The sequence below is a fragment of the Caloenas nicobarica genome, chromosome 34, assembly GCF_036013445.1.
Source record: "Caloenas nicobarica isolate bCalNic1 chromosome 34, bCalNic1.hap1, whole genome shotgun sequence".
Classification (NCBI taxonomy): Eukaryota; Metazoa; Chordata; class Aves; order Columbiformes; family Columbidae; genus Caloenas; species Caloenas nicobarica.
The window spans coordinates 238323-299270 of record NC_088278.1 but is presented as its reverse complement, the minus strand read 5'-3'; the positions used below and the strand labels follow the sequence as shown (position 1 = coordinate 299270).

Here is a 60948-nt window from a genome sequence, read left to right as displayed (position 1 = left end):
AATTCACTTGATCCCCAAATTAACCTGAACCCCAAAATTCACATGAACCCCCAAATTCACCTGAACCCCCAAAATTGACCCTGAACCCCAAAATTGACCCTGAACCCCAAATTCACCTGAACCCCCCAAACTGATCCTAAATCCCCAAATTCACCCGAACCCCAAAATTCACCTGAACCCCCAAAATTGACCCTGAACCCCCAAAACTGATCCCAACCCCCATTACCATCATTCCGCTCCAGAGTGAACAGCCCCACCGAACCCCCAAAATCCCCCTTTGCACCCCAAAAATCCCCCCGGGACCCCCCCAAAATTCCCCTGGACACCCCCAAAAATCCCCTTTTGTGCCCCAAAACCCCCCCCCCGGGACCCCCCGATTCTGGGGGGTCCCCCCTAATTTTGGGGTCCCCCCCATAGGTAAGAAGTTCAAGTGCAAAAAGGCCGAACCCAGGTAAGGTCCCTCCCCCAAATTTGGGGTCCCCCCATATTTTGGGGTCCCCCCCATAATTTGGGGACCCCCAAGACCCCCCCATATTATTGGGGACCCCCCCTGTTATTGGGACCCCCCCCAATTATTGGGGGTCCCCCCCTTATTTTGGGGACCCCCCCCATATTATTGGGACCCCCCCAAGATTTTGGGGTCCCCCCCCATATTTTGGGGACCCCCCTTTGACCCGCCCCTCCCCCCCCAGCCCCCCGGACCAACCGAAGACCCGTGAGTGGGGGAGGGGTGGGAAGGGGGGGGGGGGGGGGGAGGGGGGTGATGCTCGGGGTTGCCATGGCAACAGGTGACGTCATCGCGGAGGGGGCGAGGGGTTCCCCTGCAGGGTTGGGGGAGAGGCTGGGGGGGGGGGTGGTCCTCCGAACTCCTGGGTCCCCTCCCGAACTCCTGGGTCCCCTCCCGAACGCCTGGGTCCCTGGGGCACTCCTGGGTCCCCTCCCGAACTCCTGGGTCCCTCCCGCACTCCTGGGTCCCTCCCGCACTCCTGGGTCCCTCCCGAACTCCTGGGTTCCTCCCGAACTCCTGGGTCCCCTCCCGGACTCCTGGGTCCCCTCCCGAACTCCTGGGTCCCTCCCGAACTCCTGGGTCCCTCCCGAACTCCTGGGTCCCCTCCCGCACTCCTGGGTCCCTCCCGAACTCCTGGGTCCCCTCCCGCACTCCTGGGTCCCTCCCGAACGCCTGGGTCCCCTCCCGAACTCCTGGGTCCCTGGGGCACTCCTGGGTCCCCTCCCGAACTCCTGGGTCCTCTCTCGAACTCCTGGGTCCCCTCCCGCACTCCTGGGTCCCCTCCCGAACGCCTGGGTCCCTCCCAAACTCCTGGGTCCCTCCCGGACTCCTGGGTCCCTCCCGAACTCCTGGGTCCCTCAGAACTCCTGGGTCCCCTCCCGAACTCCTGGGTCCCTCAGAACTCCTGGGTCCTCTCTCGAACTCCTGGGTCCCGTCCCGAACTCCTGGGTCCCCTCCCGAACTCCTGGGTCCCTCCCGAACGCCTGGGTCCCCTCCCGAACTCCTGGGTCCCTCAGAACTCCTGGGTCCCCTCTAATTCTGTCTCTCTCTTTCCCAGCAGCCCCCCCGGCCACCGCGTAGCTCCGCCCCCTTCGCCGAGAGCCACGCCCCCTCCCGGACGCCTGGGTCCCTCCCGGACGCCTGGGTCCCTCCCGGACGCCTGGGTCCCTCCGGTGCATGCGCGCCCCTCCCCCCACCACCAGCCGAAGACAACGCGGGGTGGGGGGGGGGGGGGGAGGGGATGAAATTCGGGGTCCCCCCCCCCACCCCCCCACGGAGCCAAGGACCCCCCGGAACGGGGGGACCCCCCAGAATAGGGGACACCCCCCCTTTCAAATGCACTTTGCAACCTTGGGGACCCCACCCCCCCCAAAAGCTGCTGCTCCCCCCGCGCACGGAAATAAAGGAGATGTTTGGTAACCACCGCTGGGGGGCGCTGTTGGGGGGACCCAGGAGTTCGGGGGGGGACCCAGGAGTTCGGGGGGGGGACCCAGGAGTTCGGGAAAGAACGAAAGTTCCGCGCGGAACCAAAGTTCGGGGTCGCGGGGGCAGTGGGGGAGAGGTTTAGAGGTGGCACCGAGGCGCCTGTGGGGACCGGAAGTGATGTTACACCGAGGCAAATGGGGCCGGAAACGGGCGGTTCGGGATTCCCGGGGGGATTTTGAGCCTCCCAGGTGGGTCTTGCTCATCCTGTTCATTTATTTAAGAGGGGACCCAGGCGTTCCGGAGGGACCCAGGAGTTCGGGAGGGACCCAGGAGTCCGGGAGGGACCCAGGCGTTCGGGAGGGACCCAGGCGTTCGGGAGGGACCCAGGCGTTCGGGAGGGGACCCAGGCGTTCGGGAGGGACCCAGGCGTTCGGGAGGGACCCAGGCGTTCGGGAGGGGACCCAGGAGTTCGAGAGGGACCCAGGAGTTCGGGGAGGGGACCCAGGAGTTCGGGAGGGGACCCAGGCGTTCGGGAGGGGACCCAGGCGTCCGGGAGGGACCCAGGCGTTCGGGAGGGACCCAGGCGTTCGGGAGGGACCCAGGAGTTCGGGGAGGGGACCCAGGAGTCCGGGAGGGACCCAGGCGTTCGGGAGGGACCCAGGCGTTCGGGAGGGACCCAGGAGTTCGGGGGGACCCAGGCGTTCGGGAGGGACCCAGGAGTTCGGGAGGGACCCAGGCGTTCGGGAGGGACCCAGGAGTGCGGGGGGGACCCAGGAGTTCACGGGGGGACCCAGGCGTCCGGGAGGGACCCAGGAGTTCGGGGCAGGACCCAGGAGTTCGGGAGGGACCCAGGCGTTCGGGAGGGGACCCAGGAGTTCTGGGGGGACCCAGGCGTTCGGGAGGGGACCCAGGAGTTCGGGAGGGACCCAGGAGTTCACGGGGGGACCCAGGCGTCCGGGAGGGACCCAGGAGTTCGGGGAGGGGACCCAGGCGTTCGGGGAGGGGACCCAGGAGTTCGGGGGGGGGACCCAGGCGTCCGGCGCCCCGCCCCTCCCCGCGCTGGCCCCGCCCCCTGGTCTCCCATTGGCGGAGCCGCCGCTCCCAGGGCTCCGCGCGGCAGGGGCGGGGCCGGGAGGCGCCGGGCTGGGCCGAGGTGCGGCCGCGGGGCGGCTGCGGGGCCGGGGCGGCGCTTGGGGGGCCCGGGGGGGGCGGGGGGGGCCGGGGGGAACCCCGGGGGGGGCGGGCGGGGGGGGCGGGGCCTCCAGGGGACGGGGCGGAGCCGGAAGTAGCGGCGCTGCCCGCCCCCCCCTCCCCCCCCCGCAGATGAACCTGGGCCGCGTGTCCAATGAGGAGAAGCTGGAGCTGTGCCGGAAGTACTACCGCGGTGAGCCACGCCCACTTCCGCCCCTTCTCGCCCGCCCCCCTCCCCCCTTTTTCCCGCCCACTTCCGCCCTTTCCCGCCCCCTTTCCGCCCATCGCTCCGCCCACTTCCGCCTTTCCCCGGCCCCCTTTTCCGCCCATCGCCCCGCCCACTGCCGCCCTTTCCCGCCCATGGCCCCGCCCCACTTCCGCTTTCCCCCCGCCCACTTCCGTCCCTTTTCCGCCCATGTTTCCGCCCACTTCCGCCCTTTCCCGCCCATCGCCCCGCCCACTTCCGCCCTTTCCCACCCCCTTTTCCGCCCATCGCCCCGCCCACTTCCGCCGGCCCCGCCTACTTCCGCCCCCCCTCCCTTGACCCTTAATAATTAGTCCCTGGGGGTTAATTAATGATTCGAGAGGGGAGTAACTAATCCCAGGGGGGTCCTAATTAGTGCCGGGGGGGATTAATTAGGCCCTGTCTGGGTTAATTAATGACTCTGGGGGGTGTTAGTTAGTCCCTGGGGGGGGTTAATTAGTCCTTAGGGTGGTTAATTAGTCACTTGGCGGCCTAATTAGTGACTCTGGGGGCTTTAATTAGTCCCTGGGGGGTTAATTAATGAGTCTGGGGGCGTTAATTAGTCCCTTGGGGGGTTAATTAATGGCTGGGGGGGTTAATTAACTAGAGTGTTAATTAGTTAGGTTGTTAATTAATTAGGGTGTTAGTTAGGGTGTTAGTTACAGTGTTAATTAGCTAGACTGTTAATTAGGGTCTTAATCAGGGTGTTAACTAATTAGGGTGTTAATTAGTTAGAGTGTTAACTAATTAGGGTGTTAACTAATTAAGGTGTTAGAGTGTTAACTAATTAGGGTGTTAATTAGAGTGTTAACTAATTAGGGTGTTAATTGGCTAGAGTGTTAACTAATTAGGGTGTTAACTAATTACGGTGTTAATTAGTTAGAGTGTTAATTAATTAGGGTGTTAATTAGAGTGTTAATTGTGGTGTTAATTAATTAGTGTGTTAATTGGTTAGGGTGTTAATTAATTAGGGTGATAATTACTCAGGATGTTAGTTAAGGTGATAATTAGGGTGATAATTAGTCAGGGTGTTAATTAGTTAGGGTGATAATTAATTGGGGTGTTAATTAGAATGTTAGTTATTTAGGGTGATAATTAATCAGGGTGTTAATTAGTTAGGGTGTTAATTGGGGTGTTAATTGGGGTGTTAATTAGGGTGTTAATTAGGGTGTTAATTAGTTAGGGTGTTAATTGGGGTGTTAATTAGGGTGTTAATTAGTTAGGGTGTTAATTGGGGTGTTAATTAGGGTGTTAATTAGGGTGTTAATTAGGGTGTTAATTAGGGTGTTAATTGGGGTGTTAATTACTTGCGGTGTTAATTACTTGGGGTGTTAATTAACTGGGGTGTTAATTACTTGGGGTGTTAATTAACTGGGGTGTTAATTAACTGGGGTGTTAATTACTTGGGGTGTTAATTACTTGGGGTGTTAATTACTTGGGGTGTTAACTGGGGTGTTAATTATTTGGGGTGTTAATTACTTGGGGTGTTAATTACTTGGGGTGTTAATTACTTGGGGTGTTAATTACTTGGGGTGTTAATTAACTGGGGTGTTAATTACTTGGGGTGTTAATTACGTGGGGTGTTAATTACGTGGGGTGTTAATTACGTGGGGTGTTAATTACTTGGGGTGTTAATTACGTGGGGTGTTAGCTGGGGTGTTAATTACGTGGGGTGTTAATTACGTGGGGTGTTAATTACGTGGGGTGTTAACTGGGATGTTAATTAACTGGGGTGTTAATTACTTGGGGTGTTAATTACGTGGGGTGTTAATTGGGGTGTTAATTAGGGTGTTAATTAGTTAGGGTGTTAATTGGGGTGTTAATTACTTGGGGTGTTAATTACTTGGGGTGTTAATTACGTGGGGTGTTAATTACTTGGGGTGTTAATTACTTGGGGTGTTAATTACTTGGGGTGTTAATTAACTGGGGTGTTAATTAGAATGTTAGTTATTTAGGGCGATAATTAGTCAGGGTGTTATTTAGTTAGGGTGTTAATTGGGGTGTTAATTGGGGTGTTAATTGGGGTGTTAATTAGGGTGATAATTGGGGTGTTAATTAGGGTGTTAATTAGTTAGGGTGTTAATTGGGGTGTTAATTAGGGTGTTAATTAGGGTGTTAATTAGTTAGGGTGATAATTGGGGTGTTAATTAGGGTGTTAATTAGGGTGTTAATTAGTTAGGGTGTTAATTGGGGTGTTAATCGGGGTGTTAATTAGGGTGTTAATTAGTTAGGGTGTTAATTGGGGTGTTAGTTACTTGGGGTGTTAATTACGTGGGGTGTTAATTAACTGGGGTGTTAATTACGTGGGGTGTTAATTACGTGGAGTGTTAATTAACTGGGGTGTTAATTACGTGGGGTGTTAATTACGTGGGGTGTTAATTAACTGGGGTGTTAATTACGTGGGGTGTTAATTACGTGGGGTGTTAATTACGTGGAGTGTTAATTAACTGGGGTGTTAATTACTTGGGGTGTTAATTAACTGGGGTGTTAATTACTTGGGGTGTTAATTACTTGGGGTGTTAATTAACTGGGGTGTTAACTGGGGTGTTAATTATGTGGGGTGTTAATTACTTGGGGTGTTAACTGGGGTGTTAATTAACTGGGGTGTTAATTATTTGGGGTGTTAATTACTTGGGGTGTTAATTACTTGGGGTGTTAATTAACTGGGGTGTTAATTACTTGGGGTGTTAATTACTTGGGGTGTTAATTACGTGGGGTGTTAATTACTTGGGGTGTTAATTACGTGGGGTGTTAATTACGTGGGGTGTTAACTGGGGTGTTAATTAACTGGGGTGTTAATTAACTGGGGTGTTAATTACTTGGGGTGTTAATTATGTGGGGTGTTAATTATGTGGGGTGTTAATTACGTGGGGTGTCCGCTGGGGGCTGCAGCTGCTCCTCCCCCGTGGGCTCGTCCCCGCCACGACCGCACCGTTAATTGACCGCACCGTTAATTGACCGCACCGTTAATTAACCGGGGCGGCGTAACGAGCTCGGGGGGCCGCTCGCAGGGGGCTTCGCGCTGCTGCCGTTCCTGTGGCTGGTCAACGTGCTCTGGTTCTTCCGCGAGGCGTTCGTGGCGCAGCCCTATGGGGAGCAGCCGCAGATCCGCGCCTGTGAGACATATGGGATCCATAGGGGCTGGGGGGGGCTATAGGGGGCTATGGGGGGCTATGGGGGATCTATAGGGGGCTGTGGGGGGCTATGGTGGTCTATGGGGGTCTATAGGGGACTATAAGGGGCTATGGGGGGCTATGGGGGATCTATAGGGGGCTATGGGGGGCTATGGTGGTCTATGGGGGTCTATAGGGGACTATAAGGGGCTATGGGGAGCCATGGGGGGCTATAGAATCTATAGGAGCTCCGGGGTGTTTGTGGTTCAGCCCTATGGGGAGCAGCAGCAGATCCGGACCTGTGAGACATATGGGATCCATAGGGGCTGGGGGGGGCTATGGGGGATCTATAGGGGGCTATGGGGGCTATGGGGGGATATAGGGGGCTATGGGAGGCTATAAGGGGCTATGGGGGGCTATGGGGGCTATGGGGGCTATAGGAGCTCCGGGGTGTTTGTGGTTCAGCCCTATGGGGAGCAGCCGCAGATCCGCGCCTGTGAGACATATGGGATCCATAGGGGCTATGAGGGGCTATGGGGATCTACAGGGGGCTATAGAGTCTATAGGGGTCTATGGGGGGCTCTAGGGGCTCTGGGGCTCTATAGGGGTCTATAGGGGTCTATGGGGGGCTATAAGGGGCTATGGGGCTCTATAGGGGTCTATAGGGGTCTATGGGGGGCTCTAGGGGCTATGGGGCTCTATAGGGGTCTATAGGAGCTATGGGGGGCTATGGGGCTCTATAGGGCTCTATAGGGGTCTATGGGGGGCTCTAGGGGCTATGGGGCTCTATAGGGGTCTATAGGGGTCTATAGGAGCTATGCGGGGCTATAGGGCTCTATAGGGGTCTATGGGGGGCTCTAGGGGCTCTGGGTCTCTATAGGGCTCTATAGGGCTCTATAGGGGTCTATAGGGGTCTATGGGGGGCTATAAGGGGCTATAGGGCTCTATAGGGGTCTATAGGGCTCTATAGGGCTCTATAGGGGCTCTGGGGCTCTATAGGGGCTGTGGGGGTCTCTGGGGGTCTCTAAGGCTCTATAGAGAACCGATAAGGTCTATTTTCGGGTGGTTTATGGTATATTTTTCTCTCTATTTTCGCCATGTTTTTTATATTTCCGCACACCCAGCGCTGGGCCTGTGGGAGCTGGGGGGGGGGACCCCCCATACTGGGAGCTACTGGGAGCAACTGGGAGGGATTTTAGACCCGGGATTGGGTTTATGGGTCCGGGGGGGTTCCCCCAAACCCCCATTTTGTGCCTTTTTCATCTATTTTTAATATTTTTTATTATATTTTAATGTGCAATTAAGGTGGCGCTGGGCCTGGGCCTGTGGGAGCTGAGGGGGGGACCCCCCATACTGGGAGCTACTGGGAGCAACTGGGAGGGATTTTAGACCCGGGATTGGGTTTATGGGTCCGGGGAGTTCCCCCCAAACCCCCATTTTGTGTCATTTTAATCCATTTTCAATATTTTTTATTTTATTTCAAGATGAGATTAGGTCAGCGCTGGGCCTGGGCCTGTGGGAGTTGGGGGGTCACCCCTTACTGGGAGCTACTGGGAGCAACTGGGAGGGATTTTAGACCTGGGATTTGGTTTACGGGTCCGGGGGGGTTCCCCCAAACCCCCATTTTGTGCCTTTTTCATTTATTTTCAATATTTTTTATTATATTTTAATGTGCGATTAAGGTGGTGCTGGGCCTGGGCCTGTGGGAGTTGGGGGGACCCCCCATACTGGGAGGTACTGGGAGCAACTGGGAGGGATTTTAGACCCGGGATTTGGTTTATGGGTCCGGGGAGTTCCCCCCAAACTCCCATTTTGTGTCGTTTTCATTTATTTTCAATATTTTTTATTTTATTTCAAGATGAGATTAGGTCGGCGCTGGGCCTGGGCCTGTGGGAGTTGGGGGGTCACCTCTTACTGGGAGCTACTGGGAGCAACTGGGAGGGATTTTAGACCCGGGATTGGGTTTATGGGTCGGGGGGGTTCCCCCCAAACCCCCATTTTGTGCCTTTTTCATTTATTTTCAATATTTTTTATTATATTTTAATGTGCGATTAAGGTGGCGCTGGGCCTGGGCCTGTGGGAGCTGAGGGGGGGTCACCCCTTACTGGGAGCTACTGGGAGCAACTGGGAGGGATTTTAGACCCGGGATTGGGTTTATGGGTCCGGGGGGGTTCCCCCAAACCCCCATTTTGTGCTTTTTTCATTTATTTTCAATATTTTTTATTATATTTTAATGTGCGATTAAGGTGGCACTGGGCCTGGGCCTGTGGGAGTTGGGGGGTCACCTCTTACTGGGAGCTACTGGGAGCAACTGGGAGGGATTTTAGACCCGGGATTGGGTTTACGGGTCTGGGGGGGTTCCCCCAAACCCCCATTTTGTGCCTTTTTCATTTATTTTCAATATTTTTTATTTTATTTCAAGATGAGATTAGGTCAGCGCTGGGCCTGGGCCTGTGGGAGTTGGGGGGACCCCTCATACTGGGAGCTACTGGGAGCAACTGGGAGGGATTTTAGACCCGGGATTTGGTTTACGGGTCCGGGGGGGTCCCCCCCATATCCCCAACCCTTCGAATTCTCTGCGATTCGCCCCAATTTTGGCGTTTCTCGGTGTTTTTCCAGACGTGCGCCGCTCGGCGCTGGGCCTGGGCCTGTGGGGGGCGGCCCTGGGCCTGTGGGTCGGGCTGTTCCAGAGCCGCCGGCAGAGCTGGGGGGCCCTGGGCGACTATTTGGCCTTTACCCTCCCCCTGGGCACCCCCTGAACCCCCAAACCCAGCGGAAAAGTGGGGGGGACCCCCCCCCAGCCCCCCGGGGAAGTTTTGGGGCGGCCCGAAAATTCCCAGGGGGGCAAAAAGGGGGTGAAGATGGAGCCGGTGGGAGGTGAGAATGGGGGGGGGGGGGGCACGTAAAAAGTGGGGGGAATGGGATGAAAAAATGGGGGGGACGGCGCGAAATTTGAGGAGAGGACAAGGGGGGGGTCCCCAAAATGGGGGGGGGTCCCCAAAATGAGGTGGGGGGGTCCCCAAAATTAATGGGGGGGAGAAAAAGGGGGTGAAGATGGAGCTGGTTGGAGGTGGGAATGGGGGGGGACACACGTAGAAATGGGGGGAATGGGACCAAAAAATGGGGGGGACGGCGCGAAATTTGAGGAGAGGACAAGGGGGGGGGTCCCCAAAATGGGGGGGGTCCCCAAAATGAGGGGGGTCGTGGAATTGGGGGGGGTCCCCGAAATGAATGGGAGAAAAAGGGGGTGAAGATGGAGCTGGTTGGAGGTGAGAATGGGGGGGGGGGGGGCACGTAAAAAGTGGGGGGAATGGGATGAAAAAATGGGGGGGACGGCCTGAAATTTGAGGAGAGGACAAGGGGGGGGTCCCCAAAATGGGGGGGGGTCCCCAAAATGAGGGGGGTTGTGGAATTGGGGGGGGTCCCCAAAATTAATGGGAGAAAAAGGGGGTGAAGATGGAGCTGGTTGGAGGTGAGAATAATGGGGGGGGGACATATAGAAATTGGGGGGAATGGGATGAAAAAATGGGGGGGACACCCTGAAATTTGAGGAGAGGACAAGGGGGGGTCCCCAAAATGGGGGGGGGTCCCCAAAATGAGGTGGGGGGGTCCCCAAAATTAATGGGGGGGAGAAAAAGGGGGTGAAGATGGAGCCGGTGGGAGGTGAGAATGGGGGGGGGGGCACGTAAAAAGTGGGGGGAATGGGATGAAAAATGGGGGGGACGGCGCGAAATTTGAGGAGAGGACAAGGGGGGGGGGTCCCCAAAATGGGGGGGGGTCCCCAAAATGAGGGGGGTTGTGGAATTGGGGGGGGTCCCCGAAATTAATGGGGGGGACAAAAAGGGGGTGAAGATGGAGCCGGTTGGAGGTGGGAATGTGGGGGGGGGGCACGTAAAAAGTGGGGGGAATGGGATGAAAAAATGGGGGGGACGGCGTGAAATTTGAGGAGAGGACAAGGGGGGGGGTCCCCAAAATGGGGGGGGGGGTGTGGAATTGGGGGGGGTCCCCGAAATTAATGGGGGGGACAAAAAGGGGGTGAAGATGGAGCCGGTTGGAGGTGGGAATGGGGGGGGACACACGTAGAAATGGGGGGAATGGGACCAAAAAATGGGGGGGACGGCGCAAAATTTGAGGAGAGGACAAGGGGGGGGGTCCCCAAAATGGGGGGGGGGGTGTGGAATTGGGGGGGGTCCCCGAAATTAATGGGGGGGAGAAAAAGGGGGTGAAGATGGAGCTGGTTGGAGGTGGGAATGGGGGGGGGGTACATAAAAAGTGGGGGGAATGGGACCAAAAAATGGGGGGGACGGCGTGAAATTTGAGGAGAGGACAAGGGGGGGGTCCCCAAAATGGGGGGGGTCCCCAAAATGAGGGGGGTTGTGGAATTGGGGGGGTCCCCAAAATTAATGGGAGAAAAAGGGGGTGAAGATGGAGCTGGTTGGAGGTGAGAATGGGGGAGGGGGCACGTAAAAAGTGGGGGGAATGGGATGAAAAAATGGGGGGGACGGCGTGAAATTTGAGGAGAGGACAAGGGGGGGTCCCCAAAATGGGGGGGGTCCCCAAAATGAGGGGGGGGGGTCCCCGAAATTAATGGGGGGGAGAAAAAGGGGGTGAAGATGGAGCTGGTTGGAGGTGGGAATAATGGGGGGGACACGTAGAAATTGGGGGGAATGGGATGAAAAAATGGGGGGGACGGTGCGAAATTTGAGGAGAGGACAAGGGGGGGGGGTCCCCAAAATGGGGGGGGGGACCCAAATTTTGGGGGTTGTCCCTTAAAGTGGTTGGGGGGGGTTAAAATGAGGGGGGGACGGCCCAATATTAGGGGAGATGGGGAGGGGTGATTTGGGGGAGGGGGGGGGGTTGGAATTTGGGGACCCCCCCCAAGGGGTTTTGGGGTGTTGACCACGTGACTCCCCCCCCCCAGGTGACGTCATGTGACAACGTGTGACATCATCCCCCCCCCCCCCCCATTTTGAGGCTGTTTCTGGGGGTTTTGGGGCTCCCCAATCCCCGCCCCCCCCCCCCCCATTAAAGCTGTTTTGGCCCCGCCCACTTGTGGCACGTGGTTGGCCCCGCCCCCGGGTGGGCGTGTCCCGCCCAAGCCCCGCCCACCCCCCATAGAACACGATGGGGGAGGGAAGACCCTTTATTGAGGGGGTGGGGCTTGTGGAGGGGGCGTGGCCAAGGGGGCGGAGTTAACGAGTGGGTGGGGCTTGCTGTCTATGGGCGGGGTGGGGGCGTGGCCTCCCGGGGTGGGCGGGGCCCGTTGGTTCCCACAGCTGGTCATGTAGGGGGTGGGGCTTTTATGGGGGCGTGGCTAATGAGGGGGCGTGGCTGCGCCGAGGGGCGGGGCTTGTTTGCGATAGGGGTTGGGGGCGTGGCCAGGCAGAGGGGGCGGAGCTTGTTGCTGCCTAAAGGTGGTTATGGAAGGGATGGGGAGGTTGGGGGGGTGTGGCCAAGTGGAGGGGCGTGGTTAATGGGGTGTGGCCATGGGGAGGGGCTTGCTGCTCCCTATAGGCGGCTATAGGAGAGGGGGGGGGCGTGGCGGGGGGGCGTGGCCAGGCAGAGGGGGTGGGGCTTGCAGCTCCCTATAGGCAGCTATGGGGGGGGGGAGTTTTGGGGTGTGGCCTCGGGGGTGGGCGTGGCCAGGCAGAGGGGGCGGAGCTTGCTGCTCCCTATAGGTGGCTATGGGGGGGCGTGGTTAGGGGGCGTGGCCACGCTGAGGGGCGTGGCCAGGCAGGGGGGCGGGGGCTTGCTGGTGCCTATGGGGGTGGGGGCGTGGCTAGGCACAGGGGCGTGGCCAGGCAGAGGGGGCGGAGCTTGCTGCTCCCTATAGGCGGCTATAGGAGGGGTGGGGGGTGTGGCCGGGGGGAGGGGCGTGGTTAGGGGGCGTGGCCACGCTGAGGGGCGTGGCCAGGCAGGGGGGCGGGGCTTGGTGCTGCCTGTGGGGGGGTGGGGGCGTGGCTAAGGGGGGGCGTGGCCAGGCAGAGGGGGCGGAGCTTGCTGCTCCCTATAGGCAGCTATAGGAGGGGTGGGGGCGTGGCGGGGGGGGGGCGTGGTTAGGGGGTGTGGCCACGCTGAGGGGCGTGGCCAGGCGGGGGCGGGGCTTGCTGCTGCCTATGGGGGCGTGGCCAAGGGGGCGTGGCTAGGCACAGGGGCGTGGCCAGGCAGAGGGGGCGGAGCTTGCTGCTCCCTATAGGCGGCTATGGGAGGGATGGGGGGGGGGGGGGAAGTTTTGGGGTGTGGCCTGGGGGGGTGGGCGTGGCCTGGGGGGTGGGCGTGGCCTGGGGGGGTGGGCGTGGCCCGCGGGGGGGGTGGGCGTGGCTACTGGCGCTCGTAGATGAGGCGCAGGAGCCGCAGGCTGCTCCCGTAGCGCTGCTGCTGCCGCTGCCCGGCCTCCCGCCACCTGCCGCCGTGCCGTGACGTCACCACGCCAGCGCCGTGACGTCACCGCGCCAGCGCCGTGACGTCATCGCCCCGCCCCCTCACCCCCCCCCCCCAGCCCCAGTATCCCCCCACCAATAACTGACCCCATATCCCCACCCGGTCCCCCCAGTTACCGCCAATAACCCCTCCCAGTATCCCCAGTTCCCTCCCAGTCCCCCCAGGTCCCGTCTCCCAGTACACCCAGTAACCCCCCAGTTACCCCCCAATAACCCCTCCCAGTATCCCCAGTCCCCCCCATTTCCCCCACTCCCCTGTCCCAGTATCCCCATCCCGGTCCCCCCCAGTCCCCCCCAGTCCCATCCCAGTCTATCTCAGTCCATCCCAGTCCATCCCACTATATCCCAGTATATACCAGTCCCTCCCTGTTCCATCCCAGTCCCTTCCAGTATAACCCAGCCTATCCCAGTTCCCTCCCAGTCCCTCCCAGTCCCCCCCAGTCCCTCCCAATCCCATCCCAGTCTATCCCAGTTTCCTCCTATTTCTCCCCCAGTCCCTCCCAGTCTATCCCAGTCCATCCCAGTCTATCCCAGTCCCCTCCCAGTCCACCCCAGTCCCTCCCAATCCCATCCCAGTCCGTCCCAGTTCCCTCCTATTTCTCTCCCAGTCCCTCCCAGTCCCTTCCCAGTCTATCCCAGTCTCTCCCAGTCCCTCCCAGTATCTCCCAGTCCATCCCAGTCCCCCCAGTTTCCCTCCCAGTCCCCCCCAGTCTCTCCCAATCCCATCCCAGTCTATCCCAATTCCCTCCTATTTCTCTCCCAGTCCCTCCCAGTCTATCCCAGTCCATCCCAGTTTCCCCCAGTTCCTCCCAGTGCCCCTCAGTTTCCCCCAGTCCATCCCAGTCCCTCCCAGTTCCCTCCCAGTCCCTCCCAGTCTATCCCAGTCCATCCCAGTCCCTCCCAGTTCCCTCCCAGTCCCTCCCAGTCTATCCCAGTCCATCCCAGTCCCTCCCAGTTCCCTCCCTGTTCCATCCCAGTCCCTCCCAGTATATCCCAGTCCATGCCAGTCTATCTCAGTGCCCTCCCAGTCCCTCCCAATCCCATCCCAGTGCATCCCAGTTCCCTCCTATTTCTCTCCCAGTCCCTCCCAGTCCCTCCCAGTATCTCCCAGTCCCTCCCAGTATCTCCCAGTCCCTCCCAGTCCCCCCCAGTTCCCACCTCTGCCTGACTCGTTTCCATCGCTCCATGTTCTTGTAAATCAGCGACGACATCGAGGGGGCGGGGTCAGGGGGCTGTGACGTCAGCAGTGACGTCAGCAGTGACGTCACCAGTGACATCACCAGTGACATCACCAGTGACAACATGAGGTTGGGGGTAATGAATGGGCTGGGAGATTGATTAGGGCTCAAGAGTGTAATTAAGGGTCAGGGGAATAATTAGAGATTGGAGGTAATTATGGGGTGGGGGGGCGAATTAAGAGTCAGGGGGTAATTAGGGATCGGGGCTTCGTTAGGGGTCTGGAGGCGTAATTAGGGGCGTGGGGGGTAATTAGAGCGACCGGAGGTAATTAGGGGGGACTGAGGGGTAATTAAGGGAGGTTGGTGGGTAATTAGGGTATCAGGGAGTTAATTAGGGGGGCTCTTGGGGGGTAATTAGGGGTCTCGGGGGTAATTAAGGGTCCGGGGCTAATTTGGGGGTTGGGGTAATTAGGAGGCGGTGGGGTAATTAAGGGTCCTGGGGGGTAATGAGGGGCAGGGCTGGAAATAATTAGGGATCCTGGGGGTTAATTAGGGATCCTGGGGGTTAATTAGGGGTCCTGGGGGTTAATTAGGGGTCCTGGGGGTTAATTAGGGGTCCTGGGGGGGTTATTGGGCGGGCCCGGAGGGTAATTAGGGGTCTGGGGGGTAATTAGAGGGTTCTTGGGTGGTAATTAAGGGTCTGGGGGGTAATTGGGGGGGTTCTTAGGGGCTAATTATGAATCGGGGGGGCTAATTAAGGGTCCCGGGGGGGGTAATTAGAGGGGGCTGGGGGGGTAATTAGGGGCTGTGGGGGGTAATTATGAGTCCTAGGGGATAATTAGAGGGACCCTGGAGGGTAATTAGGGGTCCTAGGAGAGTAATTAGTGGTCGGGGGGATAATTAGGGGGTTCTTGGGGGGTAATTAAGGGTCTGGGGGGGTTAATTAGGAGTCCGGGGGGTAACTAAGGGTCGTGGGGGGTTAATTAGGAGTTAACGAGGGGTTAATTAATGCGATCTCACCTGGTCGGGGGGAGGGGCGTCCTCGTCGGGCCCGAGGGGGGAGGGGACGCGGGGGGGGCCGGGGGGGGCGGGGGGGGGCAGCTCGTACACGTCCCCCCCCTTCCCAGAGTGCACCGGGGCCTGGGGGGCACGCGGGGTCGGGGGCGGGGCCAGGGGGAAGCTCCGCCCCCCCTCCCCCCTTGGCCCCGCCTATTGGAGTCAATGGGGGTCATTTGGGGTCAATGGGGGAGTGGTGGCTCCGCCCCCTGGCCCCGCCCATTGGAGTCAATGGGGGTCGCGTGGGGTCAGGGGGCGGGGTCTGGGGGAAGCTCCGCCCCCCTGGCCCCGCCCATTGGAGTCAATGGGGGTCGCGTGGGGTCAGGGGGCGGGGTCTGGGGGAAGCTCCGCCCCCCCGGCCCTGCCCATTGGAGTCAATGGGGGTCACGTGGGGTCAGGGGGCGGGGTCTGGGGGATGCTCCGCCCCCCCCCCCCCCGGCCCCGCCCATTGGAGTCAATGGGGGTCAATAGGGGTCAATTGGGGTCAGGGGGCGGGGTCTGAGGGAAGCTCCGCCCCCCCCGGCCCTGCCCATTGGAGTCAATGGGGGTCACGTGGGGTCAGGGGGCGGGGTCTGGGGGATGCTCTGCCCCCCCCCCCTCCCGGCCCCGCCCATTGGAGTCAATGGGGGTCAATAGGGGTCAAGGGGCGGGGTCTAAGGGAAGCCCCGCCCCCCCTGGCCCTGCCCATTGGTGTCAATGGGGGTCAATAGGGGTCAACTGGGGTCAGGGGGCGGGGTCTGGGGGAAGCTCCGCCCCCCTGGCCCCGCCCATTGGAGTCAATGGGGGTCAATAGGGGTCAAGGGGCAGGGTCTAAGGGAAGCTCCGCCCCTGCCCCGGCCCCACCCATTGGAGGCAATGGGTGGATGGTGGCTCCGCCCCCCGCCTTGGCCCCGCCCACAGGGGGGCGGGGTTGGGGCGGGCGGGGTCTCACCTCGCTGCGGGGCGGGGTTTCTTGGCCCCGCCTCCCCGGGTTTGGTTGTGGGCGGGGTCAGGGGGTGGGCAGGGTCTCACCTTGCTGGGGGCGGGGTTTGTTGGCCCCGCCTCCCCGGGGTTGGTTGTGGGCGGGGTCTCACCTCGCTGGGGGGCGGGGCCGGCCGTGGCTCCGCCCCCTGGCCCCGCCCCACGGGGCAGTTGCGCATCCAGGCCCGGCACACGGGGTACAGGGGGGTCTCGTCCGGGAACTGCCCCAGCTCCACGCTGCGCTCAAACAGGCGGATCACGTACGTGCCTGGGGGGCAGACCCACAGCGGGACCCATGGAGACCCCCCAGAGCCACAGAGACCCATAGAGACCCATAGAGACCCCCCAAACCCACCCCCGAGCCACAGAGACCCATAGAGACCCATAGAGACCCCCCAGACCCACAGAGACCCATGGAGACCCCCAGACCCACACAGACCCATGGAGACCCCCCAGACCCACACAGACCCATAGAGACCCCCCAGAGCCACAGAGACCCATAGAGACCCCCCAGACCCACCCCTGAGCCACAGAGACCCATAGAGACCCCCCAGACCCACAGAGACCCATAGAGACCCCCCAGACCCACAGAGACCCACAGAGACCCCCCAGACCCACAGAGACCCACAGAGACCCATAGAGACCCCCCAAACCCACAGAGACCCATAGAGACCCCCCAGACCCACCCCAGACCCACAGAGACCCATAGAGACCCCCCAGACCCACAGAGACCCACAGAGACCCATAGAGACCCCCCAGAGCCACAGAGACCCATAGAGACCCCCCAGACCCACCCCAGACCCACAGAGACCCATAGAGACCCCCCAGACCCACAGAGACCCACAGAGACCCATAGAGACCCCCCAGAGCCACAGAGACCCATAGAGACCCCCCAGACCCACAGAGACCCGTAGAGACCCCCCAGACCCACCCCTGGAGCCATAGAGACCCCCCAAACCCACAGAGACCCATAGAGACCCCCAGACCCACAGAGACCCATAGAGACCCCCAGACCCACAGAGACCCATAGAGACCCCCCAAACCCACAGAGACCCATAGAGACCCCCCAGACCCACAGAGACCCCCCCTCAACCACGGAGACCCATAGAGACTCCTCAGACCCATTGACACCCATAGGGACCCCCCCTGAACCATAGAGACCCCCCTGAACCAGAGACCCCCCCAGACCCATAGAGACCCATAGAGATCCCCCAGACCCACAGAGACCCCCCCCCAGACCCATAGACACCCATAGACACTCCCCCAGACCCATAGAGACCTATAGAGACCGCCCCGAACCATAGAGACACCATAGAGACCCCCCAGACCCACAGAGACCCCCCCAAGACCCATAGAGACACCATAGAGACCCCCCAGACCTATAGAAACACCCCCTGAACCATAGAGACCCACAGGGACCCCCCCCAGACCTATAGAGCCCCCCCCGGAACCACAGAGACCAACACACACCCCCCAGCCCCATAGAGACTCCCCCAGCCCCACAGAATCCGTGGGGCAGCCCCATGGCCGGACTCACTGGGGCGCTGCTGGGCAGGATCGGGCCCCTCGTCGGCCTCCCGCCGCTTCTTGCGCCGCTGCTGCGGGAACCGGCCCGAGGGCCTGGGGGGACCCAGGCGTCCGGGAGGGACCCAGGCGTCCGGGGGGACCCAGGCGTCCGGGAGGGACCCAGGAGATCGGGAGGGACCCAGGAATTCGGGGGGGACCCAGGAGTTCGGGAGGGACCCAGGAGTTCGGGGGGGGGACCCAGGAGTTCAGGGCGGGACCCAGGCGTCCGGGGGGACCCAGGTGTCCGGAAGGGACCCAGGAGATCGGGAGGGACCCAGGAGTTCGGGAGGGACCCAGGAGTTCGGGGTGGGACCCAGGCGTCCGGGAGGGACCCAGGAGATCGGGAGGGACCCAGGAGTTCGGCGGGGGGGACCCAGGAGTTCAGGGCGGGACCCAGGCGTCCGGGGGGACCCAGGAGTTCGGCGGGGGGGACCCAGGCATCCGGGAGGGACCCAGGAGTTTGAGAGGGACCCAGGAGTTCGGGAGGGGACCCAGGCGTCCGGGAGGGACCTGGGAGTTCGGGGGGGACCCAGGTGTCCGGGGGGGGACCCAGGAGTTTGGGGGGGGGACCCAGGCGTCCGGGGGGGACCCAGGAGTTCGGGGGGGACCCAGGAGTTCGGGCCCCGCCCCATCCCCTCCCCCACTCACCTCTTTCCCGGGGCCGTGGGCGACGCCTCCCTGGGGTGGGGGGGGGAGATTTGGGGGGCGGGTTCCAATTTGGGGGGGGTCCTCCCACTTGTAACCCCCCCCATCCCCACCCCAAAGTGGGGTGTCCCCCCCCCAACAAATGGGAACCACCCCCAAACGTGGGGTGTCCCTCATTTAATTCCCTCCCCAGGACCCCCCAAAATTGGGGTCCCCCCCTCCAGGGCCCCCCCCCCAAAAAATTGGGGACCCCCCCCCAAAAATCGGGGTCCCCCCCCTCACTTGTTCAGGGTGTCTCCAGGTGCTTTTCCAGCTTCTTCCTCCATCGGTTCCCTGCATTTGGGGGGCCCCAAATGTCCCAAAATCATGGGGGGGGGGTCCCCAAAATCTGGGGGGGCTCATTGAGTGCCCTCAGGGACCCCCAAACCCTCAGGACCCCCCCATCAAATCTTGGGGTCACCCCTAAACCCCCCCACATCTTGGGACGCCTCCATCTCAGGACCCCCCCACCAAATCTTGGGGTCCCCCCCCAATAATTTTGGGTCCCCCCCAATCTCATGACCCTCCCATCAAATCTTGGGGTCCCCCCAGGACCCCCCAATAATTTTGGGTCCCCCCCCATCTCATGACCCTCCCATCAAATCTTGGGGTCCCCCAAGGACCCCCCAATAATTTTGGGTCCCCCCCTATCTCAGGACCCCCCCATCAAATCTTGGGGTCCCCCCAGGACCCCCCAATAATTTTGGGTCCCCCCCCAATCTCAGGACCCCCCCATCAAATCTTGGGGTCCCCCCTCAACCCCCCCATATTTTGGGCCCCCCCCCCAAGCCCCAGGCCCCCCCCCCCAGACTCTTGGGGACCCCCCGAAATGTTGGGGACCCCCCCAAAGGCGCACCGGGGGCCGTGGCTGCGCTCCAGCAGCCCCTGCAGGACGGCGTCCAAACGGCTGCGGGCGGAGGCGGCTTCGAGGTCTGGGGACATTGGGGACAGTGGGGATGTTGGGGACAGCGGGGACATTGGGGACAGTGGGGGCAACGGGGGCCATGGGGGATACGGGGGCAATGGGGACATTGGGGGCAATGGGGACATTGGGGACATTGGGGACATTGGGGACATTGGGGGCAATGGGGGCATTGGGGACATTGGGGGCAATGGGGACATTGGGGGGACAGGGGGACATTGGGGGATGTGGGGACATTGGGGACAGTGGGGACAATGGGGACAATGGGGACAATGGGGCCATTGGGGACAATGGGGATAATGGGGGACAATGGGGGACAATGGGGGCATTGGGGGATATGGGGACATTGGGGACAATGGGGACAATGGGGGCAATTGGGGGATATGGGGACATTGGGGACAGTGGGGGCAATGGGGACAATGGGGCCATTGGGGACAATGGGGACAATGTGGACAATGGGGCCACTGGGGACAATGGGGACAATGGGGGACAATGGGGGCATTGGGGACAGTGGGGGCAACGGGGGCCATGGGGGATACGGGGGCAATGGGGACATTGGGGGATATGGGGACATGGGGGAAAGTGGGGGCAATAGGGGCGTTGGGGACAACGGGGACATTGGGGACATTGGGGACATTGGGGGCAATGGGGACAATGGCGAGATTGGGGACATTGGGGGGACAGGGGGACATTGGGGGATGTGGAGACATTGGGGACAATGGGGGACAATGGGGGCAATTGGGGGATATGGGGACATTGGGGACAGTGGGGGCAACGGGGGCCATGGGGGATACGGGGGCAATGGGGACATTGGGGGATATGGGGACATGGGGGAAAGTGGGGGCAATAGGGGCGTTGGGGACAACGGGGACATTGGGGGCAATGGGGGCAATGGGGACATTGGGGGCAATGGGGGCAATGGCGAGATTGGGGACATTGGGGGGACAGGGGGACATTGGGGGATGTGGGGACATTGGGGACAATGGGGACATTGGGGACAATGGGGGCAATGGGGGCAATTGGGGGATATGGGGACATTGGGGACAGTGGGGGCAATGGGGACAATGGGGACAATGGGGCCATTGGGGACAATGGGGACAATGGGGGACAATGGGGGCATTGGGGGATATGGGGACATTGGGGACAGTGGGGGCAACGGGGACAATGGGGACAATGGGGACAATGGGGCCATTGGGGACAATGGGGACAATGTGGACAATGGGGCCACTGGGGACAATGGGGACAATGGGGGACAATGGGGGACAATGGGGGCATTGGGGACATTGGGGACAGTGGGGGCAACGGGGGCAATGGGGGATACGGGGGCAATGGGGACATTGGGGGATATGGGGACATGGGGGAAAGTGGGGGCAATAGGGGCGTTGGGGACAATGGGGACATTGGGGACATTGGGGACAATGGGGACAATGGGGGCAATTGGGGGATATGGGGACATTGGGGACAGTGGGGGCAATGGGGACAATGGGGACAATGGGGCCATTGGGGACAATGGGGACAATGTGGACAATGGGGCCACTGGGGACAATGGGGACAATGGGGCCATTGGGGACAATGGGGACAATGGGGACAATGAGGACAATGGGGGACAATGGGGGACAATGGGGGCAATGGGGGATACGGGGACATTGGGGACAGTGGGGGCAATGGGGGACAATGGGGCAAGGGGGGCATTGGGGGATATGGGGACACTGGGGACATTGGGGACAGTGGGGACAATGGGACATAATGGGGACAGGGGGACAACGGGGGATGCGGGGACATTGGGGATAATGGGGGACATGGTGGGACAGGGGGGTATTGGGGACAATGGGGGATGCGGGGATAATAGGGACAATGGGGACATTGGGGGATGTGGAGACAGTGGGGACAATGGGGACAGTGGGGACATTGGGGGATGTTGGGGCCAATGGGGGCAATGGGGACATTTGGGACATTGGGGACAGTGGGGACAATGGGGGCATTGGGGGCAATGGGGACATTTGGGACGTTTGGGACAGTGGGGACATTGGGGACATTGGAGGATGTGGGGACATTGGGGACATTGGGGGACAATGGGGGGACATCATGGGGACAATGGGGGCAATGGGAGATGTGGGGACATTGGGGACAATGGGGACAATGGGGATATTGGGGGGACATGGGGACAGGGGGACAATGGGGGACAATGGGACATAATGGGGACAGGGGGACATGAGGACAGGCGGACATGGGGATATGGGGACAGGGGGACAGGGGGACATGGGGACAGGGGGACAGGGGGACAGGGGGACATGGGGACACGGGGACAGGGGGATATGGGGATATGGGGATATGGGGATATGGGGATATGGGGACATGGGGATATGGGGACATGGGGACAGGGGGACATGGGGACATGGGGACAGGGGGACAGGGGGATATGGGGACATGGGGACAGCGGGACAGGGGGACATGGGGACAGGGGGACAGGGGGACAGGGGGATATGGGGATATGGGGACATGGGGATATGGGGACATGGGGACAGGGGGACAGGGGGACATGGGGACAGGGGGACAGGGGGATATGGGGACAGGGGGACAGGGGGACATGGGGACAGGGGTACAGGGGGACAGAGGGATATAGGGACATGGGGACAATGGGGACAGGGGGACAAGGGGACATGGGGACAGGGGGACAGGGGGATATGGGGATATGGGGACATGGGGACATGGGGACATGGGGACAGGGGGACAATGGGGGACAATGGGACATAATGGGGACAGGGGGACATGGGGACAGGGGGACATGGGGCACATTGGGGCCATTGGAGGTTATGGGGGGTCACACGGGGTACTCCTGGGTCCCCCCGCACTCCTGGGTCCCCCCAAACTCGGGGAGGGGGGGGGGGGTGACAAGGGTGGGGGCTGGGGCTCACCCGGCTTCTCCACCTTGACCTTGACCGACAGCATCGCGGGGTCACGGGGTCACCCGGACGCCTGGGTCCCCTATGGCAGAGGTCACGGGGTCACCCGGACGCCTGGGTCCCCCCCGTCTCCTCCCCATCCCGACCCCCCCTGGACGCCCCGAAAACCTCCCGAACCCCCCGGTTTCCCCCAAAAAACCTCCCGGGGACCCCCCAGACCCCCCGGGGACCCTCCTGGCCCCCCGGGGACCCCCCAAAATAACTTAAAACGCCCCAAAACCGGCCGCCCCCCCCCCTCACCGCTCCCCTCAGCCGCCGCCGCTGCCTCAGCGGGCCCGCCGCCCTCCCATTGGCCAATCGCTGCGCCCGCCCCCTCGCGGGAGCCAATCAGCGAGCGACAAGGGGGGCGAGGGGGCGTGGCGCCGTGCAGCGCGCCGCGGGGCACGACGGGAGTTGTAGTCCGTCGCCACGTTGCGCGCCGTTTGGCGGCCGCCCCCCCCACACCCCGCGGGACTACAATTCCCAGCGGGCACCGCGGCGCGCCGCGCGGCACCGCCCCCTCCTTTCCCCGTTCTCGCACGCTGATTGGCTCCCGCGAGGGGGCGGGCGCAGCGATTGGCCAATGGGAGGGCGGCGGGACGCGTCGCCGCGGCCTAGCGGGGGCGGCGGAGCCTCCGGGGCGTCCCACAATTTTGGGGTGAAAACGGAGGGTTTTGGGGGGGGGGTTGACGTCAGCATGACGCCGGCTGACGTCACGCGGGAGCTGGGGCTGGAGGAGCGCGCGGATTGGCTGCTGAGGAGGAGGTAATGGGGGGGGGGCGTGGTCCCCCAAAACCCCCAATTTCCCCCCAAAATGGGCACTGGGACCCACTGGGGAGCCCAAAATCCCTGAAATTCCCCCCAAAAATGGAATTTAGACCCTTTGGGGACCCCAAAACCCCCGATTTTCCCCCAAAATTGGATTTTAGACCCTTTGGGGACCCCAAAAACCCAAATTTTCCCCCAAAATTGGAATTTAGACCCTTTGGGGACCCCAAAACCCCCCGATTTCCCCCCAAAATGGGCTCTGGGCCCCTTTGGGCGTGGGCTCTTTGTTGGGGGCGTGGCCTCTTGGGGGGGCGTGGTCTCTCTGTTTGGGGGCGTGGTGTCTTTGTTGGGGGCGTGGCCTCGGTTGGGGGCGTGGCCTATGGGGCGTGGTCTCTTTGTTGGGGGTGTGGTCTCTGGGGGGCGTGGTCTTTTTCTTTGGGGGTGTGGTCTCTGTTTTGGGGGCGTGGTTTCTGGGGGGCGTAGTCTTTGTTTTGGGGGCGTGGCCTCTCCTTTTTGGGCGTGGTCTCTTCGTTGGGGGCGTGGTCTCTTTGTTGGGGCGTGGACTCTGTTTTGGGGGCGTGGACTCTCTGCTTGGGGGCGTGGCCTGTTTTGGGGGTGTGGTCTCTGTTTGGGGGGCGTGGTCTCTTTGTTGGGGGTGTGGTCTCTTTGTTGGGGGTGTGGTCTCTGTTTTGGGGCGTGGTTTTTGTTTGGGGGTGTGGTCTCTGTTTTGGGGGCGTGGCCTCTGGTTTGGGGGTGTGGCCTCTTGGGGGGTGTGGTCTCTTTGTTGGGGGTGTGGTCTCTGTTTGGGGGGCGTGTACTCTCTGCTTGGGGGCGTGGTCTCTTTGTTGGGGCGTGGTCTCTGTTTTGGGGGCGTGGTCTCTGTTTTGGGGGCGTGGGTTTTGTTTGGGGGTGTGGTCTCTGTTTTGGGGGCGTGGCCTCTTTGTGGGGGGCGTGGTCTCTCTGTTGGGGGCGTGACCTCTTCGTGGGGGGCGTGGTCACCATTTGGCCCCTCCCCCCCCAGCCAGGCCGTCCTGAGCCGCCGGCCCCGCCCCCCCCAGCAGCCCCGCCCCCGGGGGGCGGAGCCCCAGGCCGGCCCCGCCCACCCCGACCCCCTCCTCCAATGGCGGCTCCTGCGGGCGCCGCCTGGGAGGTCACGTGACCCCTCGCGGGAGGCGCCATGTTTGGGGTCACGTGACCCCCGTGACGCCCAGCGGCGGCGGCCATGTCTGGGGTCACGTGACCCCCCCGAGGCCCCTGGGCCGACCAGGAGCCGCTCCCATGATCCTCTGCGGCGGGAGACGCGCCCGGGGTCACGTGACGCTCGCGATGCCCCGCGGCGGGAGCCATCTTGGGGGTCACGTGACTCCCATGATGCTCGGCAGCCCCCGAGGGGCGGCTGCCAGGAGGTGGGCGTGGGGGGCGGGGCCGCGGGGCCGGTCTATGGGGCTGATCTATGGGGCTGGGCTATGGGGCTATGGGGCTGATCTATGGGGCTGGTCCGTGGGGCTGATCTATGGGGCCGGTCTATGGGGCCGGTCTATGGGGCTATGGGGCTGATCTATGGGGCTGGTCTATGGGGCCGGTCTATGGGGCCGGTCTATGGGGCTGATCTATGGGGGTGGTCTATGGGGCTATGGGGCCGGTCTATGGGGCCGGTCTATGGGGCCGGTCTATGGGGCTGATCTATGGGGCTGGTCTATGGGGCCGGTCTATGGGGCTGGTCTATGGGGCTGGTCTATGGGGCCGGTCTATGGGGCCGGTCTATGGGGCTGGTCTATGGGGCCGATCTATGGGGCCGATCTATGGGGCTGGTCTATGGGGCCGGTCTATGGGGCCGGTCTATGGGGCTATGGGGCTGATCTATGGGGCCGGTCTATGGGGCCGGTCTATGGGGCTATGGGGCTGGTCTATGGGGCCGGTCTATGGGGCTGGTCTATGGGGCCGATCTATGGGGCTATGGGGCTGATCTATGGGGCTGGTCCGTGGGGCTGATCTATGGGGCCGGTCTATGGGGCTGATCTATGGGGGTGGTCTATGGGTCTGGTCTATGGGGCTATGGGGCTGATCTATGGGGCCGGTCTATGGGGCTGATCTATGGGGCCGGTCTATGGGGCTGGTCTATGGGGCTATGGGGCTGATCTATGGGGCCGATCTATGGGGCTGGTCTATGGGGCTGATCTATGGGGCTGGTCTATGGGGCTATGGGGCCGGTCTATGGGGCCGATCTATGGGGCTGATCTATGGGGCTGATCTATGGGGCTGGTCTATGGGGCCGGTCTATGGGGCTGATCTATGGGGCTGGTCTATGGGGCTGATCTATGGGGCTGGTCTATGGGGCCGGTCTATGGGGCCGGTCTATGGGGCTGATCTATGGGGCTGGTCTATGGGTCCGGTCTATGGGGCTGATCTATGGGGCCGATCTATGGGGCTGTTCTATGGGGCCAGTCTATGGGGCTGATCTATGGGGCCGGTCTATGGGGCCGATCTATGGGGCCGATCTATGGGGCTGGTCTATGGGGCTGATCTGTGGGGCTGGTCTATGGGGCCGGTCTATGGGGCCGGTCTATGGGGCTGATCTGTAGGGCTGGTCTATGGGGCTGATCTGTGGGTCTGATCTATGGGGCTGGTCTATGGGTCTGGGTGTCTCGCAGGAGCTGTGGGGCTGATCTATGGGGCCGGTCTATGGGGCTGATCTATGGGGCTGGTCTATGGGACTGGTCTATGGGGCCGGTCTATGGGGCTGATCTATGGGGCTGGTCTATGGGGCTGATCCGTGGGTCTGTTTGCCCCGCAGGTTCCGTGGGGCACAGCCGTGGGGCACGATGGGGCCGTGGGGCAGCAGGAGCCGGGTGAGGGGCTGGGGGGTCACTTATGGGTCTGGGGGTCACTTATGGGTCCTGGGGGGGGTCACTTGTGGGGCTGACGGTTTCTCTTGGGGGTCCCAGGGGGGAATTTGGGGGTCACTTATGGGTCCCAGGGGTCACTTATGGGTCCGGGGGGGTCACTTATGGGTCCCAGGGGTCACTTATGGGTCTGGGGGTCACTTATGGGTCCTGGGGGGGGTCACTTGTGGGGCTGACGGTTTCTCTTGGGGGTCCCAGGGGGGAATTTGGGGGTCTGGGGGGGGGTCACTTATGGGTCCCAGGGGTCAGTTATGGGTCTGGGGGGTCACTTATGGGTCCAATGAGATACTTGTGGGTCCATGGGGGTCACTTATAGGTCCTGGGGGGGTCACTTGTGGGGCTGACAGTTTCTCTTGTGGGTCCCAGGGGTCACTTATGGGTCTGGGGGGGCACTTATGGGTCCTGGGGGGGGTCACTTGTGGGGCTGACGGTTTCTCTTGGGGGTCCCGGGGGGAATTTGGGGGTCACTTATGGGTCCCAGGGGTCACTTATGGGTCCGGGGGGGGCACTTATGGGTCTCGGGGGGGTCACTTGTGAGGCTGACCGTTTGTCTTGGGGGTCCCAGGGGGGAATTTGGGGGTCACTTATGGGTCCGGGGAGTCACTTATGGGTCTGGGGGGTCACTTATGGGTCTGGGGGGGGTCACTTATGGGGCTAACGGTTTCTCTTGGGGGTCCCAGGGGGGAATTTGGGGGTCACTTATGGGTCCCAGGGGTCACTTATGGGTCCAGGGGGGGTCACTTGTGGGTCCAATGAGACACTTGTGGGTCCATGGGGGTCACTTATGGGTCTGGGGGGTCACTTATGGGTCTGGGGGGTCACTTGTGGGGCTGACGGTTTGTCTTGGGGGTCCCAGGGGGGAATTTGGGGGTCACTTATGGGTCCCAGGGGTCACCTATGGGTCCCAGGGGTCACTTATGGGTCCAGGGGGTCACTTATGGGGCCGACGGTTTGTCTTGGGGGTCCCAGGGGGGAATTTGGGGGTCTGGGGGTGTCACTTATGGGTCCCGGGGGTCACTTATCGGTCCAATGAGACACTTGTGGGTCCATGGGGGTCACTTATGGGTCTGGGGGGTCACTTATGGGTCTGGGGGGGCACTTATGGGTCCTGGGGGGGTCGCTTGTGGGGCTGACGGTTTCTCTTGGGGGTCCCAGGGGGGAATTTGGGGGTCACTTATGGGTCCCAGGGGTCACTTATGGGTCCGGGGGGGCCACTTATGGGTCTGGGGGGGTCACTTGTGGGGCTGACGGTTTGTCTTGGGGGTCCCAGGGGGGAATTTGGGGGTCTGGGGGTGTCACTTATGGGTCCCGGGGGTCACTTATGGGTCTGGGGGGTCACTTATGGGTCCAATGAGATACTTGTGGGTCCATGGGGGTCACTTATGGGTCTGGGGGGGTCACTTATGGGTCCTGGGGGGGTCACTTATGGGGCTGACGGTTTGTCTTGGGGGTCCCAGGGGGGAATTTGGGGGTCACTTATGGGTCCCAGGGGTCACTTATGGGTCTGGGGGGGTCACTTATGGGTCCAGGGGGTCACTTATGGGGCCGACGGTTTGTCTTGGGGGTCCCAGGGAGGAATTTGGGGGTCACTTATGGGTCCCAGGGGTCACTTATGGGTCTGGGGGGGTCACTTATGGGTCCAGGGGGTCACTTATGGGTCTGGGGGGTCACTTATGGGTCCTGGGGGGGTCACTTGTGGGGCTGACGGTTTCTCTTGGGGGTCCCAGGGGGGAATTTGGGGGTCACTTATGGGTCCGGGGAGTCACCTATGGGTCTGGGGGGGTCACTTATGGGTCCCAGGGGTCACTTATGGGTCCGGGGGGGGTCACTTATGGGTCTGGGGGGGTCACTTATGGGTCCCAGGGGTCACTTATGGGTCTGGGGGGGTCACTTATGGGTCCCCGCCCCCCGTGTCCCCCCAGATTTCGGGGGCGACCCCATCCTGCGGCTGTTGCGGGGGCGGCGCCGGGCGCTGCGGGGGCGGCTCCGGTACGACCCCCCCCCCCCCCCCCCCCAAATTTTGGGGGTGTGTCCCCCCCCCCCCATCCCCCGGACGCCTGGGTCCCCCTCCCGGACGCCTGGGTCCCCGACACCCCCTTTTATCCCCCCCAACCAGGGCCGTGGATTCTTTGCTGGCAGCGCTGGACCCCCCCCAAAATTTGGGGGGGTTGCTAATAAAGTGACGACACCCCCCCCCAAAAAATAAAAGGCCTCGGGTGGAGTTTTTTTTTGGGGGGGGGGCGGGGGGACCCCCGAGCCCCTCCCCCATCCTTGGGGGGGGTCCCCAATTCTCCCCTCCCCCCCAAAACCCCTAAAATTTGGGGGGTTCCCCCCCCCCCAAGCCCATAATGGTTTTGCCCCCAGAGCCCCGTTCTTGGCCTACAACTCCCATGATGCCCCGCGGCTCCCATAGAGCCCCATTATACCCACGTGCCTCTGAAACTACAACTCCCGTCGTGCCCCGCGCCGCCGCAGGCCGCCGTTTAAAGCCGCTTCCGGGACTACAACTCCCATGGTGCCCCGCGGCTCCCATAGAGCTCCATTATACCCACGTGCCTCTGAAACTACAACTCCCGTCGTGCCCCGCGCCGCCGTAGGCCGCCGTTTAAAGCCGCTTCCGGGACTACAACTCCCATGGTGCCCCGCGGCTCCCATAGAGCTCCATTATCCCCGCGCCCCGCCTGGACTACAACTCCCGTGGTGCCCCGCGGTTCCCGCGCTTTCCCACTTCCGGCGCGGCCCGCCATGGAGGCCGCTCTGGGCCGCTGGGCCCGCACCGAGATGGAGCTGCCGCCCCCGCCCGGGCCGGTGCTGCGCAGGTAAAACCCCGAAACCCCCGCAATTCACCCCAAAACCAACGCGGGAACCCCCGGGAATCGCTAATGGGCTGCGCGGCGGCCCCGAAAACCCCGAATTCCCGCTTCAAACGGCCGCTGGGACCCCCTGGGCAGCCCAAAAAACCCCGAAATTCACCCCAAAAATGGCGTTTAGACCCTCTGGGGGCCCCAAAAACCCCCGGTTTCCCCCCAAAATTGGATTTTAGACCCTTTGGGGGCCCCAAAACCCCCCGATTTTCCCCCAAAATTGGATTTTAGACCCTTTGGGGGCCCCAAAACCCCCCGATTTCCCCCCAAAATTGGATTTTAGACCCTTTGGGGACCCCAAAACCCCCGATTTTCCCCCAAAATTGGAATTTAGACCCTTTGGGGACCCCAAAACCGCCAAATTTTCCCCCAAAATTGGATTTTAGACCCTTTGGGGACCCCAAAACCCCCCGATTTTCCCCCAAAATTGGAATTTAGACCCTTTGGGGACCCCAAAATCCCCCGATTTCCCCCCAAAATTGAATTTAGACCCTTTGGGGACCCCAAATCCGCCAAATTTTCCCCCAAAATTGGATTTTAGTCCCTTTGGGGACCCCAAAACCCCCCGATTTCCCCCCAAAATTGGAATTTAGACCCTTTGGGGACCCCAAAACCCCCCGATTTCCCCACAAAATTGGATTTTAGACCCTTTGGGGACACCAAAATCCCCCAATTTTCCCCCAAAATTGGATTTTAGACCCTTTGGGGACCCAAAACCCCCCGATTTCCCCCCAAAATTGGAATTTAGACCCTTTGGGGACCCCAAATCCGCCAAATTTTCCCCCCAAAATTGGATTTTAGTCCCTTTGGGGACCCCAAAACCCCCCGATTTCCCCCCAAAATTGGATTTTAGACCTTTGGGGACCCCAAATCCGCCAAATTTTCCCCCAAAAATGGATTTTAGACCCTTTGGGGACCCCAAAACCGCCAAATTTTCCCCCAAAATTGGATTTTAGTCCCTTTGGGGGCCCCAAAATCCCCCGATTTTCCCCCAAAATTGAATTTAGACCCTTTGGGGACCCCAAAATCCCCCGATTTCCCCCCAAAATTGGATTTTAGACCCTTTGGGGACCCCAAAACCCCCCGATTTTCCCCCAAAATTGGATTTTAGACCCCTTGGGGACCCCAAATCCGCCAAATTTTCCCCCAAAATTGGATTTTAGTCCCTTTGGGGACCCCAAAACCCCCCGATTTCCCCCCAAAATTGGATTTTAGACCCTTTGGGGACCCCAAAAACCCCCGATTTCCCCCCAAAATTGGATTTTAGACCCTTTGGGGACCCCCCCGAACCCCCAAATCTCCCCCCCCCGGACCCCCCTGGGGTTTTGGGGTTCCCCCCATTTTTGGGGTCCCCCCCCACATTTTGGGGTCCCCTTGGTACTGGGGGGGGGGGGGGGGTGTCCCAGAGGATTTTGGGGTCCCCCCCACTTTTGGGGTCCCTTGGGGGGTGTCGCCTCCATTTTTGGGGTCCCCCCCATTTTTGGGGTCCCCCTGACCCCCCATTTTTCTCTCCCCCCCCCCCCAGGTTGTGCTCAGGTTCCTGTGGCCCCATCTGGGAATTCGTCACCCGGCACGTGCGACACCCCCGGTAATTGGGGGGGGGGACCCCCCAAATTTGGGGGGGGGGGGGGGCGGGGGGACCCCCCGACATCTGGAGAGGACCCAGGCGTCCGGAGGGACCCAGGCGTCCGGGGGAGGGGGCGGAGTTTAATTTTGGGGGGGGTGGGGGGGGGTGGTTTGTGTCCCCAGGACCGTGAAGATGATTCGGGGGAACCTGCTGTGGAATCCGCTGCACCCCAAAAATTGGGGGGGGACGCCCCAAAAATGGGGGGGGACCCCAAAATGTGGGAGGGACCCCAAAATGGGGGGGAACCCCAAGAATGGGGAGGACCCCAAAATGTGGGGGGGTCCCCAAAAATGGGGGTCCCCAAAATGTGGGGGGGGGCCCAAAATGTGGGGGGACCCCAAAAATGGGGGGACCCCAAAATGTGGGGGGGGGGGCAAAATGTGGGGGGACCCCAAAATGTGGGGGGACCCCAAAATATGGGGGGACCCCAAAATATGGGGGAGGCCCAAAAATGTGGGGGGGACCCCAAAATATGGGGGGGTCCCCAAAATGTGGGGTGGACCCCAAAACGTGGGGGGGTCCCCAAAAATGGGGGGGGGCCAAAATATGGGGGGACCCCAAAATATGAGGGAGGCCCAAAAATGGGGGGGACCCCAAAAATGGGGGGGTCCCCAAAATGTGGGGGGGACCCCAAGAATGGGGGGGACCCCAAAATGTGGGGGGGGCCCAAAATGGGGGGGCCCAAAATGTGGGGGGGTCCCCAAAATGTGGGGGGACCCCAAAATATGGGGGCACCCCAAAATATGGGGGGGACCCCAAGAATTGGGAGGACCCCAAAAATGGGGGGGACCCCAAAATATGGGGGAGAGGCCCAAAATACAGGGGGGAGTCTGAAATATGGGGGGGACCCTAAAATATTGGGGGGGACCCCAAAATAAGGGGAGGACCCTGAAATATGGGGGGGACCCTCTGAAATATGGGGGGGACCCCAAAATATAGGGGGGACCCCAAAATATGGGGGGACCCCAAAAAATGGGGGGGGACCCCAAAAATCCACAGGAGCCCCCCAAACCCCTTGAAATGCCCTGAAATTGGGGGGGTCCCCCCAAAAGTGCCCCCGGGTTTGGTCCTTAACTCGGGGTTCAGGTACCGGCACCTGGAGACGGAGGTGACGGGATTTTGGGGGTTCGGGGGGAATTTGGGGGGGTTTGGGGGTTCAGGGGTAAATTTGGGGGGTCCTGAGAGTTTAGGGGAATTTGGGGTTTTGGGGGGATTTGGGGGGTCCTGAGGTTTTGGGGGTTCAGGGGATTTTGGGGTTCAGGGGGAATTTGGGGTTCAGGGGGAATTTGGGGGTTAATTTGGGGGTTCAGGGGGTTTGGGGGTTCAGGGGATTTTGGGGGTTCAGGGGTAAATCTGGGGGGATTTGGGGGTTCAGGGGGTTTGGGGGTTCTGGGGATTTTGGGGGTTCAGGGGTAAATTTGGGGGGTCCTGAGAGTTTAGGGGAATTTGGGGTTTTGGGGGGATTTGGGGGTTCAGGGGGAATTTGGGGTTTTGGGGGGATTTGGGGGTTCAGAGGGAATTTGGGAGGTCTTGAGGTTTTGGGGGGTCAGGGGGTTTGGGGGCTCAGGGGTAAATTTGGGGGGTCGTGAGAGTTTAGGGGAATTTGGGGTTTTGGGGGGATTTGGGGGTTCAGAGGGAATTTGGGGGGTCCTGAGGTTTTGGGGTTCAGGGGATTTTGGGGGGTCAGGGGATTTTGGGGGGTTCTGGGGGCTTGGGGGTTCAGGGGATTTTGGGGGTTCAGGGGTAAATTTGGGGGGTCCGGAGAGTTTAGGGGAATTTGGGGTTTTGGGGGGATTTGGGGCTTCAGAGAGAATTTGGGGGGTCCTGAGGTTTTGGGGGGTCAGGGGGTTTGGGGGTTCAGGGGATTTTGGGGTTTTGGGGGGATTTGGGGGTTGGGGGTTAATTTGGGGGGTCCTGAGGGTTTGGGGGTTCTGGGGATTTTGGGGGTTCAGGGGTAAATTTGGGGGGTCCGGAGAGTTTAGGGGAATTTGGGGTTTTGGGGGGATTTGGGGGTTCAGGGGGAATTTGGGGGGTCCTGAGGTTTTGGGGTTCAGGGGATTTTGGGGGTTCAGGGGGTTTGGGGGTTCAGGGGGGATTGGGGGGGTCAGGGGGTTGGGGGGGTCACTGACCTTTGCCCTTTGACCCCGCAGGGGGCGGAGCCGGCGCTGGGCGGGGCCGTTCGGCGGCTGCAGCAGGAAGTGGGGGGGCTGGGGGGGGCCCTGGGGGGGGCCCAGGAGGCGGCGCTGGAGCTGGGTGAGCGGGGGGGCGCCCGGACGCCTGGGTCCTTTGTTTGGGGGTCCCCGGACGCCTGGGTCCCTTGGTGGGGGGGCGCCCGGACGCCTGGGTCCTTTATTTGGGGGTCCCCGGACGCCTGGGTCCCTTGGTGGGGGGGCACCCGGACGCCTGGGTCCTTTATTTGGGGGTCCCCGGACGCCTGGGTCCCTTGGTGGGGGGGCACCCGGATGCCTGGGTCCTTTGTTTGGGGGTGCCCGGACGCCTGGGTCCCTTGGTGGGGGGGCGCCCGGACGCCTGGGTCCTTTGTTTGGGGGTCCCCGGATGCCTGGGTCCCTTGGTGGGGGGGCACCCGGACGCCTGGGTCCTTTGTTTGGGGGTCCCCGGACGCCTGGGTCCCTTGGTAGGGGGGCGCCCGGACGCCTGGGTCCTTTATTTGGGGGTGCCCGGACGCCTGGGTCCCTTGGTGGGGGGGCATCCGGACGCCTGGGTCCCTTGGTGGGGGGGCGCCCGGACGCCTGGGTCCTTTGTTTGGGGGTCCCCGGACGCCTGGGTCCCTTGGTGGGGGGGCACCCGGACGCCTGGGTCCTTTGTTTGGGGGTCCCCGGACGCCTGGGTCCCTTGGTGGGGGGGCACCCGGACGCCTGGGTCCTTTATTTGGGGGTCCCCGGACGCCTGGGTCCCTTATGGGGGGTTTTGGGGGGGCACCCGGATGCCTGGGTCCCTTATTAGGGTGTCCCCGGACGCCTGGGTCCTTTATTTGGGGGTGCCCGGACGCCTGGGTCCTTTATTTGGGGGTCCCCGGACGCCTGGGTCCCTTGGTGGGGGGGCGCCCGGACGCCTGGGTCCTTTGTTTGGGGGTCCCCGGACACCTGGGTCCCTTGGTGGGGGGGCGCCCGGACGCCTGGGTCCCTTGGTGGGGGGGCATCCGGACGCCTGGGTCCCTTGGTGGGGGGGCGCCCGGACGCCTGGGTCCTTTGTTTGGGGGTCCCCGGACGCCTGGGTCCCTTGGTGGGGGGGCACCCGGACACCTGGGTCCTTTATTTGGGGGTCCCCGGACGCCTGGGTCCCTTGGTGGGGGGGCGCCCGGACGCCTGGGTCCTTTATTTGGGGGTCCCCGGATGCCTGGGTCCCTTGGTGGGGGGGCCCCCGGATGCCTGAGTCCCTTTTTAGGGTGTCCCCGGACGCCTGGGTCCCTTATGGGGGGGCGCCCGGACGCCTGGGTCCTTTACTTGGGGGTGCCCGGACGCCTGGGTCCCTTGGTGGGGGGGCGCCCGGACGCCTGGGTCCTTTATTTGGGGGTCCCCGGACGCCTGGGTCCCTTGGTGGGGGGGCATCCGGACGCCTGGGTCCTTTACTTGGGGGTCCCCGGACGCCTGGGTCCCTTATGGGGGGTTTTGGGGGGGCACCCGGACGCCTGGGTCCCTTATTAGGGTGTCCCCGGACGCCTGGGTCCTTTATTTGGGGGGGCTCAGGGGCACCCGGACGCCTGGGTCCCCTGACCCCCCCCCCCCCCTTTTTTTCCCCCCCCCTTCCAGAGGCGGCACTGGGGGCGGGGCTGTCCCGCCGGTGGGCGGAGCTTCGGCGGGGGGCGGAGCTGCGGCTGCTGGGGGCGGAGCTTGAGCGGGCGGGGCGGCGCCTGGGGGCGGGGTCAGAGGCCCTGCGCCCCCCCCAGGGGTGAGTCACATGGGGCGGGGCTTCCGGGGGGCGGGGCTTCGGGGGGGGTGTGGTCTCGGGGGGGCTTGGGGGGCGTGGTCTCCCTCGGGGGCGGGGCTGGGGGCGTGGTCTCGGGGGGGGGCGGGGCTTGGGGGGGGGGTGTCCTTCCCACAGCCCCACAAGTGCCCCTAAAACCGTCATTTTTGGCCCCAAAATGGGGATTTGAGCCCAAAAAAGCGTCACAGGTGGCCCCGAAATTCTCACCGGTGGCCCCAAAAGTGACATTTTTGGCCCTAAAACTGTCGCTTTGGGGCCGAAAATTGCCACTTTGGGACCCAGAAGCGGCACCGGTGGCCCCAAAAGTAACATTTTTGGCCCTAAAACTGTCGCTTTGGGGCTTAAAATTGTCACTTTGTGACCCCAAAGCGTCACTTGTGATCTTGAAAGCGTCGCTTTGGGGCTAAAAATTGTTCGTTTGGACCTAAAACTGTCATTTTGGGGCTTAAAACCGTCGCTTTGGGGCGTGAACTTGTCCCCCGTGGCCCCGGGGGTGTCGCTTGGGCCCTAAATTGTCGCTTTTTGGCCCCAGTTTGAGCTTCTCGTGGCCCCGCAGGCCGGGGGGGGCGGAGCCGGAAGTGCTGGTGAGTGCGGGGGGCGGGGCCTGGGAGGGGGCGGGGCCTGGGAGGGGCGGGGCCTGGGAGGGGCGGGGCCTGGGAGGGGGCGGGGCCGGGGGCTGGGAGTGGGCGGGGTCTGGCGGGGGGGGCGGGGCCGGTGGGGGGGCGGGGCCTGGGAGGGGGCGGGGCCGGGCAGGGGGTTAGGGCGGGGGGGGCGGGGCCTGGGGGGCGTGTCTCTGACCGGCCCCGCCCCCAGGGGGCGGTCCGTGCCGTGTGCAGCGCCCGGGCGGCGGCGCTGGGGGCGGGGCTGGAGACGCGGCCGGCCAGCAGGTCAGACACGCCCACCCGTCAATCATCCCCACCTGTCAGTCATCCCCACCTGTCAATCATCCCCACCCGTCAATTATCCCCCCACTGTCAATCATCCCCTATCAATCATCCCACTCGTCAATTATCTCACCTGTCAATCATCCCCACCCGTCAGTCATCCCCACCCCTCAATCATCCCCACCCGTCAATCATCCTCACCCGTCAGTCATCTCTCTGTCAATCATCCCCACCTGTCAATTATTCCCACCCGTCAGTCGTCCCGCACTGTCAGTCATCCCCACCCGTCAATCATCTGACTACCTGTCAATCATCCCCCTGCTGTCAATCATCCCCCCGCTGTCTATCATCCCCCTACCTGTCCATCATCCCCCCACCCGTCATCCCCCCACCCATCAATCGTCCCCCACCCGTCAATCATCCCCCTGCTGTCAATCATCCCCCAGCTATCAATCATTCTCCGCGTCCTGTCAATTATCCCCTACCGTCAATCATGTTTTCCATGCTGTAAATCGTGCCCACCTGCCAATCATCCCCCACCTGTCAATCGTCCCCACAGGACACGGGAGCTGATGGAGGCGGCGAATCAGCGCTGGCGGCGGGAGGCTGAGGTGGGAGCCCCGGACGCCTGGGTCCCTCCCGAACTCCTGGGTCCCTCCCTGAACTCCTGGGTCCCCTATTTGAGTCCCTCTCAGAACTCCTGGGTCCCTCCCGGACGCCTGGGTCCCTCCCGAACTCCTGGGTCCCTCCCGAACTCCTGGGTCCCCCCTGAACTCCTGGCTCCCCCGAACTCCTGGGTCCCCTCCCGAACTCCTGGGTCCCCCCTGAACTCCTGGGTCCCCTCCCGAACTCCTGGGTCCCTCCCGAACTCCTGGGTCCCCTCCCGAACTCCTGGGTCCCCCCTGAACTCCTGGGTCCCTCCCGAACTCCTGGGTCCCCCCCCGAACTCCTGGGTCCCTCCCGAACTCCTGGGTCCCCCCCCGAACTCCTGGGTCCCTCCCGAACTCCTGGGTCCCCCCCGAACTCCTGGGTCCCCCCCGAACTCCCGGGTCTCTGGGGCACTCCTGGGTCCCCTGACCCCGTGCGCCCCCTGCAGGCCGTGCTGAGCCGCCACCCCCCCGCCTCGGTGCTTTGGGCTCTGCAGCGATTGGCCCGGGAGAGTTCCCACCTGCCCCGCCCCGGGTGGGTGTGGCCTGCGGGAGGGGGCGGGGCTTAGGGAAGGGGGCGGGGCCTGGGGGAGGGGCGGGGCTAATGGGTTTTGGGGTGGCGGGTCTGGCTTAAGGGGGCGGAGCTTAGATCGGTGGGCGGGGCTAAGGGGTCACTTGCGGTGGGGAAGGGGCGGGGCTTAGGGAGGGGGCGGGGTTAGTGTGCACCCTGTGGGCGTGGCTTAGGAAGGGGTGGGGCTTGGAGCGATGGGCGGGGCTTAGGAAAGGGGGTGGGGGCAGCCAATGAGGGCGGGGCTCCTGGGGTGGGCGGGGTTAAGGGGGGGTCACATGGGGGCTGTGGGCGGGGCCAGGACAAAGGGGCGGGGCTTGATCGGGGCTGGTTCCCGCCCCTCCCAGGGAGGCGGAGCCTGAGCCCGACCTTGACCTTGACCCCGAGCTTGACCCCGAGCTTGACCCCGAGGCTCCGCCCACCGTGAGGAGCCTCATCCAGGTGGGGGGGGGTCAAAGGTCATGGGGGGGGTCAGGATTAATTGGGGGGGGTCAGGGGCAGTTTGGGGGGGGCCTGGGGGGGATTTGGGGGTTCGGGGGGTCAAAAGGTTATTGGAGGGGTTGGGGGGGGGTCAGGGTTAATTTGGGGGTTCGGGGGGGTCAGGGGGTGATTTGGGGGGTCAGGGGGGGCCAAAAAATTTTCGGGGGGTTGGGGGGGTCTTAGGATTAATTTGGGGGTTCAGGGGCTGATTTGGGGGGTTCAGGGGGGACCGAAAGTCATTGGGGGGGGTGAGGATGAGTTTGGGGGTTCGGGGGGGGGCGGAGGTGATTGGGGGGGGTGAGGATGAGTTTGGGGGTTCGGGGGGGGCGGAGGTGATTGGGGGGGTCAGGGGGTGATTTGGGGGTTCGGGGGGGTCAGAGGTGATTGGGGGGGTCAGGGGGTGATTTGGGGGTTCGGGGGGGTCAGAGGTGATTGGGGGGGTCAGGGGGTGATTTGGGGGTTCGGGGGGGGGCGGAGGTGATTGGGGGGGTCAGGGGGTGATTTGGGGGTTCGGGGGGGGGTGTGTGGGGCCCCCCCTGATTTGGGGGTGTCCGGGGTGCCCCCCAGGAGTTGTGGGGCGCAGTGGGGGCGCTGTGGGGCCGGCTGCCCCCCCTGGCCGCTCGGCTGCGCCCCCTGCAGGGCCGGCTGCGGCGGCTGCGGCAGCGCCTGGGGGGGGACCCCGAAACCCTGCGGGCCGCCAGGTAACCCCAACACCTGCCCCTGAACCCCCAAACTGCTCCTGAACCCCAAAACAGTCCCTGAACCCCAAAACCAGCCCCTGAACCTCCCAAATATGCCCTGAACCCCCAAAGAGCGCCTGGGACCCCCAAACAGCCCCTGAACCCCAAAACAGCCCCTGGGACCCCAAAACTGCCCCTGAACCCCAAAACAGCCCCTGAACCCCAAAACGGCCCCTGAACCCCAAAACAGCCCCTGGGACCCCAAAACAGCCCCTGAACCCCAAAACAGCCCCTGGGACCCCCAAACGGCCCCTGAACCCCAAAACAGCCCCTGAACCCCAAAACAGCCCCTGAACCCCAAAAACTGCTCCTGAACCCCAAAACAGCCCCTGAACCCCAAAACAGCCCCTGAACCCCAAAACGGCCCCTGAACCCCAAAACAGCCCCTGGGACCCCCAAACGGCCACTGAACCCCAAAACAGCCCCTGAACCCCAAAAACTGCTCCTGAACCCCAAAACAGCCCCTGAACCCCAAAAACTGCTCCTGAACCCCAAAACAGCCCCTGAACCCCAAAACAGCCCCTGAACCCCAAAACGGCCCCTGAACCCCAAAACCAGCCCCTGGGACCCCCAAACGGCCACTGAACCCCAAAACAGCCCCTGGGATCCCAAAGAGCCCCTGAACCCCAAAACGGCCCCTGAACTCCAAAACAGCCGCTGAACCCCCAAAGAGCCCCTGAACCCCAAAACCAGTCCCTGGGACCCCAAAAGGGCCCCTGAACCCCAAAACAGCCCCTGAACCCCAAAACCAGCCCCTGAACCCCCAAACGGCCCCTGAACCCCAAAAGAGCCCCTGGGACCCCAAAACGGCCCCTGAACCCCAAAACCAGCCCCTGGGACCCCAAAACGGCCCCTGAACCCCAAAACAGCCCCTGAACCCCAAAACAGCCCCTGAACCCCAAAACCAGCCCCTGAACCCCCAAACGGCCCCTGAACCCCAAAAGAGCCCCTGGGACCCCAAAACGGCCCCTGAACCCCAAAACCAGCCCCTGGGACCCCAAAACGGCCCCTGAACCCCAAAACAGCCCCTGAACCCCAAAACTAGCCCCTGGGACCCCCAACGGCCACTGAACCCTAAAACGGCCCCTGAACCCCAAAACCAGCCCCTGGGACCCCAAAACGGCCCCTGAACCCCCAAACGGCCCCTGAACCCCAAAACAGCCCCTGGGATCCCAAAGAGCCCCTGAACCCCAAAACCAGCCCCTGAACCCCAAAACCAGCCCCTGGGACCCCCAAACGGCCCCTGAACCCCCAAATGGCCCCTGAACCCCAAAACAGCCCCTGGGACCCCAAAACGTTCCCTGAACCCCAAAAACTGCTCCTGAACCCCAAAACAGCCCCTGAACCCCAAAACCAGCCCCTGGGACCCCCAAACTGCCCCTGAACCCCAAAACAGCCCCTGAACCCCCAAAAAGCCCCTGAACCCCCAAACTGCCCCTGAACCCCCAAAACCAGCCCCTGAACCCCAAAACGGCCCCTGAACCCTAAAACAGCCCCTGAACCCCAAAACCAGCCCCTGGGACCCCCAAACTGCCCCTGAACCCCAAAACCAGCCCCTGAACCCCAAAACGGCCCCTGAATCCCCAAACTGCCCCTGAACCCCAAAACCAGCCCCTGGGACCCCAAAACGGCCCCTGAATCCCAAAACGGCCCCTGAACCCCAAAACAGCTCCTGAACCCCAAAACCAGCCCCTGGGACCCCAAAAGGGCCCCTGAACCCCAAAACAGCCCCTGAACCCCAAAACGGCCCCTGAACCCTAAAACAGCCCCTGAACCCCAAAACAGCTCCTGAATCCGCAAAACCACCCAATTCCCCCCCCAAATGGGACTTAGACCCTTTGGGGACCCCAAAACCCCCCAGTTCTCCCCCAAACCCCCATCGGGCTCCATGGGGACCCCAAAACCCCCCGGTTCTCCCCCAAACCCCCATCGGGCTCAATGGGGACCCCAAAACCCCCTGAATTCCCCCAAAAAATGGGACTTAGACCCTTTGGGGACCCCAAAACCCCCTGGTTCTCCCCCAAACCCCCATCGGGCTCAATAGGGACCCCAAAACCCCCCAGTTCTCCCCCAAACCCCCATTGAACCAAATGGGGACCCCAAAACCCCCCAGTTCTCCCCCAAACCCCCATTGGGCTCAATGGGGACCCCAAAACCCCCCAGTTCTCCCCCAAACCCCCATCGGGCTCAATGGGGACCCCAAAACCCTCAGTTCTCCCCCAAACCCCCATTGGGCTCAATGGGGACCCCAAAACCCCCTGAGTTCCCCCCAAAAATGGGACTTAGACCCTTTGGGGACCCCAAACCCCCATCGGGCTCAATGGGGACCCCAAAACCCCCTGAGTTCCCCCCAAAAATGGGATTTAGATCCTGGGGGGACCCCAAAACCCCCCAGTTCTCCCCCAAACCCCCATTGAACCAAATGGGGACCCCAAAATCCCCCAGTTCTCCCCCAAACCCCATCGGGCTCAATGGGGACCCCAAAACCCCCTGAGTTCCCCCCAAAAATGGGACTTAGACCCTTTGGGGACCCCAAAACCCCCCAGTTCTCCCCCAAACCCCCATCGGGCTCAATGGGGACCCCAAAACCCCCCAGTTCTCCCCCAAACCCCCACTGGGCTCAATGGGGACCCCAGAACCCCCCAGTTCTCCCCCAAACCCCCATCGGGCTCAATGGGGACCCCAAAACCCCCTGAGTTCCCCCCAAAAATGGGACTTAGACCCTTTGGGGACCCCAAAACCCCCAATTTCCCCCCCGGTCCCCCCGATGTGGCTCCGCGGCGCTGCCTGACGGCTGGTTTTTGGGGCGCCCCGTTTTCGGGGTGCCAGGCTGGCCCTGGAGGCCGCGGGGCTGCGGGGGGCCCGGCGGGGGCTGCATCGGGGGGTCCGGCAGCTGCGGGGGCCGCGGGACCCCCCAAAACCGACCCTGGGGGAGCTGGGGACGCGGCTGCGGCGGCAACGGCGACGGGGGGTGAGGACGGGGGAGAAGTGGGGGGTGCGGGGGGATTTGGGGGTTCGGGGGGGTTGGGGGGTTTGGGGGGAATTGGGGGTTCGGGGGGGAATTGGGGGTTCAGGGGGTTTGGGGGGATTTGGGGGTTCGGGGGGTTTGGGGGGAATTGGGGGGTTTGGGGGTTCGGGGGGGTTTGGGGGGAATTGGGGGGTTTGGGGGTGCAGGGGGTTTGGGGGTTCAGGGAGATATTGGGGGGATTTGGGGGTTCAGGGGATTTTGGGGTTTGGGGGAATTGGGGGGTTTGGGGGTGCGGGGGGAATTGGGGGTTCGGGGGGTTTGGGGGGGTTTGGGGGGAATTGGGGGTTCGGGGGGGAATTGGGGGTTCAGGGGGTTCGGGGGGATTTGGGGGTTCGGGGGGGTTGGGGGGTTTGGGGGGAATTGGGGGTTCGGGGGGGAATTGGGGGTTCGGGGGGATTTGGGGGTTTGGGGGGAATTGGGGGGTTTGGGGGTGCAGGGGGTTTGGGGGTGCGGGGGGAATTGGGGGTTCGGGGGATTTGGGGGTTTGGGGGGTTTGGGGGGAATTGGGGGGTTTGGGGGTGCGGGGGGAATTGGGGGTTCGGGGGGGTTTGGGGGTGCAGGGGGTTTGGGGGTGCGGGGGGATTTGGGGGTTCGGGGGGTTTGAGGGTTCAGGGGAATTGGGGGTTTGGGGGGGATTGGGGGTGCAGGGGTTTGGGGGTTCAGGGGGTCCTGGGGGTATATTGGGGGGATTGGGGGTTCAGGGAGTTTGGGGGTGTGGGGGGATTTGGGGGTTCAGGGGGATTTGGGGATGCAGGGGGGATTTGGGGGGATTTGGGGGTTCAGGGGAATTGGGGGTTCAGGGGGGTCCTGGGGGGATATTGGGGGGATTGGGGGTTCAGGGGGTTTGGGGGGGATTTGGGGGTGTGGGGGGTTTGGGGGTGCAGGGGGAATTTGGGGGTTCGGGGGGTTTGGGGGGGATTTGGGGGTTTGGGGGGGATTGGGGGTGCAGGGGGCTTGGGGGTTCAGGGGGTCCTGGGGGTATATTGGGGGGATTGGGGGTTCAGGGGAATTGGGGGTTCAGGGGGTTTGGGGGGAATTGGGGGGTTTGGGGGTGTGGGGGGAATTGGGGGTTCGGGGGGGTTTGGGGGTGCAGGGGGTTTGGGGGTTCAGGGGGTTTGGGGGTGCGGGGGGATTCGGGGGTGCAGGGGGGATTTGGGGGTTCGGGGGGTTTGGTGGGATTTGGGGGTTTGGGGGGGATTTGGGGTTGGGGGGGTTTGGGGGGAATTGGGGGTTCAGGGGGGATTTGGGGGTTCGGGGGTTTGGGGGTTCACGGGGATTTGGGGGGTTTGGGGGTTCGGGGGGGTCCTGGGGCGATATTGGGGGGTTTGGGGGTTCAGGGGAATTGGGGGTTCGGGGTTTTGGGGGTTCACGGGGATTTGGGGGGTTTGGGGGTTCAGGGGGGTCCTGGGGGTATATTGGGGGGTTTGGGGGTTCAGGGGGATTTGGGGGTTCAGGGGATTTGGAGTTTCAGGGGGTTTGGGGGTTCAGGGAGATATTGGGGGGTTTGGGGGTTCAGGGGGGTTTGGGGGGATTGGGGGTTCAGGGGGTTTGGGGGGTTTGGGGGTTCAGGGGGATTTGGGGGTTTGGGGAATTGGGGTTTGGGGGTGCAGGGGGTTTGGGGGTTCAGGGGGTCTAGGGGGGATATTGGGGGGATTGGGGGTTCAGGGGGTTTGGGGGCGTTTGGGGGTTCAGGGGTGTCCTGGGGGGATATTGGGGGTTCAGGGGGTTTGGGGGGAATTGGGGGTTTGGGGGGGATTTGGGGTTCAGGGGGTGTGGGGGTTTGGGGGGGTTCGGGGGGTTTGGGGGTTCGGGGGAATTGGGGGTGCGGGGGGAATTGGGGTTTCAGGGGAATTGGGGGTTCAGGGGGGGGTTCGGGGGGATTTGGGGGTTCGGGGGTTTGGGGGTGTGGGGGGAATTGGGAGTTCGGGGGGATTTGGGGTTTGGGGGGTTTGGGGGTTCCGGGGAATTGGGGGTTCGGGGGGTTTGGGGGTTCGAGGGGATTTGGGGGTTCAGGGGAATTGGGGGTTTGGGGGGGCTTGGGGGTTGGGGGGGATTGGGGGTTCAGGGGGTTTGGGGGTTCAGGGGAATTGGGGGTTGGGGGGGATTGGGGGTTTGGGGGGGATTTGGGGGTGCAGGGGGTTTGGGGGTTCAGGGGGATTTGGGGGTTCAGGGGAGTTTGGGGGTTCAGGGGAATTGGGGGTTCAGGGGGGTCCTGGGGGGATATTGGGGGGATTGGGGGGTTCAGGGGATTTGGGGTTCAGGGGGATCCTGTTGGCTTTTGGGGGGTCCCCGGGGGTGTATTTTATCTGATTTTTGGGGTTCCCGGGGTGGTTTTGTCCCATTTTCGGGGTGCCCCCCCCCCCCCCCAGGTCCGGCGGGGGCGGCGGCTGCGGGCGCTCGAGGCGGCCACAAGGGGGCGCTGGCGCGGGCTGCGCGCCCTGCAGGAGCAGGTGGGACCCCGAAAACGGGGGCACCCCGAAAACGGGGGGGACCCCGAAACATGGGGGGGACCCTGAGCATGGGGGGACCCAGAGCATGGGGGGGACCCCGAAAACGGGGGGGACCCCGAGCATGGGGGGGACCCAGAGCATGGGGGGGACCCCGAAACATGGGGGGGACCCCGAAAACAGGGGGGACCCAGAGCATGGGGGGGACCCCGAAAACGGGGGGACCCTGAAACATGGGGGGGACCCAGAGCATGGGGGGGACCCCGAAAACGGGGGGACCCCGAAACATGGGGGGGACCCAGAGCGTGGGGGGGACCCCAAAAACGGGGGTACCCCAAAAACGGGGGCACCCTGAAAATGGGGGTGCCCCGAAACATGGGGGGGACCCTGAAACATGGGGGGGACCCTGAAAACTGGGGGGGACCCAGAGCATGGGGGGGACCCTGAAAATGGGGGCACCCTGAAAACGGGGTGCCCCAAAACATGGGGGGGACCCCGAAACATGGGGGGGATCCAGAACATGGGGGGACCCCGAAAACGGGGGGGACCCCAAGACATGGGGGGGACCCCGAGCATGGGGGGGACCCAGAGCATGGGGGGGACCCCGAAAACGGGGGGACCCCAAAAACGGGGGCACCCTGAAAATGGGGGTGCCCCAAAACATGGGGGGGACCCCGAAACATGGGGGGGATCCAGAGTATGGGGGGGACCCTGAAAACTGGGGGGACCCCAAAACTTGGGGGGGACCCTGAAAACTGGGGGGGACCCAGAGCATGGGGGGGACCCCGAAACATGGGGGGGACCCCGAAAACGGGGGGGACCCCAAAACTTGGGGGGGACCCTGAAAACTGGGGGGGACCCAGAGCATGGGGGGGACCCCAAAAACGGAGGGACCCCGAAACATGGGGGGGACCCCGAGCATGGGGGGGGACCCCGAGCGTGGGGGGGACCCCGAAACATGGGGGGGACCCCGAAAACTGGGGGGGACCCAGAGCATGGGGGGGACCCCAAGCATGGGGGGGGACCCAGAGCGTGGGGGGACCCCAAAACATGGGGGGGACCCTGAAACCTGGGGGGGACCCAGAACGTGAGGGGGACCCCGAAACATGGGGGGGACCCCGAAAACGGGGGGGGACCCAGAGCATGGGGGGGGACCCCGAGTGTGGGGGGGACCCCAAAACATGGGGGGGACCCAGAGCGTGGGGGGGACCCCAAAAACGGGGGAACCCCAAAAACGGGGGCACCCTGAAAATGGGGGTGCCCCGAAACATGGGGGGGACCCTGAAACATGGGGGGGACCATGAAAACTGGGGGGGACCCAGAGCATGGGGGGGACCCTGAAAATGGGGGCACCCTGAAAACGGGGTGCCCCAAAACATGGGGGGGACCCCGAAACATGGGGGGGATCCAGAACACGGGGGGGACCCCGAAAACGGGGGGGACCCCAAAACATGGGGGGGACCCCGAAACATGGGGGGGACCCAGAGCATGGGGGGGACCCCGAAAACGGGGGGACCCCAAAAACGGGGGCACCCTGAAAATGGGGGTGCCCCAAAACATGGGGGGGACCCCGAAACATGGGGGGGATCCAGAGTATGGGGGGGACCCTGAAAACTGGGGGGGACCCAGAGCATGGGGGGGATCTAGAACATGGGGGGGACCCCGAAACATGGGGGGGACCCTGAAAACGGGGGGGACCCCGAGTGTGGGGGGGACCCCAAGCATGGGGGGGACCCCGAAAACGGGGGGACCCCGAAACATAGGGGGGACCCAGAGCGTGGGGGGGACCCCAAAACATGGGGGGGACCCTGAAACCTGGGGGGGACCCCGAAACATGGGGGGGACCCCGAAAACGGGGGGGACCCCAAGCATGGGGGGACCCAGAGCATGGGGGGGACCCCGAAAACGGGGGGACCCCGAAACATGGGGGGGACCCACAGTATGGGGGGGACCCCAAAAATTGGGGCAAAATCCAAATAAATGGGGGGGAACCCAAATAAATGGGGGGTCCCAGTAAATGGGGGGGGGGTCTCTAAAAACTGGAGGCGGGGGGGGGTCCCTAAAATTGGGGAGTTGGGGTGTCCCTGGGTGGGGGGAGGAGCTGTTGACCGCCCCCCCCCGGTTTTGGGGTCCCCCCCTGACCCCCCCCCCCGTTCCAGGTGCGGGGGGAGGGGCTGGGCGGGGCCCCCCTCGCGCTGCTGGGGGAGGGGGAGCGGCTGCAGCGGTTACTGGGAGAACTGGGAGCACTGGGAGCGCTGCGAGAGGCCCCCCCGAGGTGAGCCGGACGCCTGGGTCCCTTATGGGGGGGTCCCCGGATGCCTGGGTCCCTTATTGGGGGGCTCCCGGACGCCTGGGTCCCTTATTGGGGGGTCCCCGGACGCCTGGGTCCCTTATTGGGGGGGTCCCCGGATGCCTGGGTCCCTTATTGGGTGGGGTCCCCGGACGCCTGGGTCCCTTATGGGGTGGAGTCCCCGGACGCCTGGGTCCCTTATTGGGGGGCTCCCGGACGCCTGGGTCCCTTATTGGGGGGTCCCCTGAATGCCTGGGTCCCTTATGGGGGGGGTCCCCGGACGCCTGGGTCCCTTATGGGGGGGTCCCCGGATGCCTGGGGCCACTATGGGGGGGTCCCCGGACGCCTGGGTCCCTTATGGGGGGGTCCCCGGACGCCTGGGGCCACTATGGGGGGGTCCCTGGATGCCTGGGTCCCTTATTGGGTGGGGTCCCCGGACGCCTGGGTCCCTTATTGGGGGGGTCCCCGGATGCCTGGGTCACTTATGGGGGGGTCCCCAGATGCCTGGGTCCCTTATTGGGGGGGTCCCCGGACGCCTGGCTCCCTTAAGGAGTGGGGCTCTCGGACGCCTGGGTCCCTTATGGGGGGGTCCCCGGACGCCTGGCTCCCTTAAGGAGTGGGGCTCTCGGACGCCTGGGTCCCTTATGGGGGGGTCCCCGGACGCCTGGCTCCCTTATGGAGTGGGGCTCTCGGACGCCTGGGTCCCTTATTGGGGGGGTCCCCGGACGCCTGGCTCCCTTATGGAGTGGGGCTCTCGGACGCCTGGGTCCGCTATGTGGAGTGCAGGGAGGGGGTTGTGTCACCCGGACGCCTGGGTCCCCTGCACTAGCCCCTCCCCTCCCCTTTAAGCCCCGCCCCGGACCCTCTGCTGCCCGTGAGCCGCGCCCTGGGGCTGCCGCCATATAAGGTGCGTGTGGGCGGGGCCGGGGGAAGGGGGCGGGGCCGGTTGTGCTCAGGCTCCGCCCCCTTGACGGGGCGGTTCCCCCCCCCAGGCCCCGCAGGGGGCGCTGTGCAGGGCGGCCGCGCTGAGGCAGGAACTGCGCCGGGGGGCGGGGCTTCGGCAGGGGGCGTGGCCGGCGCTGCCCCGCCCACCGGGTGAGTGCGGGGGGCGGGGGGGGCGGGGCTTAAAGGGGGCGGGGCTTAAAGGGGTGGGGTTAAGGGGGCTTTGCGGGGCGGGGCTTAAAAGGGGTGGAGCTTAAAGGGGGGTGGGGTTTGGTGGGGTTAAGGGGCGGGGCTTAAAGGGGGTGGGGCTTAAGGAGCGGGGCTTTAAGGGGGCAGGGCTTAAATAAGGTGGGGTTAAAGGGGCGGGGCTTGAAGGGGGTGGGGCTTAAGAGGCTCTTGGGGCTTTAAGGGGGCGGGGCTTTAAGGGGTGGGGGTTAAAGGGGGCGGGGTTTGATGGGGGTAAGGGGGTGGGGCTTTAAGGGGGCGGGGTTTGATGGGGTGGGATTAAAGGGGGTGGGGATTAAATAAGGTGGGGCTAAAGGGGCGGGGCTTAAAGGGGGTGGGGTTTGATGGGGTGGGGCTTAAAGGGGGCGGGGGTTGATGGGGTGGGGTTAAAGGGGGTGGAGCTTAAAGGGGTGGGGGTTAAAGGGGTGGGGATTAAAGGGGGTGGGGATTAAATAAGATGAGGATTAAATAAGGTGGGGATTAAATAAACTGGGGATTAAATAAATTGGGGATTAAATAAAGTGGGGTTAAAGGAGCAGGGCTTAAAAGGGGTGGGGCTTAAGGGGGCGGGGTTTAAGAGGCTCGTGGGGCTTTAAAGGGGCGGGGCTTAAAGGGATTTAAAGGGGGCGGGGTTGCGGGTCCTGGGGTTGACTCCGCCCCCCCACACTTGGCCCCGCCCAGAGAGGATTGTGGGCGGGGCCGACCCGGAGCTCCTCCCCCGGCTGCGATTGGTCGCCGCCCAGACCCGGCGGCGCCTGGAGGCTTGGCCCCGCCTCCAGGAGCTGGTCAGCCAATGGTGAGGCGGCATTGCCCCCGGGGGGGCGGGGCCGAGGGGAGTGGGCGGGGCTAAACGGGGGGGTTACTGGGGGTTATTGGGAGCACTGGGGGGGTACTGGGACTTACTGGTGGTTACTGGGAGGCTCTCAAGCCATTACTGGTGGGTACTGGGAGCACTGGGAAGGGTTATTGGGAGCTCTGGGGGGGTTACTGGGACTTACTGGTGGCTACTGGGAGTCCCGGGGTGGTTATTGGTGGTTACTGGGAATTACTGGTGGCTACTGGGAGGTTCTCGAGCCATTATTGGTGGTTACTGGGAGCACTGGGGAGCGTTACTGGGAGTTACTGGTGGTTACTGAGAGGGACTAGAGCCATTACTGGTGGTCACTGGGAGCACCGGGCTGGTTACTGGTGGTTACTGGGAGGCTCTCGAGCCATTACTGGTGGTTACTGGGAGCACTGGGGAGGGTTATTGGGAGCTCTGGGGGGGTTACTGGGACTTACTGGTGGCTACTGGGAGTCCCGGGGTGGTTACTGGTGGTTACTGGGAGTTACTGGTGGTTACTGGGAGGGGCTAGAGCCATTACTGGTGGGTACTGGGAGCACTGGGGAGGGTTATTGGGAGCTCTGGGGGGGTTACTGGGACTTACTGGTGGCTACTGGGAGTCCCGGGGTGGTTACTGGTGGTTACTGGGACTTACTGGTGGTTACTGGGAGTTACTGGTGGTTACTGGGAGGGGCTAGGGCCATTACTGGTGGTCACTGGGAGCACTGGGGAGCGTTACTGGGAGTTACTGGTGGTTACTGGGAGCACTGGGGAGGGTTATTGGGAGCTCTGGGGTGGTTACTGGGACTTACTGGTGGCTACTGGGAGTCCCGGGGTGGTTACTGGTGGTTACTGGGAGTTACTGGTGGTTACTGGGAGCACTGGGGAGGGTTATTGGGAGCTCTGGGGTGGTTACTGGGACTTACTGGTGGCTACTGGGAGTCCCGGGGTGGTTACTGGTGGTTACTGGGAGTTACTGGTGGTTACTGGGAGTCCCAGGGTGGTTACTGGGACTTACTGGTGGTTACTGGGAGTTACTGGTGGTTACTGGGAGGGGCTAGAGCCATTACTGGTGGGTACTGGGAGCACTGGGGAGGGTTACTGGGAGTTACTGGTGGTTACTGGGAGTTACTGGTGGCTACTGGGAGTTACTGGTGGCTACTGGGAACACTGAGCTGGTTACTGGGAGCTACTGGGAGGCTCTCGAGCCATTACCGGTGGGTACTGGGAGCCCTGGGCTGGTCACTGGGGGTCACTCACTGGTGGCCACTGGTTGCCACTGGTGGCCACTGGTCGCCCCAGGTGGGAGCAACCGGCCCAGTGGACTTTGGCCCCGCCCCCTGGCGGCGTCCCGTTCTCCCATTGGCTGCAGCGCTGGAGCCGCGCGGCCCGGGCCCTGGCTTGGCCCCGCCCCCTCGCCTTGGCCCCGCCCACCCCGCCTGACGAGGGGCGGGGCCAGGACCAGCCCCGCCCCTGAGGGGGCAGCGGCCGCTGTGATTGGCTGAGACCTTCAGGGCTATAAAAGGAAAGGGGGGGCGTGGCCTCGGAGGGGGCGTGGCCTCGGAGGGGGGGCGTGGCCTCCCAAAGCCCCCCCCATTGAATTATAACAATTGAATTAAAGAAGCGCAGAAATAAACCAGATTCGGCCTCGAATTCTTGGGCGACCGGCCCCGAATTCCGTTTTTCAATTTCAATTCGGTTTTCAAAGCCCCGAATCGGCCCTGAATTGGGATCCTCAAGATTTAGGGACATTAAGTGAATCTTTCGGTAGCCGAACTTGGCCCCAAACGGCCCCAAAATCCCGAGGAACAGCCCCGGAACCGCCCCCGGTTACGATAAAAAGAATAATTAAAGTAATTAGGAGCTGCGGAATGTCCCCAAACCCCCCCCGGAATCACTCGGCGCTTTAAAACGCCGTAATTTGGGGGTTACTGGGAGCTTCTAGAGCTGTTACTGGGAGCACTGGGAGGGGTTACTGGGAGTTACTGGGAGCACTGGGAGGGGTTACTGGGGGTCACTGGGAGTTACTGGGAGCACTGAGAGGGGTTACTGGGGGTTACTGGGAGCCTTGGGGGGGTTACTGGGGGTCATGGGGGGTTACTGGGAGCACTGGGGGGGTTACTGGGGGTTACTGGGGGTTACTGGGAGCCTTGGGGGGGTTACTGGGGGTCATGGGGGGTTACTGGGAGCACTGGGGGGGTTACTGGGGGTTACTGGGGGTTACTGGGAGCCTTGGGGGGGTTACTGGGGGTCATGGGGGGTTACTGGGAGCACTGGGAGGGGTTACTGGGAGTTACTGGGAGCACTGGGAGGGCTACTGGGGGTTACTGGGAGTTACTGGGAGCCTTGGGGGGGTTACTGGGGGTCATGGGGGGTTACTGGGAGCACTGGGAGGGGTTACTGGGAGTTACTGGGAGCACTGGGAGGGTTACTGGGGGTTACTGGGAGTTACTGGGAGCCCTGGGGGGGTTACTGGGGGTTACTGGGAGTTACTGGGAGCACTGGGAGGGGTTACTGGGGGATACTGGAGCCCACTGGGAGGCTTTAGAGCCATTACTGGTGGTTACTGGGAGCCCTGGGAGGGGTTACTGGAGCTCACTGGGAGTTACTGGGGGGAGATTTGGATTCCCCTTTAGGCCCCGCCCCCTCCAGGCCACACCCCCCCTTTCTGGCCCCACCCACTGGGCCACGCCCCCCCCCCCCCCCGCTCCGCCCCCTCCCTTGAATGTGATTGGCCAGGGGCAGGAGGATGCTGATTGGCCGCTTGGCTTTTATTGAGGGGTGGGGACAGGGGGCGGGGCCTCCGCAAGCTCCGCCCCCGCCCCGGGCAGGGCCGTCTGGTAGATCACCATTGGCTGGGGGGGAAAGGGGCGGGGTCAACGGGGACCCAGGCGTCCGGGCCACGCCCCCTTCTCCCAGGCCCCGCCCCTTTATCCCCCATAGGGACCCAGGCCCCACCCCTTTCTCCCAGGCCCCGCCCCTTTATCCCCCATAGGGACCCAGGCCCCACCCCTTTCTCCCAGGCCCCGCCCCTTTATCCCCCATAGGGACCCAGGCCCCGCCCCCTTTTCCCCCATAAGGGACCCAGGCGTCCGGGCCCCGCCCCCTTTTCCCCCATAAGGGACCCAGGCGTCCAGGCCCCGCCCCCTTCTCTCCATAGTGACCCAGGCCCCGCCCCTTTCTTCCCAGGCCCCGCCCCATTTTCCCCCTTAAGGGACCCAGGCGTCCGGGCCCCGCCCCCTTCTCACCCTTAAGGGACCCAGGTGTCCGGGCCCCGCCCCCTTTCTCTCCTTTGGGACCCAGGCCCCGCCCCCTTTTCCAGCATAAGGGACCCAGGCGTCCGGGCCCCGCCCCCTTCTCCCCCAGAAGGGACCCAGGCGTCCGGGCCCTGCCCCTTTCTCTCCATAGAGACCCAGGCCCCGCCCCTTTATCCCCAGGCCCCGCCCCCTTCTCCCAGGCTCCGCCCCCTCCCCCCCCCCCCGAAGGGACCCAGGCGTCCGGGCCCCGCCCCCTCCTCTCCATAGAGATCCAGGCCCCGCCCATTTCTCCCCAGGCCCCGCCCCCTTCTCTCCATAGAGACCCAGGGCCCGCCCCTTTCTCCCCAGGCCCCGCCCCTTTCTCCCCAGGCCCCGCCCCCTTCTCTCCATAGAGATCCAGGCCCCGCCCCTTTCCCCCAGGCCCCGCCCCCTTCTCCCAGGCCCCGCCCCCTTCCCCCCCCCAGAAGGGACCCAGGCGCCCGGGCCCCGCCCCCCGGCTCACCGGCCCCGCCCCCTTGGCCCCGCCCCTTCCGGCCGCCACGGCCCCGCTGGCCGCCAGCCCCGCCCCGGCCACGCCCAGCAGCAGCAGCAGCGCCCCCTGCGGGAGCGGAGGCGACAGGGGCGGGGCCTCAGCGCGGGCCACGCCCCCGGCCACGCCCACGGCCACGCCCCCCCGCCCCCTGCTGGCGGGACAGGGAACTGAGCCCAGTAACCCCCGCAGGGCTCCCAGTAACCTCCCCAGTATCCCCCAGTAACCCCAGTAAATCCCCCAGAGCTCCCAGTAACCCCTCCCAGTAACCCCAGTAACCCCAGTAACCCCACCAGGGCTCCCAGTAACCCCTCCAGTATCTCCCAGTAACCCCAGGAACCCCACCAGTATCTCCCAGTAACACAAATAACTCCCAGTAACCCCTCCCAGTATCTCCCAGTAACCCCACCAGTATCTCCCAGTAACCCAAATAACTCCCAGTAACCCCTCCCAGTAACCCCAGTAACCCCACCAGTATCTCCCAGTAACACAAATAACTCCCAGTAACCCCTCCCAGTATCTCCCAGTAACCCCAGTAAGTCCCCCAGAGCTCCCAGTAACCCCTCCCAGTAACCCCAGTAACCCCAGTAACCCCCACAGGGCTCCCAGTAACCCAAAATAACTCCCAGTAACCCCTCCCAGTATCTCCCAGTAACCCCAGTAAGTCCCCCAGAGCTCCCAGTAACCCCTCCCAGTAACCCCAGTAACCCCCACAGGGCTCCCAGTAACACAAATAACTCCCAGTAACCCCTCCCAGTAACCCCAGTAACCCCACCAGTATCTCCCAGTATCTCCCAGTAACCCCACCAGTATCTCCCAGTAACCCAAATAACTCCCAGTAACCCCTCCCAGTATCTCCCAGTAGCCCCAGTAAGTCCCCCAGAGCTCCCAGTAACCCCTCCCAGTAACCTCTCCCAGTAACCCCAGCAGGGCTCCCAGTAACACCCAATAACCCCCCAGTAAACTCCCAGTCCCCCCAGTCCCCACCATTAAACCTGCCAGTCCCTCCCAGTCTATCCCAGTTCCCCCCCAGTCTCCCCCAGTCTATCCCAGTTGCCCCACTACCATCCTCGTGGGCCCCAGCCACGGGCACTGGGGACGCCTGTGGCTCAGTCCCAGTCCCTCCCAGTTCCATCCCGGTTCATCCCAGTCCCCCCCATTAACCCTCCCAGTTCCTCCCAGTGCCCCCATTCCCCCCAGTCCCCCCAGTCTGTCCCAGTCCCCCCAGTATATCCCAGTCTCCCCATTCTATCCAAGTCCCCCCAGCCCCCCATTCCCCCCATTCTATCCCAGTCCCCCCAGTATATCCCAGTTTCCCCCCCAGTCTATCCCATTCCCCCCATTCCCCCCAGTCCTCCCATTCTATCCCAGTCCCCCCATTCTATCCCAGTCCCCCCATTCTATCCCATTCCCCCAATATATCCCAGTTTCCCCCAGTCTATCCCAGTCCCCCCATTCCCCCCAGTCCCCCCAATATATCCCACTTTCCCCCCAGTCTATCCCAGTCCCCCCAGTCCCCCCATTGCCCCAATTCTATCCCAGTCCTCCCAGTCTATCCCAGTCCCCCCATTCTATCCCAGTCCCCCAATATATCCCAGTTTCCCCCAGTCTATCCCAGTCCCCCCATTCCCCCCAGTCCCCCCAATATATCCCACTTTCCCCCCAGTCTATCCCAGTCTATCCCAGTCCCCCCATTCTATCCCAGTTTTCCCCCATTCTATCCCAGTCGCCCCTATTCCCCCCATTCCCCCATTCCCCCCAGTTCCCCCAGTCTATCCCAGTCCCCCCAGTCCCCCCATTCTATTCCAGTCCCTCCATTCCCTCCAGTCCCCCCAGTCTCCCCAGTCTATCCCAGTCCCCCCAGTCTATCCCAGTCCCCCCATTCTATCCCAGTCCCCCCATTCCCCCCATTCCCCCATTCCCCCCAGTTCCCCCAGTCCCCCCAGTCCCCCCAGTCTATCCCAGTCCCCCCAGTCCCCCCATTCTATCCCCGTCCCCCCAGTCTATCGCAGTGCCTCCAATATATCCCAGTTTCCCCCCAGTCTATCCCAGTCCCCCATTCCCCCCTTCCCCCCAGTCTATCCCAGTTCCTCCCAGTGCCCCCAGTCCCCCCAGTCCCCCCAGTCCCCCCATTCTATCCCAGTTTCCCCCCAGTCTATCCCAGTCCCCCCATTCTATCCCAGTGTATCCCAGTCCCCCCATCCCCCCATTCCCCCCAGTCCCCCCAGTCTATCCCAGTGCCCCCAGTCCCCCCGTCCCCCCGTCCCCCCGCGCCCCCGCGCCCGTGCCGCGGTACCGTCCCCGCGGGCCGCAGCCGCGGACACTCCGCACACGGCTGGCTCAGCCCCAGCCCCAGGCTCAGCCCCTGGCCCAGCAGCGCCAGCACCAGGCAGCAGGATGAGAGCGCGCCCACGGCCACGGCCGCGCGGGCCTGCGGGGGCACCGGTCAGCCGGGGCAGCCGGGGACACGGGGACACGGGGACGCGGGGGACACGGGGGCAGCCGGGGTCAGCCGGGGACACGGGGGACATGGGGTCAGCTGGGGACATGGGGGACACGGGGTCAGCTGGGGACACGGGGACAGCCGGGGACACGGGGGGCACAGGGTCAGCCGGGGACATGGGGTCAGCTGGGGGCACGGGGGCAGCCGGGGACACGGGGGCAGCTGGGGACACGGGGGCAGCCGGGGGCATGGGGTCATCCGGGGACACGGGGGGCACAGGGTCAGCCAGGGACATGGGGGCAGCCGGGGACACAGGGGCAGCCGGGGACACGGGGTCAGCTGGGGACATGGGGGCAGCTGGGGACACGGCGTCAGCCGGGGACACGGGGTCAGCTGGGGACACAGGGGACACGGCGTCAGCCGGGGACACGGGGTCAGCTGGGGACACGGGGGCAGCCGGGGGCACGGGGTCAGCTGGGGACACGGGGGGCACAGGGTCAGCCGGGGACATGGGGGCAGCCGGGGACACAGGGTCAGCCGGGGACACGGGGTCAGCTGGGGACACGGGGGCAGCCGGGGGCACGGGGTCAGCTGGGGACACGGGGGGCACAGGGTCAGCCGGGGACACGGCGTCAGCCGGGGACACGGGGTCAGCCGGGGACACGGGGTCAGCTGGGGACACGGGGGCAGCCGGGGGCACAGGGTCAGCCGGGGACACGGCGTCAGCCGGGGACACGGGGTCAGCCGGGGACACGGGGTCAGCTGGGGACATGGGGTCAGCCGGGGACACCCGGGGGCACGGGGTCAGCCAGGGGCACGGGGGCAGCCGGGGACACGGGGGGCACAGGGTCAGCCGGGGACACGGGGGCAGCCGGGGACACGGGGACACCCGGGGGCACGGGGTCAGCCGGGGGCATAGGGTCATCCGGGGACACGGGGGGCACAGGGTCAGCCGGGGACACGGGGGCAGCCGGGGGCACGGGGTCAGCCGGGGACAAGGGGTCAGCCGGGGACACGGGGGCAGCCGGGGACACCAGGGTCAGTTGGGGTCACTGCCGTCCCCATGTCCCCATTATGTCCCATTGTCCCCCATATCCCCCTGTCCCCTTGTCCCCCTGTCCCCATGTCCCCCGTCCCCCCATGTCCCCCCATCCCCCTGTCCCCCTGTCCCCATTATGTCCCATTGCCCCCCATATCCCCCTGTCCCCCTGTCCCCCTGTCCCCCTGTCCCCCTGTCCCCATGTCCCCCTGTCCCCCTGTCCCCATGTCCCATTGTCCCCCTGTCCCCATGTCCCATTGTCCCATTGTCCCAATATCCCCATGTCCCCCTGTCCCCATATCCCCCTGTCCCCATGTCCCATTGTCCCCATGTCCCCCTGTCCCCTGTCCCCCTGTCCCCATTATGTCCCATTGTCCCCCTGTCCCCCTGTCCCCATATCCCGCTGTCCCCATAACCCCTCATCCCCCATTGTCCCCCTGTCCCCATCCCATATCCCCCGTCCCCCTGTCCCCATGTCCCCATGTCCCCCTGTCCCCATATCCCCATATCCCCCTGTCCCCATGTCCCCCTGTCCCCATGTCCCCCTGTCCCCCTGTCCCCCTGTCCCCATGTCCCCCTGTCTGTCCCCCGTCCCCATGTCCGTCTCACCATCCCCACACTCGGTCTCATCTCCAGCGTCACCAGCAGCGACCCCGACACCACCAACTGGGGACAGGGACACGGGGTCACGGGGTCACAGGGGTCACGGGGGTCATGGGGTCACAGGGGTCACGGGGTCACCAGCTGCCCCATAAGTGTCCCCAGCCCCACAACCGCCCCCAGTGACCCCTCCAGACCCATCACCACCCCCTCAGCCCCATAAGTGCCCCCCTGCCCCATAACTCCCCCACCAGCCCCATAACTCCAGCCCCATAACCCCAGCCCCATAGCTCCAGCCCCATAGCTCCCTGAGCCCCATAACCCCAGCCCCATAGCCCCAACCCCATAGCTCCAGCCCCATAACCCCAGCCCCACAACCCCAGCCCCATAGCTCCCTCAGCCCCATAACTCCAGCCCCACAACCCCAGCCCCATAGCTCCCCCAGCCTCATAACTCCAGCCCCATAACCCCAGCCCCACAGCCCCAGCCCCATAGCCCCAGACCCATAACCCCAGCCCCATAGCTCCCTGAGCCCCATAACCCCAGCCCCATAACTCCAGCCCCATAGCTCCCCCAGCCCCATAAACCCAGCCCCATAGCCCCAGCCCCATAGCTCCAGCCCCATAGCTCCAGCACCATGACCCCAGCCCCACAGCCCCAGCCCCACAGCCCCAGCCCCATAGCTCCTCCAGCCCCATAGCTCCCCCAGCCCCATACCCCCAGCCCCATAACCCCAGCCCCATAACCCCAGCCCTATAGCTCCCCCAGCCCCATAACTCCAGCCCCATAACCCCAGCCCCACAGCCCCAGCCCCATAGCCCCAGACCCATAACCCCAGCCCCATAGCTCCCTGAGCCCCATAACCCCAGCCCCATAACTCCAGCCCCATAGCTCCCCCAGCCCCATAAACCCAGCCCCATAGCCCCAGCCCCATAGCTCCCCCAGCCCCATAGCTCCCCCAGCCCCATAGCTCCCCCAGCCCCATAACCCCAGCCCCATAACCCCAGCCCCACGGCTCCTGCCCCATAACCCCAGCCCCATAACCCCAGCCCCACAGCCCCAGCCCCATAGATCCCCCAGCCCCACAGCCCCAGCCCCACAGCCCCAGCCCCACGGCCCCCGCCCCATGGCTCCCGCCCCATAACCCCAGCCCCATAACCCCAGCCCCATACCCCCAGCCCCATAACCCCAGCCCCATAACCCCAGCCCCACGGCTCCTGCCCCATAACCCCAGCCCCAGCCCCATAGCTCCCCCAGCCCCATAACCCCAGCCCCACAGCCCCAGCCCCATAGCTCCCCCCGCCCCATAGCTCCCCCCGCCCCACAGCTCCCCCAGCCCCACAGCCCCAGCCCCATAGCTCCTCCAGCCCCATAACCCCCTCCCCATACCCCCAGCCCCATACCCCCAGCCCCATACCCCCAGCCCCATAGCTCCCCCAGCCCCACAGCCCCAGCCCCATAGCTCCCCCAGCCCCACAGCCCCAGCCCCATAGCTCCCCCCGCCCCATAGCTCCCCCAGCCCCATAGCCCCAGCCCCATAGCTCCCCCCGCCCCACGGCCGCCGCCCCACGGCTCCCCGCTCACCAGGGCCCCGCTGCCCAGGGGCGCCCCCAGTTGGGCCCCCAGCGGGTCCCGCAGCGCCCCCAGCAGGGCCCCGCCCAGCGCCAGCTGCAGCGCCCCCAGCAGCACCTGCGCCACCTGCGGGGGCGGGGCCGGGGGGCGGGGTCAGGGGAGGGGGCGGGGTCAGGGGAGGCCCCGCCCCAGCAGCACCTGCGCCACCTGCGGGGGCGGGGCCGGGGGGCGGGGTCAGGGGGAGGGGGCGGGGTCAGGGGAGGCCCCGCCCCCTGCTGCACCTGCGCCGCCTGCGGGGGCGGGGCCGGGGGGCGGGGTCAGGGGAGGGGGCGGGGTCAGGGGAGGCCCCGCCCCCTGCTGCACCCGAGTGACGGGGGGGCGGGGCCAGGGGGAGGGGGCGGGGTCAGGGGAGGCCCCGCCCCCTGCAGCACCGGGGTGACCGGGGGGGCGGAGCCAATGATGGGGGGGTGTCAGGGGCGGGGCCAAGGATCAAGGGGTGGAGTCACAGGAGGCCCCGCCCCCTGCAGCACCCGAGTGACCTCGGGGGGGCGGGGCCAGGGGAGGGGGCGGGGCCAAAGGATCAGGGGGCGGAGTCAGGACTGGGGAGTGTGTGTGTCCCCCCTCCGCCCTTGTGAACTGGGGGCGGGGCCAAGGGGAGGGGGTGGAGTCAGAGGAGGCTCCACCCCCCTGCAGCACCTGGGCCGCCTCGGGGGCGGGGCCAATGGGGGGGGGGGGCGGGGCCAAAGGGGGCGGGGCCAACGGGAGGGGGCGGGGCCACTCACCCCCAGGGCCAGGGGCTTCCCCCAGCGCTGCCCCCCCCGGGCCTGCGGGGGCCCCCCCGGCGCGGCCCCGCCCGGCACGATGCGCGTGAGCAGAACCACGCCCTCCATGGCCCGGACGCCTGGGTCCCTCCCGGACGCCTGGGTCCCTCCTGTGGGGTCACCCGGATGCATGGGTTCCTTCTTGGTTGGGGGTCGCCGGACGCCTGGGTCCCTTTTTTGGGTCGCCCGGACGCCTGGGTCCCTTCTTAGGGGGTCACCGGATGCCTGGGTCCCTCCCGGATGCCTGGGTCCCTCCTGTTGGGTCACCCGGACACCTGGGTCCCTTCTTGGTTGGGGGTCACCGGACGCCTGGGTCCCTTTTTTGGGTCGCCCGGACGCCTGGGTCCCTTCTTAGGGGGTCACCCAGATGCCTGAGTCTCTCCTTGTGGGGGGGTCGCCGGATGCCTGGGTCCCTCCCGGACGCCTGGGTCCCTCCTGTGGCGTCTCCCGGACGCCTGGGTCCCTTCTTGGTTGGGGGTCACTGGACGCCTGGGTCCCTTTTTTGGGTCGCCCGGACGCCTGGGTCCCTTCTTGGGGTCGCCCGGACGCCTGGGTCCCTCCTGTTGGGTCACCCGGACGCCTGGGTCCCTTCTTGGTTGGGGGTCGCCGGACGCCTGGGTCCCTTCTTAGGGTCACCCGGACGCCTGGGTCCCTCCCGGACGCCTGGGTCCCTCCTGTTGGGTCACCTGGACGCCTGGGTCCCTCCCGGACGCCTGGGTCCCTTCTGGGGACCTTCCCACCCCCCCTCCCAGTTCCCCCAGTTGCCCCCACCCCAAGTGTTACCTGCCCGGACGCCTGGGTCCCTGGGGCACTCCTGGGTCCCTCCCGAACTCCTGGGTCCCTGGGGCACTCCTGGGTCCCTCCCGAACTCCTGGGTCCTTTGGGGCACTCCTGGGTCCCTCCCGAACTCCTGGCTCCCTGGGGCACTCCTGGGTCCCTCCCGAACTCCTGGGTCCCTGGAGCACTCCTGGGTCCCTCCCGAACTCCTGGGTCCTTTGGGGCACTCCTGGGTCCCTCCCGAACTCCTGGGTCCCTTCGGTGCAGCCGCCGCGCGGGGGTTGGGCAGGGACCCAGGCGTCCGGGGTCCGTTGACCTTGAACCCCTCAGTTCCCGCCCCCCCCACCCCACCCCCACAGGGGACCCAGGCGTCCGGGAGGGACCCAGGCGTCCGGGAGGGACCCAGGCGTCCGGGAACCCCCCTCCCCCCCCCCGGCCGCACAGACGACACATTTTAATCAATTCGAATGAATTTTAATCAATTTTTGAGGAAAACAGAAGCGATTTCAAGACAATTTGGGGGGCCCAGAATCAAATGCAGTGCCGGGGCCTTCATTTTGGGTCGAAAAGGGCGGCGTTTGGGTCAAACGCCCGTTTTTGGGGCCAAAAGGAGAATTTCGACTCAAACGGCTTTTTTTTTTTTTTTTTTTTTTTAACACAAACCCTGGAGTTTTGGGGCTAAAAGCCCCATTTTTGGGGTCCAAGCCCATTTTGGGGCAAAAAGCCCCTTTTTTGGGGGCGGCCAGAACTCTGTGGTTTGAAGCAAAAAAACCCCCCCCCCCCGGGTTTGGGCGGAAGCCAAATTTCATCATTTCGCTCACGTGGTTTTGGGGCGAGAAACGGCGGATTCGGGTCAAAAGCCGCGGAGGGGGGTTGGGAGGCCCCGTTTTGGGTCCAAATCGCATCGTTTTGGTACGAAAAGGGGCTTTTTTTTTTTTTTTGGGGGGGGGGGAGGGGCGTAAAACCGCTTTCTGCCGCGACTCCTTTTTGGGTGGAAAACTCGTTATTTTGGGTCCGAAAAGCGCGGGGTGGGGGGGGGGGGTTCAAGCTTCGAAGGGTGGAATTTTGGGGCGAAAAAGCGGCGGTTTGGGTCGGAAAGTCCTGGGTTTTTTTATGGGGGGGGTGGGTCTGGTGGCGGCGCAATTTTGGGGTTAAAAAGGGCGTTTTTGGGGCTCCCGGAGCAGGGCCACGCGGGGCCCCCCCAGGGTGACGATGGCCGGGGGGGGCCAGACGATGACGGCGGCGCCGAGCGGCGCTGACGTCACCGGTGACGTCACTGATGACGTCAGCGGCGTCACCCGACGCTTGGCCTGGGGGGGGGGAAAAAAAAAAAAACAAAAAAAACGGTGTCGAAACGGCCCCAAAATCTGGGGGTTTGGCCCCAAAATGAGGCCCCGGGGTGGGGGGGGGAGGGGAGGGTGGTACCTTGGGGGGGGGAGGGGCCGAGCGGCGGCGGCGCCGGAAACAGCGGCAGAAACGGCGAAAACGGCCCATTCGGCCCCAAAACCTGCGCGCGGGGACAGCGCGTCAGCGGGGCCGAGACCGGGCGGAACGGCCCCGAAACGGCCCGAAAATCAGCCCGAAACGGCCCAAAAACGAGCCCAAAACGGCCCGAAAATGAGACCGAAACGGCCCAAAAATGAGCCCGAAGCGGCCCAAAAATGAGCCCGAAATGGCCCAAAAATGAGCCCGAAATGGCCCAAAAATGAGCCCAAAACGAGCCCAAAAACGAGCCCGAAACGGCCCCAAAATGGCCCAAAAATGAGCCCGAAGCGGCCCAAAAATGAGCCCAAAACAGCCCCAAAACGGCCCAAAAATGAGCCCGAAACGGCCCAAAAATGAGCCCGAAATGGCCCCAAAAATGAGCCCGAAACGGCCCCAAAACGAGCCCAAAACGGCCCAAAAACAAACGCAAAAATGAGCCCAAAACAGCCCAAAAATGAGCCCGAAATGGGGCAAAACGGCCCAAAAATGAGCCCAAAGCGGCCCCAAAACGAGCCCAAAACGGCCCAAAAATGAGCCCAAAAATGAGCCCAAAACGGCCCCAAAAGGAGCCCAAAACGGCCCAAAAATGAGCCCGAAACAGCCCAAAAACGAGCCCGAAACAGCCCAAAAACGAGCCCAAAAATGAGCCCGAAACGGCCCAAAAATGAGCCTGAAATGGGGCGAAATGGCCCAAAAATGAGCCCAAAACGGCCCCAAAAGGAGCCCAAAACGGCCCAAAAATGAGCCCGAAACGGCCCAAAAATGAGCCTGAAATGGGGCAAAATGGCCCAAAAATGAGCCCAAAACGGCCCAAAAATGAGCCTGAAATGGGGCTGAACAGGCCCAAAATGAGCCTGAAATGGGGCGAAATGGCCCAAAAATGAGCCCGAAATGGGGCGAAACGGCCCAAAAATGAGCCCGAAATGGGGCCGAACAGGCCAAAAATGAGCCCGAAACGGGGCGAAATGGCCCAAAAATGAGCCCGAAACGGCCCAAAAATGAGCCCGAAATGGGA

At 63.6% G+C, this 60948-nt stretch overlaps 4 protein-coding genes across 6 annotated transcripts; 3 read left to right on the top strand and 1 right to left on the bottom strand.

Moving 5' to 3' along the window:
* Nucleotides 1–2105: 2105 nt before the first annotated feature.
* PSENEN (presenilin enhancer, gamma-secretase subunit) lies at nucleotides 2106–11528 on the top strand. 2 transcript variants are annotated; one of them, XM_065654641.1, is made up of 5 exons: nucleotides 2106–2181; nucleotides 3257–3317; nucleotides 6380–6484; nucleotides 9101–9358; nucleotides 11403–11528. In XM_065654641.1, the coding sequence occupies exons 2-4, from the start codon at nucleotides 3257–3259 to the stop codon at nucleotides 9238–9240; spliced, it is 306 nt and encodes a 101-aa protein (XP_065510713.1). In that variant the 5' UTR covers nucleotides 2106–2181; the 3' UTR covers nucleotides 9241–9358; nucleotides 11403–11528. The 2 variants fall into 2 exon arrangements, with proteins under 2 accessions (XP_065510713.1, XP_065510712.1); XM_065654640.1 differs by lacking the exon at nucleotides 2106–2181 and adding an exon at nucleotides 3011–3086.
* Nucleotides 11529–12406: 878 nt separating this feature from the next.
* LIN37 (lin-37 DREAM MuvB core complex component) lies at nucleotides 12407–22553 on the bottom strand. Its single transcript, XM_065654656.1, has 10 exons — nucleotides 22491–22553; nucleotides 22203–22272; nucleotides 19222–19297; nucleotides 18609–18659; nucleotides 18330–18359; nucleotides 17653–17735; nucleotides 16229–16383; nucleotides 15120–15239; nucleotides 14080–14153; nucleotides 12407–12884 (listed from the first exon to the last, which is right to left on the bottom strand). The coding sequence occupies exons 2-10, from the start codon at nucleotides 22234–22236 to the stop codon at nucleotides 12803–12805; spliced, it is 705 nt and encodes a 234-aa protein (XP_065510728.1). The 5' UTR covers nucleotides 22237–22272; nucleotides 22491–22553; the 3' UTR covers nucleotides 12407–12802.
* A 275-nt stretch (nucleotides 22554–22828) lies between these two features.
* On the top strand, nucleotides 22829–28108 carry LOC136000721 (serine/arginine repetitive matrix protein 1-like). Of its 2 annotated transcripts, XM_065654671.1 has the most exons (5): nucleotides 22830–22994; nucleotides 24019–24403; nucleotides 25792–25846; nucleotides 27823–27889; nucleotides 28017–28108. In XM_065654671.1, the coding sequence occupies exons 1-5, from the start codon at nucleotides 22927–22929 to the stop codon at nucleotides 28081–28083; spliced, it is 642 nt and encodes a 213-aa protein (XP_065510743.1). In that variant the 5' UTR covers nucleotides 22830–22926; the 3' UTR covers nucleotides 28084–28108. The 2 variants fall into 2 exon arrangements, with proteins under 2 accessions (XP_065510744.1, XP_065510743.1); XM_065654672.1 differs by lacking the exon at nucleotides 27823–27889 and having other exon boundaries at nucleotides 22829–22994.
* Nucleotides 28109–28633: 525 nt separating this feature from the next.
* HAUS5 (HAUS augmin like complex subunit 5) lies at nucleotides 28634–49051 on the top strand. The gene is made up of 19 exons (XM_065654584.1): nucleotides 28634–28719; nucleotides 30290–30352; nucleotides 30514–30547; nucleotides 31479–31499; nucleotides 32542–32644; nucleotides 34162–34300; nucleotides 34869–34920; nucleotides 35150–35223; nucleotides 35780–35831; nucleotides 36317–36402; nucleotides 36783–36876; nucleotides 37483–37616; nucleotides 40485–40626; nucleotides 43053–43133; nucleotides 45290–45405; nucleotides 46270–46327; nucleotides 46413–46515; nucleotides 47269–47383; nucleotides 48713–49051. The coding sequence occupies exons 1-19, from the start codon at nucleotides 28646–28648 to the stop codon at nucleotides 48885–48887; spliced, it is 1716 nt and encodes a 571-aa protein (XP_065510656.1). The 5' UTR covers nucleotides 28634–28645; the 3' UTR covers nucleotides 48888–49051.
* The last annotated feature ends 11897 nt before the right edge of the window (nucleotides 49052–60948 follow it).

What these genes read in the sequence shown, in the direction of transcription:
- LIN37 (XM_065654656.1), bottom strand. Translation starts at nt 22,236, where the DNA reads ATGCTGTCGGTCAAGGTCAAGGTGGAGAAGCCGG. An exon ending in CCCACGGCCCCGGGAAAGAG is followed by an intron (nt 17,736 to 18,329) that starts GTGAGTGGGGGA and finishes GGGTCCCCCCAG; the next exon opens with GCCCTCGGGCCGGTTCCCGC. An exon ending in TGGAAACGAGTCAGGCAGAG is followed by an intron (nt 12,885 to 14,079) that starts GTGGGAACTGGG and finishes GCACGGCGGCAG; the next exon opens with GTGGCGGGAGGCCGGGCAGC.
- PSENEN (XM_065654641.1), top strand. Translation starts at nt 3,257, where the DNA reads ATGAACCTGGGCCGCGTGTCCAATGAGGAGAAGCTGGAGCTGTGCCGG. An exon ending in GTGCCGGAAGTACTACCGCG is followed by an intron (nt 3,318 to 6,379) that starts GTGAGCCACGCC and finishes GGCCGCTCGCAG; the next exon opens with GGGGCTTCGCGCTGCTGCCG. An exon ending in GCAGCCGCAGATCCGCGCCT is followed by an intron (nt 6,485 to 9,100) that starts GTGAGACATATG and finishes GTGTTTTTCCAG; the next exon opens with ACGTGCGCCGCTCGGCGCTG.
- LOC136000721 (XM_065654671.1), top strand. Translation starts at nt 22,927, where the DNA reads ATGACGCCGGCTGACGTCACGCGGGAGCTGGGGCTGGAGGAGCGCGCG. An exon ending in GATTGGCTGCTGAGGAGGAG is followed by an intron (nt 22,995 to 24,018) that starts GTAATGGGGGGG and finishes CTCCCCCCCCAG; the next exon opens with CCAGGCCGTCCTGAGCCGCC. An exon ending in GCGCTGCGGGGGCGGCTCCG is followed by an intron (nt 27,890 to 28,016) that starts GTACGACCCCCC and finishes CCCCCCAACCAG; the next exon opens with GGCCGTGGATTCTTTGCTGG.
- HAUS5 (XM_065654584.1), top strand. Translation starts at nt 28,646, where the DNA reads ATGGAGGCCGCTCTGGGCCGCTGGGCCCGCACCGAGATGGAGCTGCCG. An exon ending in GCCCTGCGCCCCCCCCAGGG is followed by an intron (nt 34,301 to 34,868) that starts GTGAGTCACATG and finishes TTTTGGCCCCAG; the next exon opens with TTTGAGCTTCTCGTGGCCCC. An exon ending in GAAACCCTGCGGGCCGCCAG is followed by an intron (nt 37,617 to 40,484) that starts GTAACCCCAACA and finishes TCGGGGTGCCAG; the next exon opens with GCTGGCCCTGGAGGCCGCGG.